The sequence below is a fragment of the Balaenoptera musculus genome, chromosome 3, assembly GCF_009873245.2.
Source record: "Balaenoptera musculus isolate JJ_BM4_2016_0621 chromosome 3, mBalMus1.pri.v3, whole genome shotgun sequence".
Classification (NCBI taxonomy): domain Eukaryota; kingdom Metazoa; phylum Chordata; class Mammalia; order Artiodactyla; family Balaenopteridae; genus Balaenoptera; species Balaenoptera musculus.
In genome coordinates, this window is record NC_045787.1 from 119460460 (window position 1) to 119532548 (window position 72089).

Sequence of the window (72089 nt, forward strand, 5' to 3'; positions counted from 1 at the left end):
ATATGAACAGTAGGTAGGAGCATCTATGTCTGGAGCCATTGGAATGGATGATGAGACCAGCCAGAGAGAGGGCACACAGAGAAAGAAGTCAAGGGGCTGCAATGGGCTTGAAAGAAGAGAAGAAATCTACATAGGAACTACGAGCTGTCAGAGGGAAAAGAGTCAAAACAGGGTTTTGATGGTGCAGAATCCAAAGAAGGGCAGTCTTTCAAGGGGGAATTATGATTGGAGTCTAAGGTCATAGAGATACTAATAAGGACTGAGAAATGTCCATCATATTTGGCAATTAGGGGGTCATTGATGACTTGAGCAAATAGTGTGTTCAGTGAACATTAGTAGAATTCAGAGATAACTGAATGGGCAGGGGGAACTAGAGAAGTGAGAAGACAACCCAAAAAGAGTCTGGCAATGAAAAGAAGAATAGGAAGAAAGTTTGGAAGTGTAGCATGGTCAGACCATTTCTTGGTTGGACAAAGGAAAAAAGAGTTGGAGAAAATGAATATGTTGGGGGACTTCCCTGGTGGTCCAATGGTTAAGACTCCACGCTTCCACTGCAGGAGGCACATGTTCGATCCTGGTCATGGAACTAGATCCCACATGCTGTGTGGTGCAGCCAAAATTAAAAAAAAAAAAAGAAAGAAAGAAAGTGAATATGTTGGCATTGAATAGAAAAAAAAAAAAGGAGGCTAGAAATACAGGAGAATAGAGGAAACAGTGATGGGGCAGAGTCCTTGAAGAAGCCAGAATAGAGTGGACCAAGGAGTTAGCCTTGAATAGAAGGATGGCATCTCTTCCCATGGGGCAGAGGGGAAAGGACAAAGTCTGGGTGCGCGTATGAATTGAGACATACCAGTTAGGAAAGCTAAGGTAGTTCATCCTTGACAGTTTTATTTTTTCTATCAACAGGCAGAAGGATAATCAGCTAAGAGGGATGGGCTCATATATAGTTATTCACTGTACTTAATCTATACTCTTTACTATTCTTTCTTATCCTGATTCTCATTTGTTGTATTGGTTATTGTTTTTTTTTTAATTTACTTATTTTATTTTATTTTTGGCTGCGTTGGGTCTTCATTGCCGCGTGTGGGCTTTCTCTAGTTGCGGTAAGAGGGGGTTACTCTTCGTTGTGGTGCATGGGCTTCTCATTGCAATGGCTTCTCTTGCAGAGTACAGGTTCTAGGTGCATGGGCTTCAGTAGTTATGGCACGTGGGCTCAGTAGTTGTGGCGCATGGGCTTAGTTGCTCCGCGGCATGTGGGATCTTCCCGGACCAGGGCTCGAACCCTTGTCCCCTGCACTGGCAGGCAGATTCTTAACCACTGCGCCACCAGGGAAGGCCCCGGTTATTGCTTCAATGTGTCCTCACTTTGAAAGCTAGAAATTTCAGCCAAAGTATGTGTGGCCTTGATGATTGGAGGAAAGTTTTCTATGGAAAAGAGGTATTTTAGATGATGTGATGCACTGTTGTGACCAGAAAGGATATTTTACCTCATGTTATACAGAATAAAATTTTAGAAAAAATATTTTCAAGCATTTCACTAAAAGAATATGAGAAAATTCCACTGCTAAGTGACTGAGCTTTCCTCCCACCACCTCCCCACACCTTTGTTTTGTCTCATTCTTTTCAAGTTCCAGCAGTTGCCAAGTTTGCAATACTGTCTTTCATTCCTGAGCTCAAAAGGTTTTTTCTGCTTGTTTTTTTCCCTTTTTTCTCCAAACACACTTATACACAGTAAAACGTGTTTTCCCAGTAGTCTTAGGATATTGACAAAATGCCAACTGTTTTTTTTTTAACTATGCAAAAAACCTTTTTTAAACATGGCTTAAGATAGTAGTTTCTTTCTGCTCATCTTTACATCTTCTTTCCCCAGTTAGGTTTATGGATGATGTCCAATATTGGGCCAGAGTGTGAGATCCCAGCTCATTCAGAGTTAAAGCTTTAAAGCTTCTTGAAGCTATAGAGGGCAGTTAGAAAGAGTGGTTAAGGAGAGGCTTCGGGCTTACCTCTGTACCACGCTCTTTGGAGGTGTCCCTCATTAAGATTACATGTAGGGGCTGCACGATAATACAAAACCAACTTAGATTAGAGTTCCAAATCCCACACCTGAAATGACACTTTGGCGTGGAGAAATCTATAAGTAGTACAAATGCAGCCTCCAGAATGACTTTCGTCAATGGAAGGAGTTTATTATATATCAGGTCCTATTTTCTCTTTTCACCCTGCTCTTTCTTCTTTCCTGTCAGTGAAAAGGCTTTTGGAGGAGAGCTATGGTTGTGGAATGGTAAAATTTGAGTGAAATGTGAATAATTAAAAGATTTTTTTCACTTTGGCTCCTTTTGTTTGACCACAAAATCTTGTGTCAAACGTTTATACTTACTAGACAAACTTCTTGGAAGTAGAGCGTATAATTGCTGTCTTTACTTTTTCATTTCTCATTCATTCTTTGATCTGGATCTTTAAAAATTACAAAACTAATACAGGGTCAAGTAATAAATAAGTTTTTTTAAAAAATTAATATTCTCTACTGCCTTCTTCTCCGGTACTCTCTTCCCACCACCAAGGGAGCCGATAAATTTTGGGGTGTTCTCTCCATACCTTTCTCTACTTTCACGTCTAGTCACTCTTCAGACTACTTATTGGTCACTAAAATCAAATATTCATTTCTTTTCAGTCCTTATATTATTTGACGTCTAAAGAACATTGGACATTGCTCATTAATCTTTCTCAAGACCCTCTCTTTTCTCGTTTTTCATGACCTTATACTTTTCTCATTTCTCTCCTAATTTTCTGGTCATTCTTTCCCAATATTTGTTACTAGCTCTTATTCCTCTGCCTGCCTATCAATTTTAGTGTTCTATTCCATACAGGAATACCATTTCTCAGGAAACTCCATGCATGGAACTAAAGAAAATTTTGGACAAAACAAGAATCCGTCCTATGTCTTCATTTTACTGATAAGGGAACGAAGGCAGAGAGAGGAAAGAAGTAACATATCTAAGGTCATTTCAGAGCCTGAAACTCAAATAATAGCTTGCTGACTTAAAATCCAGATCTTGAAAAAGGTCGGCAACCTACCAGTTTCCTAGTATATTTCTTTTACTTCCTCTTCTTTCTTTCCCCTGCATGGTCATAGCAGAATTGCAAGGTAAACCTAATCTTGAAAGATGGCCTTTTATGATGGCAGCCATAGTATACTACATAGGAATTCATCTGGGGAAGCCAACAGAAAGAACTAAAGAGAACAGTTTGATTTGCTTTATTATCCTGAGAACAAAAAGGGGTAAACATGCTCCTGTAAGGATTGGGATAAATTATAACTGGCACAGAAAGAGAGCTGACGTTACCTGTAATGAGGCTCCTCTCAGAAGCATTTAGGAAGCTATAGTCACTGGGAACAGCCATAAGTCAAACTCAGCTAACAACTCAATTATAGCTTCTAAGGTAAAAGCCACTGAGTCAGCACCAAGGGTTTCAGGGTACCATTTATGTGCCCAGACTTATGCTAAGCCCTCTGTATACAGTGACCCTATTTTCCAAACTCTAAACCAGGGCATATCAAATGATCACAGAAAAGATCATTGAAATTTGGGAGTTTCATAACTGTTATGCCGTGGAGTATTATAGGATACAAATCATGGCCTTTACCACCAAATACTGCAATCCATTTAGTGTAACAAGTTACTGTGTGTAGCTGGATGGTAACATGGAACTCTGTGCATCAGTTTTTAGCTGAGGATCCAAAATCTAAAACAAAAATTATAAATTCACCAAAGTTTTAATTAAAGCCTTTTCTCAGAGCAGGCTGAGAAATTCTAAAACCAACTCTAACAACCTTAGTGATCCCTCTCCTCTGGCTCTGAAAGCAGTTGAGGTAGGAGAGGCTGGTGGAAGGAAAGAGAATTTCTCTGAGTTGGTCTCAGCTGCAGAGAACGACCCCATCCAAGGATACCCCTTCCTGGGGCCTATATCCAATGGCTCACTGAGGTGGGGAATGAAGGATGGGCCATCTTTGGATGACTCTGGGGGCTGTTAGAGCTCTAGAGCTCCCTGTGGGCTAGGCTGAGGATGCCTCTGGGCCCCATACTCGTTCTACTTCTCTGCTGTGCACCTGCTTCCATCTCTTCCCCACCACAGGTATTGATCCCACAAGCACCTCTTAAGAATCAACCTACATACTAAATTCTACCTCAGAGTCAACTTTCAGAAAATCTAGACCATGACAGGAAATGGGTGGGTGCTTCCCTCTCCCCTTAAGCCCAGACACTGGTACTCGAGAGGACCACTGGAGAGCTTGATATGTGTTTCCTGGATTTAGGAAACAGAATGGACTCAGGACCCTCAGGCCAGAGAAAGCGAAGAACTAGAGGCAGCAACGCTGAGAGAGAGAAAGGGATAAAGGAGGAGAGGGGCTGCTCTGGAATGAGTTGCCTTATGCTGAGGATAGGGCAAGTATAGGAGGAAGACAGATATCAAATGGCATACAGAGCAATGAGGTCCTGCAAGCAATAGGCCAGGGATGGAGAACAAGACTCAATTCGATGCCAACTCCAGGTAGTTGATAATGAATGCTTGAATATTAGAGTTGAGAGAAGAGATTTAGTCTGCATCTGAATTTAGCGAGAAGGATGTTAAAACTGATTAGCAATATCTCTCATGGCTTCAGGAAGAGGGGGAATTGTAGTGTATATATGCCATCTCTAGGATAAATTAATAAAGAAGAGAAGCTATATAAATTACTAATTATTTGACGTAGAAAATAAGTATAATGTGACTTGCCATCCGTCATGCTAGAGCCAAAAGTAAATTTTCAGAAATACAGACCTGCTCAAATCACCCCTCTGATAGAAAGCCTTTAATGGCTCCACACTTAAGAATGAATGATTCAGAGGCCCTACATGTTTTGCCTCCTATCAAGCTTGCCCTGTGCTCCCTGTACTAGGTCCTCTCCAGCCACTTGGAGCTCCCTTTTCACACTTATTTTATATCTCAACGACTTCGCACATGGTGGTCCCTCTGTCTAGAATTCCTGACCCTCACCATTCCTACTTGTTCCTCAAATCCCAGGCTCAGGTATCTTCTCTTCTGAGAAGCCTTCCTGAAACACACCTCCCTGTCCAAAGTTGATCCCACTCCCATTTTGGGGTATTACTTTATCTTGATTTGCAAAGCATTATCATACTGTGTTGTAATACCCGTCTTTCACTTAAACTCAAGTTCCTTGAAGGTAGGTATTCTTCATCTTTGTTTCCTTAGCTCTCAGCACTGTGGCTGGCACACAACATGCACCTGATGTTTTTGAATAAATGAAAGATGCATAGAATCATTAAGGGACCCTTCACAGAGTGGGCCAGAATTAAATACGATGCTGAAACTCTTGGGCCAAGTGACAGAGAGGAATGTCCATTGTTTCCCATGAAAACTCAGAATCCGAATACCCAGAGGATCCTGAATGGATTTCACTATAACTCAGCTTTTGCATAGCTGAGAACTCTTCTAGCATAGACACTAATCCACCGCACTTGGAATTCTTGCTATTTGAAGAAGGAAATCTCACCTGACAGATGGATTAAAGTTCAGGCAAACTGTATTTGCACAGCTGCAGAGTCTTTCTCAAATAAGATGTTAGAGCTCTCCTCTCTTTATGTAGGAAATTTGATGACCAGGTGAAAATATTAAACTATTTAGACAGAGTCTGGGGAACTGTGGGAAGCACCATGTCCATTAAGGAACATTATTTATAAAAATTCCTTGAAAGGTTTCCCTCTTCTTTCTGGTGTGTGTGTGTGTGTGTGTGTGTGTGTGTGTGAAAGTTTCTTTAGGTTATAAATAAAGACCTTCAGAACTGACCATGAATCAGGGAAAAATGGCAGCTTGGATGGCCAGGCATCTAGACAACCCATGAGAAGCCTGACCATATGACGGACTCCATGGCAGCTCTTAAGCTGTCAAAACACTGTCTGGTGGGGTTTGTCCTGGAGTTGTTACTTCAGTTCAGCTGCTCTTTGCCTGCAACCACTTTTCTGAGTGAAGAACTGCAATAATTCAGGAGAGCCTGATATGTGTGAAATTCAGGAGAAATAAATTTTGGCCACAACCGCCTAGAGTGCTTATTCAACACAGTGCTCATAGAGGAAATGAATTCACATGCGTAAGTCAGCCAGGGCCATGTGTGACCACAGGACAGACACCAGAAGTCTTCCCTATAAGTGGAAAGGAGCTGCATAATTTATAGAGGTCACCTTACATCCAAGTGAGATTTCTGGGGGCAGCTCTACTGGTTAAGCCTATGGCTTTGAGGCTTTGAGGTTGTAGATCCCTCCCTTTGTAGATTCACATGGGAAGGTTCTTAGCTCCTTCAATTACTAAATATGAACTCTTTGAGGTTTAGGATAGTGGGGGAGACGTCTTGAATGGGCAGGAAAACAGGGCTTTGGGAATTGATGGCACATTAAATTCATACCATCAAACATGCAAGGAGAGTGGAGGTAGCTATGGTGACAGCTAAGGGGTTCCAGTCTTGGGGTTGAAGCTATTTTAAATAACAATTACAATGGAAGGGTAAGTGGGGGAAAAAAGGTTAAGCTGTGCTGTACAGTTCTACTTTTAAGGCTTTCCATGGTGTCTAGCACCCTTCTTTGGAACAAATGAGCTGGTTGAAAAATCAAAGTCAACTGTTAACAAGTAAAATAAAAAGAACAAAAGGTTGGGAACATGGAGAAAAACTGAAAACATGTCCAAATATTCTGGACAAAAAGTCCATGTGTCCCAGGATCTTTGGGTCTGGTTAAGAGAACGATCTTTGCTTCTAGGTAAACATACTGTCACATCTGTATTCAGTGGCAGAGAGAGAGAGAGAGATCAAACTCCAGGTCAGAGACCCCAGTGCTCAACATCTGAATAATCTACTGCTATTATCCTTCGGTAGAAATATCCCAAGAGTTCCAAATTGGTGCAGCTTTAAGAACCAAAAGCAGTACACTGAAGAGTCCAAATCACACACAGTCCCTGCTATTCTAGGTACAAAGGAAACCTCTTCCTAAAATATTTTTCTCCAAAGTATCTTTTCATTGTATCACTATAAAACTGTCTATGAAAATCAAGAACAAGAGGCAATATAAGAATGTAATAAAAGGCTTGGAATTCTAAAAAATGGGGAATGAAATAGCTTTAAAAGTCAAAAGAATTCAATCCATAATGAGAGTGACTGCAGATCCATGGTTGAGTTGATTGATCTGGAAATACTGGTTTTGCAGAAATAACCCCTTTCCCCTTCTATCTCCTTACCTTCTTCTCTCTGCTTCCTTCTTCCTTTAGAAAGCACTGTAGTGGATAAAAGTTTTTCTTGGCTCATCATTTTTTTGTGGAACCACCTCTTCCCAACACTCAGTTCATTCCGTTTGAGTATCATGGATCTTACCCAATGGCTTTCAGGCTATGCCCAGCCGGACATGACCAGTCAGAACACTCCATCCCCCTGGTCAATGGTCATGTGCCCAAGCCAAGGTAATGAAAATATCCTGACAACTTCTGCAGGAACTACTGGCAAAAGAGTAACTCTCTTCGGGGGTTGCTAATCTGAAAAGCCTGCTTTTGAGAAAAGAGCCAACAGGGAGAAAAGCTGAACTGAACAATGAGGAGGGAGGGTGAACACGTGGTTGTCTAGTTGGAGGCCCCAGATATACCTTAAATGAGAAACATCCTCGGATTTCCAATTAAGTGGGACAATCAATTCCCTTTTTTGCTTAATGTAGTTTGAGTAGGGTTCTGCCACTTGCCAAAAGAAGTCTTACCTAATACAGAAGTACAGAACAGAGCTGGAAGTTCTCAGCTTGGAATTCAGACAACCCTAGCTAAGTTAAATGTCAGAAAACAAGGAATACCTGGGACACTGCAGCTACAGTTGACGAAAGGGAAGAACATGATATCAACGATCTGATCAAAGTCCCTTCCAATCAACCCTCAAACTTTTTACAGTGTCACCTTTCATGTCTGCAGGCCTCTGGGTTCTGTCAAGACAGCATGGTGGCTTAGTAGATCGATAACCAGCATCTTTACCCAGTTTTCTCCTTTGCTTCCTCTGAGCCTCATGCCATTCCCTGAGGCACAGGCCACTGCTCCCATCTTTCTTACTTGGCTTCTCCTTTTTGCTTGCCTTTCTCTAGTGTAATACCCAGGACATTTTCATAGCTTGATGCTTCCTAACCCATCTACCCCACCAGACAGACTGCTCCCCCAGACAGCTGGGACTGCCCATATTCATGTATAAATTCCTGGAACCTGATACAGAGCCTGCCATACTAAATGTTGCATTGAACTGAATCTGAGGCTCAACTCAGACTTGCTCAGTGCCCAGCCTCTGCCTCCTTAAAACCCTTAGAGACTTTCCTGCCTGTAATCACAGTCTGATACTGTTTCCCGCTTGACCTTGTCAATTATAAAAACTCATGTCTATAAACACACTTATTTATTTATTGAACACTAACCAAATAAGCACTTTATGTACTTTAAGCTATTCAATCTTCACCACGGACAGGTCTGAGAGGTTAAGTGACTTGCCCAAGGTCACCCAGCTAGTAAGTGGAGTGGCCGGGGATTCAAAACAAGCAGCATGTTTTGAACTGGGGTATTACCAGCTCCTTACAGGCCAAACGTGCTTCATTTATATTGTCAAATTAGCCTCACAACAACCCTATTAGCTATGATTATTAGCCCCATTTTCCAGAGAAGACAATTGAGGCTCAGTGAGGTTAAGTTATTTGCCCAAGGTCGCCTGGCTGCTAAGTAGGAAAGCTGAGATTACATCGCAGGGTGTCCAGAACCCACATCCAATAAGCATTGTGCCCAACAGCTGTCTATTAACTGATTGTTGATTGTATCAGAAGAAGTTACCAGGTCATCTAACCTTTAATTAGCATTTCTTCTTCTTCTTATTGTTTAATAGGTATAACAATATCTACTTTATAAAATTGTCATACGCTTCATAAAATTGTCATACGCCCTTCAATCTATGTTTGTAAAGTTCCAAGGGTGTTCGGCATATAGTAAGTGCTCAACAAATGGTAGTTATCATTATTGTTTACTGAGTGCTTCTTGCGCCAGACACTGTACTGAGCACTTTACTTGTAGTATTGTATTTAATTCTACATCAACCTCATGAGGTAGGTACCAATATGATGCTCATTTTACAGATGCGGAAACTGAAATGGAAATTTCTCCTTGTGTTTCCTCACGCTCGGCACAATGATCAAAAGATAAGTAGCCTATTTCCTTAAATTTCACTTTAGAAAAATGTTAAGTTGCAAATTACCTCACTCAGTATTGGCTGGCAAGGATACTAAGGAGTATGTTTGTTCATTTACAGATAGTTACATAGGTATATTGTAGTCCTGCAATTCAATTTAATTCTGACACTACTCAGAATTAGCACAAACCCCACAGGTTAAGGGCTTAGTCCACAAGACTGCTTTAGACTTCGGCCACAAATAGAGTCCCCAGGCTACCTGCATTCCGCTTGGCTGCCTACACATTTGAAGGTTCCCATGACCCCCCTAAGGTTTGATAATTCACTGGAATGGCTCATAGAACTCAGAAAAACATTTAACTTACACTTGCCATTTTTATCATAAAGGATACAACTCAGAAAAAGCCAAATGAAAGAGATGCATAGGCAAGGTATGGGGTGGGTAGATAGAACTCAGGATCAACCAAATGGAAGAGATGGGGGGGAGGGATGCAGAGCTCCCAGGCCCTCTCCAGGCATGCCACCCTCCTAGCATGGTGATGTGTTCAACCAACCCAGAAGCTCTCAGCTTGTTGGTACCCAAGGCTGTACAATTAGTTAGTTGTTTGACAGAGTAGCATGGTACTAGCTGTGACTCTCTTACTTACAAAGTTTGGTGAAGAGATCAAGAGCCCAATGATCACCGGGTGGACTGTCCTCTTCCTGGATTCCATTAGCTCCTGGTCTTTTGCTGGTTCCCAAGCCATGGGCCTCAGCTTCGTAAATGAAGAGCTTGCACCTCTACAACTCTGTGGAGTCAAAGGAGAAAGAAAACATATGCTTATGGAGCTTCTACAGTTATCTGGGCACCAAGGGCTGGACACATGAAAAAGCTATCCCATCTGACACTGCTCTGCACCTGGCTAGCTGAACTGCTCAACAGCTAAAGGCGCAAACCTCTTCCTTGTCCCTGTTCTTCCTGATGCTATTCACGGGGGTGAACTGGCACAAAGTGAAGAAAGAGCTGGAAATTTCCTTGTTAATTTCAGCCTTGTAAATTATTCAGATGGCAAAAAAAAAAAAAAAATCTACATTGGGTCTAAAAGTATATGGACCAGTTGTCTGCACAGATTAAATAATCTAGATGGCTGTGTGAGTTACTATAGCAGAAAAGAAAGTGGTTTCATCATAGATAGAGCCGATCCAGAAAGTTCAGGGGACAATAGATTTCTTGACCTTGCATGACCCGATTTCTTTGCTTCTTCATTTGGCTGGCTTAATTTTACTGTGCAATTTGCCAAATCTTCACTTTGCTTGGGCTATTTAAATAGTCACAATGTTGCCTTTTTATATAAAAGATTAACAAATAAACAACCAAAATTTGATGGAGGAGAATGACATGTGGAATAAAGGATTAATCAGTTCTGTCACTCTCACTTGGGCAGCAAAATCAAGCCTCTTGTTTGGGGAAACACTGCTGGATGGGATAATTTCCACGTTGCCAGGCTGTTTTTCTTTTTAATATCACAGTTGATTTGCTGTGGCAGAGCCTGCTACAAACAGCTGGCACCATCACTGGTTACAAAATGTGTCTGCCAAACCACTCAGGAGGGTAGAGGGAGCCACACTGTATTCTTTGATGGTGGGCTTCTTTGCCAGGGAAAAGACCTGCATAGAAAGGGCCTCATTCATCTTCTCCCCTGCACCTCCTCATGGCCTGAACAAAGTGAATGTATCAGATTGTCTGTGTGAAAAACATTGGTAGGAATTTCTATGCTCCTCTCCATCCAATATTGCTGTTGGAAACTTTCAGCAGATGTTTCAGCCATCAGCTTCCTTGTCCCTTGGTGCACATGGCAGCAGAACCTCGGGAAAATGCAGATGGCTCACCTCTTCCACCAACGTGTTTGAGAAACACAAATGACAGCAGGTACCAAATGCTTTTGAATCCATCATTAATGGTCAAACACTCCTGCCAGTTCTCTTCTCAGTAGGAAAAATGTAAAATCAGAAGGACCTAGACAAAGTTATAAACTGTAATCCTAGCTCTCTCCTGAAAAATCTCAGATCAGTTTACTGTACTCGGCAGGAGATGATTATACTATCTTTTTTTTTCCTGTCTCCATTCATAGATGTCAATACATGGTGAGTGGTTTCCAGAAATTTACTTCATTTTCAACTGAAAACAAGAGGGGAAAGCGGCCCGGCCACATTCGCATGCTGACAGCTCAGCACAGCTCCATGCCAGTGGACTCCTGGGTGCCAAGGCAAGAAAGCAAGGGCACATGATTCAAGGACACATTTTAAAACAAGAATTAAACTGTCACAGTACTTACGTCCTGTCTCTTTCTAAATCCTACTTCAAAGAATCAATCTCTCCCGTTAGGTGAAATAGACGGTGATTCAGAGTTAAAGGTGAATGAAAATGGAATATTTTAATTCACTTCAGACTTGTTTGGGGACTGACATTTTCTTGAGTGTAAAAAAAGAAGAATTTCCTTCTCAAAACTGGCTACTGACATTAGTGAATAACCAGATCAGAAAGAAGGAACTAAGAGTGGGCTGAGCGCTACGGCCGTCATACATTTTCACTCTCAGTTCTGCAAGTAATTTGGCTCCACTTGTCATTCATTCACATGTGCATTCAATGCTGAGAATTCACAGTGGCCTCAGAAATCCTAGGGAATTTTTATTGTGCTCTTATCATGAACCAGATACTCTTCAAAATGCTTTACTTGAATTAACGTATTAAATCCTCACTAAATGCTATGAGATAGGTACTGTTCTTAACCCTATTTTACAGAGAGAAAATGGAAACATTGAGAGGTTAAGAAATTTGCCCTGGGTAACACAGCTGGTGAGGATGGAGCAAGGGTATGGACTTAGTCTAATTTCAGAGCTGACATTCTAAACAGCCCTCTACTTGACAGCTAGTTGGTGGGCTAGTGTTAGAACAGGACTTCAGATCAGCCAGGCAGCTGCCCAGTGAGCCATTTCTGCTTCTGAAGGGTTTATTTTTATACCCTACTGCCTTCTTCACAGGGAAGTTTTGGGAATGAACACGGGAAGTGTCCTACTGGCAAGAAGAAACAGACGACTCATGTTGAACAGGGAGGAGGGGGAAAAATGCTTTTGAGCCACAAGGATACCATTTTTCACACTGGAGGAGGTCACTGAATGCATCGCAGTAGAGAAATGGATTTTGAGAGGTCACATGGATAACAGTCCCACCTTTGGGGAGGACACTCTTCTGCCAGAAAGATGATCTAAAAGAATTCTTGCTGCAGCAAAGGGATTGGGCTACTTGCGTTGAACTGTGCCCAGGAGCATAGGCTTTATAAAGTTGATCAGATGTCCTGTTTGGTCAGGCCTTTCCAGGTATTTTAATGGTCCTGAAGAGTGTACTACAAATCACCTGGAGCAGGCAGATGTAGTTCCGGGTCCCCTGTTGACAAGCTGTAAAGGGCTTTAGGTTACCTTATGTGTTACCAGTCTGTAAACTGTCCAGGTTGCCAAGTAAGTCAGAAGGCTTGACAGCCTGGCAATAACTCAAAGTTCTATATTCTGTCCTACATTTATTTATTCCAACAATTTTTCCTGAGTGTTTCTTTGGGCCAGTCATTAAGGGTACCCGCACAAACAAAGCATGATCCCTTGCCTCGAGGAGATCACGTTGAGGAAATTGAAGCCCCGTGAGCTCTGAGAGAGAGCTTCCGGTCTTCTGCTCCTTGCCACTCAGGCTGGGCATCATGTGGAGTAAATAGGTTTTCACTTTTCTCTTTCTCTGATGCTTTGTCTCCCAGGTCTCATCCCTCCCTCCTACTTGACTGGTTGATGACTTCATACTGATCCAGTGTTAGACAATTTCTAAATACTAATACAAAATAATAATAGCTCACACTATAAAAGCTCTGCATGTGGCACACAGTTCATCCTGTCGCAATCCTTTGAAGTAGTTTCTGTTATTGTCCTTATTTTCTACATAAGAGAATTGAGGCACAAGAAGCTAAAAAATGAGCCCAAAGTTAAAATGTTAATCAGTAGTAGAACCAGGCAGTTTCCCTTCAAAGCACATCGTAACAACCACTGCTGTACACTGTCTGTTTGATAATACTGCCATTAAAAAGAATCTTGCAAGAAGAGATAAGAAAGAAGCTGATGCAGAGATGGGGAAAAGAGGCTAAGTGAAAAATCATAGCAATAGTCAGCACTCAGTGAGTGTATAGAGATGATCTTGAATCCCCAGAGCCTCACTGCTGGATGGATATTATTTTACACATGAGGAAATGGGTATGGCAGAACCAGGATTTGAATCCAGATCAGCTTTCCCTCCTTGTGCTCCTTTTACTGCACCATCCTGCTTCCTGGTGATAAGCAGAATTGCACAGAGCATGAAGACAAATTCTGTCTCCAAATGAGAGACCATCGCTGAGATTCACAAGATGAAACTACAATTTCCTGGAGAATATCAGAATTAGACAATCTTAGAGATCACTCAGCATAACCATTTGCCTTATAATTTATCCTCCGGCAACATTCCCATAAAGAAGGTGGAGACAAATTTGGGAATTAGAATGTCTGATGCCCTCCCTGCCCCATCAAGAAAACACAGCTAGAGAAAATTTTGCTTGAAAGCCGAGATGTTGATCCAAGCATTGGAAAGACTCTAGAGTACAGAGATGTCATATGCTTCTTCATTCAATGAGGCCTCTGCCTAGGAAATCACTTTGCTGGCTCGACACTGGCATTTTGCATTGTTTGCCCATGTCAATCAGATCATAATTTGTTCCATGAGGGGAAATTTCTCAGACTCTTGGACCCAGAACTAGTATTGCTGGAGTCTTGCTACCTCCTTGGTGATGCAAGCTTGTCAAAGTTGTCATTTATTGTCAGAGAGCTAGCTGTGGTTAGTAGAAAATAATTTTTCTGGTTATACAGACACACACAGAGACACAAACGCACATGCTGTGTGGGGAAACCACAACCTCTGCTCTTATTCTGAGGGTGTTCTATCTGTTCTAAATCTTGCACGGACCTGCCACCACCCTTACATATCATTATTTGCGTTGCTCAGTGTATCTCTTCACTTGTCAGTGAGTTTTTGTCATCCATAATTTTCTTTTTCATTTCTTTTGTGAAAAGTCTTGCCTTAAGAGGATCTGAATGCCTCCAGCTCATTCTTTAAAGGCAAGGAAACAAAAGAATAAGAATAGATAATAATAACAACTGATTGCACACACTCCGGCAGACACTGAGCTAAATACTTTGCATGTATTAGCTCATTTAATCCACACAGAAACGCTAATGAGGTAGTTACTATTATTAACCCCATATTATAGGTGATGAAAGGCCTAGGTTATGCAACTTGCCCAAAGCACAGGGACTCAGCTGCGATCAAACTATAGCCTAATGGACCTCAGCTTGCATCCCTGTCTCCCTCTGCATCTTCAAATTATGCCAGGCTCTGTTTAGTGGAGGGTAAATGCTTTTAATTCCCTTTGAGTTTAGTTATTTTGGAATGGATAAAGAGGGAAATATTTGGTATAATCCTTACTTCCCTATAATTGTAGCATGAGGATTTTGCAATATGATTTAATTTTCCCAGTTACTTAAATATCAGGTTCATAACCTGCCACTCACATTGCTTTGTGTACTTAATGGGAACATTTTCTTTAGAAAAGTATATGTGTAAAAAGAAATGTAGGCTTGAACAGAAGCAAGAAGAACTGCAATCCTGCAGCCTGTGGAATGAAAACCACATTCACGGAAAGATAAGACAAAATGAGAAGGCAGAGGACTATGCACCAGATGAAGGAAAAAGATAAAACCCCAGAAAAACAACTAAATGAAGTGGAGATAGGTAACCTTCCAGAAAAAGAATTCAGAATAATGACAGTGAAGATGATCCAGGACCTCGGAAAAAGAATGGAGGCAAAGATCGAGAAGATGCAAGAAATGTTTAACAAAGACCTAGAAGAATTAAAGAACAAACAAACAGAGATGAACAATACAGTAACTGAAATGAAAAATACACTAGAAGGAATCAATAGCAGAATAACTGAGGCAGAAGAACAGATAAATGACCTGGAAGACAGAATGGTGGAATTCACTGCCGTGGAACAGAATAAAGAAAAAAGAATGAAAAGAAATGAAGACAGCCTGAGACCTCTGGGACAACATTAAACACAACAATATTCGCATTATAGGGGTCCCAGAAAGAGAAGAGAGAGAGAAAGGACCCGGGAAAATATTTGAAGAGATTATAGTCAAAAACTTCCCTAGCATGGGAAAGGAAATAGTCACCCAAGTCCAGAAAGCACACAGAATCCCAGGCAGGATAAACCCAAGGAGAAACACGCCGAGACACATAGTAATCAAATTGACAAAAATTAAAGACAAAAAAAAATTATTAAAAGCAGCAAGGGAAAAAATGACAAATAACATACAAGGGAACTCCTGTAAGGTTAACAGCTGATTTCTCAGCAGAAACTCTACAAGCCAGAAGGGAGTGGCACGATATATCTAAAGTGATGAAAGGGAAAAACCTACAACCAAGATTACTCTACCTGGCAAGGATCTTATTCAGATTCGATGGAGAAATCAAAAGCTTTACAGACAAGCAAAAGCTAAGAGAATTCAGCACCACCAAACCAGCTCTACAACAAATGCTAAAGGAACTTCTCTAAGTAGGAAACAAAAGAGAAGTAAAGGACCTACAAAAACAAACCTAAAACAATTAAGAAAATGGTAATAGGAACATACATATCGATAATTACCTTAAATGTGAATGGATTAAATGCCTCAACCAAAAGACAAAGGCTTGCTGAATGTATACAAAAACAAGACCCATATATATGCTGTCTACAAGAGACCCACTTCAGACCTAGGGACATGTACAGACTGAAAGTGAAGGGATGGAAAAAGATATTCCATGCAAATAGAAATCAAAAGAAAGCTTGAGTAGCAATACTCATGTCAGATAAAATAGACTTTAAAATAAAGACTGTTACAAGAGACAAGGAAGGTCACTACATAATGATCAAGGGATCAGTCCAAGAAGAAGATATAACAATTATAAATATATATGCACCCAACATAGGAGCACCTCAATACATAAGGCAAATGCTAACAGCTATAAAAGAGAAAATCGACAATAATACAATAATAGTGGGGGACTTTAACACCTCACTTACACCAATGGACAGATCATCCAGACAGAAAATTAATAAGGAAACACAAGCTTTAAATGACACAATAGACCAAATAGATTTAATTGATATTTATAGGACATTCCATCCAAAAACAGCAGACTACACTTTCTTCTCAAGTGCACATGGAACATTCTCCAGGATAGATCACATCTTGGGTCACAAATCAAGCCTCGGTAAATTTTTTTTTAAATAGATCTTTATTGGAGTATAATTGCTTAACAATACTGTGTTAGTTTCTGTTGTATAACAAAGTGAATCAGTCATAAGCATACACATATCTCCATATCCCCTCACTTTTAAGCCCCCCTCCCACCCTCCCTATCCCACCACTCTAGGTCATCACAAAGCACTGAGCTGAATTCCCTGTGCTATGCTGCTGCTTTCCACTAGCTAACTATTTTACATTCGGTAGTGTATATGAGTCAATGCTACTCTCACTTCGCTCCAGCTCCCTATCCCCTCCGCTCCATATCCTCAAGTCATTCTCTACGTCTGCTCCTTTACTCCTGCCCTGCCACTAGGTTCTTCAGTATCATTTTTTCTTTTTTAAGATTCCATATGTATGTGTTAGCATACAGTATTTGTTTTTCTCTTTCTGACTTAATTCACTCTGTATGACAGAATCTAGGTCCATCCACCTCACTAAAAATAGTTCAATTTCGTTTCTTTTTAGGGCTGAGTAATATTCCATTGTATATATGTGCCACATCTTCTCTATCCATTCATCTGTCGATGGACATTTAGGTTGCTTCCATGTCCTGGCTATTGTAAATAATGCTGCAATGAACATTGGGGTGCTGTATGTGTCTTTTTGAATCATGGTTTTCTAAGGGTATATGCCCAGTAGTGGGATTGCTGGGTCATATGGTAGTTCTATTTTTAGTTTTTTAAGGAACCTTCATACTGTTCTCCATAGTGGTTGTATCAATTTACATTCCCACCAACAGTGCAGGAGGGTTCCTTTTTCACCACACCCTTTCCAGCATTTACTGTTTCTAGATTTTTTGATAATGGCCATTCTGACCAGTGTGAGGTGATACCTCATTGTAGTTTTGATTTGCATTTCTCTAATAATTAGTGATGTCCAGCATCTTTTCATGTGCCTCTATGTCTTCTTTGTTGAAATGTCTATTTAGGTCTTCTACCCGTTTTTAACTGAATTGTTTGTTTTTTGATATTGAGCTCCATGAGCTCTTTGTATATTTTGGAGATTAATCCTTTGTCCGTTGTTTCACCGGCAAATATTTTCTGCCATCCTGAGGGTTGTCTTTTCAACTTGTTCATGGTTTCCTTTGCTGTGCAAAAGTTTTGAAGTTTAATTAGGTCCTATTTGTTTTTGTTTTTATTTCCATTACTCTAGGAGGTGGGTCAAAAAAGATCTTGCTGTGGTTTATGCCAAAGAGTGTTTTTCCTATGTTTTCCTCTAAGGGTTTTATAGTGTCTGGTCTTACATTTAGCTCTTTGATCCATTTTGAGTTTATTTTTGTGTATGGTGTTAGGGAGTGTTCTAATTTCATTCTTTTAAACGTAGCTGTTCAGTTTTCCCAGCACCATTTATTGAAGAGGAGGTCTTTTCTCCATTATATGTTCTTGCCTCCATTGTTGTAAATTACGTGACCATATGGGTGTGGATTTATCTCTGGGCTTTCTATCCTGTTCCATTGATCTCTATTTCTGTTTTTGTGCCAGTACCATGCTGTCTTGATTACTGTAGCTTTGTAGTATAGTTTGAAGTCAGGGAGCCTGATTCCTCCAGCTCTGTTTTTCTTTCTCAAGATTGTTTTGGCTATTCGGGGTTTTTTTGTGTGTCCATATGAATTGTAAAATTTTTTCTTCTAATTCTGTAAAGAATGCCATTGGTAGTTTGAAAGGGATTGCGTTGAATCTGTAGATTGCTTTGGGTAGTATAGTCATTTCCACAATATTGATTCTTCCAATCCAAGAACATGGTATATTTTTCCATCTGTTTATGTCATCTTTGATTTCTTTCATCAGTGTTTTATAGCTTTCTGAGTATAAGTCTTTTGCCCCATTAGGTAGGTTTATTCCTAGGTATTTTATGCTTTTTATTGCAATGGTAAATGGGATTGTTTCCTTAATTTCTCTTTCAGATTTTTCACCATTAGTGTATACGAATGCAAGAGATTTCTGTGCATTAATTTTGTATCCTGTTACTCTACCAATGTCATTGATTAGTTCTAGTAGTTTTCTGGTGGCATCTTTAGGATTTTCTATGTATAGTATCATGTCATCTTCAAGCAGTGACAGTTTTACATCTCATTTTCTGATTTGGATTCCTTTAATTTCTTTTTCTTCTCTGATTGCTGTAGCTAATACTTCCAAAACTATGTTGAATAAGAGTGGCGAGAGTGGACATCCTTGTCATCTTCCTGATCTTAGGGGAAACACTTTCAGTTTTTCACCACTGAGAATGATGTCTGCTGTGGGTTTGTCATATATGGCCTTTATTATGTTGAGGCAGGTTCCCTCTATGCCCATTTTCTGTAGAGGTATTATGATAAATTGGTGTTGAATTTTGTGAAAAGTTTTTTCTGCCTTTATTGAGATGATCATATGGTTTTTATTCCTTAATTTGTTGGTTGGTGTATCATATTGATTTGCGTATACTGAAGAATCCTTGCATCCCTGGGATAAACCCCACTAGATCATGGTGTATGATCCTTTTTGTATGTTGCTGGATTCTGTTTGCTAGTATTTTGTTCAGGATTTTTGCATCTTGTTCATCAGTGGTATTAGTCTATTTGTTTCTTTTTTAATGATATCTTTTTCTGGTTTTGGTATCAGGGTGATGGTGGCTTCATAGAATGAATTTGGGAGTGTTCCTCCCTCTGCAATTTTTTGGAAGAGTTTGAGAAGGATCAGTGTTAACTCTTCTCTAAATATTTGAGAGAATTCGCCTGTGAAGCCACCTGATCCTGGACTTTTGTTTGTTGGAATATTTTTAATCACAGTTTCAATTTCATTACTTGTGATAGGTCTGTTTATATTTTCTAATTCTTCCTGCTTCAGTCTTGGAAAATTGTACCTTTCCAAGAATTTGTCCATTACTTCATGGTTGTCCATTTTATTGGCATATAGTTGTTTGTAGTAGTCTCTTATAATCCTTTGTATTTCTGCAGTGTCAGTTGCGATTTCTCCTTTTTCATTTCTAATTTTATTGATTTGCATCCTCTCCCTTTTTTTCTTGATGAGTCTGGCTAAGGGTTTATCAATTTTGTTTATCTTCTCAAAGAACCAGCTTTTAGTTTTATTGATATATGCTATTGTTTTCTTCATTTCTATTTCATGTATTTCTGCTCTGATCTTTATGTTTTCTTTCCTTCTACTGACTTTGGGTTTTGTTTGTTCTGCTTTCTCTAGTTGCTTAAGTGTAGGGTTAGATGGTTTATTTGAGATTTTTCTTGTTTCTTGAAGTGAGATTGAATTGATGTAAACTTCCCTCTTAGAACTGATTTTGTTGCGTCCCACAGGCTTCGGGTTGTTGTGTTTTTCTTGTCATTTGTTTCTATGTATTTTTTAATTTCTTCTTTGATTTCTTCAGTGATCTCTTGGTTATTTAGTAGTACACTGTTTAGCTTCCATGTATTCGTGGTTTTTACAGTTTATTTTCTGTAATTGATCTCCAATCTCATAGCATTTTGGTCAGAAAAGATGCTTGATATGATTTCAATTTTCTGAGACTTGATTTGTGACCCAAGATGTGATATATCCTGGAGAATGTTCCATGTGCACTTGAGAAGAAAGTGTATTCTGCCAGTTTTCGGTAGAATGATCTCTATCTGGTCAGTTGTGTCACTTAATGCTTGTGTTTCCTTAATTATTTTCTCTTTGGATGATGTGTCCATTGGTGTAAGTGGGGTGTTAAAGTCCCCTACTCTTATTGTGTTACTGTCAATTTCCCCTTTCATGGTTGTTAGCATTTGCCTTATGTATTGAGGTGCTCGTATGTTGGGTGCATAAACATTTATAATTGATATATCTTCTCCTTGGATTGATCCCTTGATTGTTATGTAGTATCCTTCCTTGTCTCTTGTAACATTTTTTATTTTAAAGTCTATATTATCTGATACGAGTATTGCTACTCTAGCTTTCTTTTGATTTCCATCTGCATGGAATATGTTTTTCCATCCCTTCACTTTCAGTCTGCATGTGTCACTAGGTCTGCAGTGGGTCTCTTGTAGACAGTATATATGTGGGTCTTGTTTTTGTATCCATTCAGCCAGTCTGTGTCTTTTGGTTGGGGCACTTAATCCATTTACGTTCAAGATTATTATTGATATGTATGTTCCTATTACCATTTTCTTAATTGTTTTGGGTTTGTTTTTGTGGGTCTTTTTCTTCTCTTGTGTTTCCCACCTAGAGAAGTTTCTTTTGCATTTGTTGTAGAGCTTGTTTGGTGGTGCTGAATTCTCTTAGCTTTTGCTTGTCTGAAAAGCTTTTGATTTCTCCATCAAATCTGAATGAGATACTTGCTGGGTAGAATAATTTTGGTCGTAGGTTTCTCTCTTTCATCACTTTAAGTATATCCTGCCACTCACTTCTGGCCTGCAGAGTTTCTGCTGAAAAATCAGGTGATAACCTTATGGGGATTCCTTTTATGTTATTTTTTGTTTTTCTCTTGCTGCTTTTAATATTTTTTCTTTGAATTTAATTTTTGTTAGTTTGATTAATATGTGTCTTGGTGTGTTTCTCTTAGGGTTTACCTTGTATGGGACTGTCTGTGCTTCCTGGACTTGGGTGACTATTTCCTTTCCCATGTTAGGGAAGTTTTCCTCTATATTCTCTTCAAATATTTTATCAGACCCTTTCTTTTTCTCTTCTTCTTCTGGGACCCTTATAATTCGAATGTTGGTGCATTTAGTGTTGTCCCAGAGGTCTCTGAGATTGTCTTCAATTCTTTTCATTCTTTTTTCTTTATTCTGCTCCTCAGCAGATATTTCCACCATTTTGTCTTCCAGCCTACTTATTCATTCTTCTGCCTCAGTTATTCTGTTATTGATCCCTTCTAGTGTATTTTTCATTTCAGTTGTTGGGTTGTTCATCTCTGTTTGTTTGTTCTTTACTTCTTCCAGATCTTTGTTAAACATTTCTTGTATTTTCTCAATCCGTGCCTCCACTGTACTTCCGAGATTCTGGATCATCTTTACTATCATTACTCTGAATTCTTTTTCAGGCAGATTGCCTATTTCCTCTTCATTTATTTGGTCTTGTAGGTTTTTACCTTCCTCCTTCAACTGTGACATATTTGTTTGCCATCTCATTTTTTTTTCTTTTTTTATGAGTGGTATTGTGTACCTGTCTTACTGGTTGTTTGGCCTGAGGCTTCCAACACTGCAGTTTGTAGGCTGTTGTGTAGGGCTGGGTCTTGGTGATGAAATGAGGACCTCTGAGAGACCTCACTCTGATGAATATTCCTTGGGGTCTGGGGTTCTCTGTTAGTCCGGTGGTTTGGACTTGGAGCTCCCACTGCAGGAGCTTCAGCCCAACCCCCAGCTCATGAATCAAGACCCTGCAAGCCACACGGGGTGGCAAAAATTTTAAAAAGGAGTACAATAACAAAGTAAAAAATAAAGTTAGACTAGGAAACTAACAGCTATGTTAGAAAAAAAATAAAAGTAAAAATATAGATGAAACAACAACTGGGAGGTAAAACAGAACCACAATAGAAAAAAAGAGGAAGAGAAGAAAAAAAAGGTGGAAAAGGCCTTGGCTGTGGATGGCAGGGTGTAAGCAGGGGTAAGGTTTGGGCAGTGGGCGGGGCTTATGCTTAGTACCCACAGGGTTGGAAAAGGTGGGGGGGATGGGGGTGTGGGGGGTGGAGTTTAGGCTCAACAGAACAGAAGGGGCCCCGGCGTGCCTCCCACCTCTGGTTTCAGAGAGTAGGGCACACCACCTGGGAGCCCAGCAGGCTTCCCTTGGCTCAAGTGAGTGGGCAAACGCCCTCCAACCCTCTCCTGCTCCTCCTGTCCTAGAGAGCCCCTCCTGCCTGCCTCTCCTGAACTCCCCAGCCTCCCTCCTATGCCCCCAGCACACACAAGGCCCAGAGGGGGCTTTGGATGGCTTTGGAGCTCAGCAGGCTCCCCAAGCCCGAGTGGGCAGGGCAAACGCCCTCAGCTCTTCTCCCACTCCTCTGGTCCCAGTGGGCCCCTCCCGCTTGCCTCTCCTGATCTCCCTGGTCTCCATCCTATATCCCCAGGACCCATGCGGCCTGGAGTGGGCTTTGGAGGGCGGAAGATCCACCTGAGGGCTCAGCAGGCTCCCTGGGCCCCAGTGGGCAGGGCAAATGCCCTCTGCTCCTTTCCAGCTCCTCTGGTCCTGAAGGGCCCCTCCACCTGCCTCTCCTGTTCTCTCCCAGCCTCCCTTCTATGCCCCCAGGACCAACCCAGCCTGAAGGGGACCTCTGAGGGCATAGTCCCTGGCCCGAGAGCCAGGCAGACTTCCCTGGCTAATTGGGCAGGGGAAACGCTGGGCTCACTCCCCCTGATCCAAGCCCTCGAGGGTCCCTCCAGGTGTGGGAAACCCTCCCCCCTCTCAGCCACCCCTCAGGGGTGCCTCTCCTGTCTGGCACCCACTTCTCCTCACACTCAGTCCCCCCACATCCTACCGGTTTGCTTAGGGGTTCTTCCGATCTCCTTGGGCATTGGTGTCCCCAACCAGTGTCCGGCAGGCACCCTAGTTGTGAGGAGATGCGAACTCTGCATCTTTCCCCATGGCCATCTTGACTCCTCCCAGAAGCCTTGGTAAATTTAGGAAAATTGAGATCATATCAAGCATCTTTTCCAACCACAACACTATGAGATTAGAAATCAATTACAGGAAAAAAAGTAAAAAACACAAACACATGGAGGCTAAAGAATATGCTACTAAATAACCAAGAGATCCCTGAAGAGATCAAAGAGGAAATCAAAAAATACCTAGAGACAAATGACAATGAAAACATGATGATCCAAAACCTATGGGATATAGCAAAAGCAGTTCTAAGAGGGAAGTTTATAGCAATACAATCCTACCTCAAGAAACAAGAAACATCTCAAATAAACAATCTAACCTTACACCTAAAGGAACTAGAGAAAGAAGAACAAACAAAACCCAAAGTTAGTAGAAGGAAAGAAATTATAAAGATCAGAGCAGAAATAAATGAAATAGAAATATAAAAAACAATAGCAAATATCAATAAAACTAAAAGCTGGTTCTTTGAGAAGATAAACAAAATTGATAAACCTTTAGCCAGACTCATCAAGAAAAAGAGGGAGAGGACTCAAATCAATAAAATTAGAAATGAAAAAGGAGAAGTTACAACGGACACTGCAGAAATACAAAGCATCATAAGCAACTACTACAAGCAACTCTATGTCAATAAAATGGACAACCTGGAAAGAATGGACAAATCCTTAGAAAGGTATAACCTTCCAAGAGTGAACCAGGAAGAAATAGAAAATATGAACAGACCAATCACAAGTAATGAAATTGAAACTGTGATTAAAAATCTTCCAACAAACAAAAGTCCAGGACCAGATGGCTTCATGGGTGAATTCTATCAAACATTTAGGGAAGAGCTAACACTGATACTTCTCAAACTCTTCCAAAAAATTGCAGAGGAAGGAACACTCCCAAACCCATTCTACAAGGCCACCAGCACCCTGATACCAAAACCAGATAAAGATACTACAAAAAAAGAAAATTACAGACCAATATCACTGATGAACATAGATGCAAGAATCCTCAATAAAATACTAGCAAACAGAATCCGAGAACACATTAAAAAGATCATACACCATGATCAAGTGGGATTTATCTCAGGGACGCAAGGATTCTTCAGTATACGCAAATCAATCAATGTGAGACACCATATTAACAAATTGAAGAATAAAAAACATATAATCATCTCAATAGATGCTGAAAAAGCTTTTGACAAAATTCACACCCATTTATGATAAAAACTCTCCAGAGAGTGGGCATAGAGGGAACCTACCTCAACATAATAAAGGCCATATACAACAAACCCACAGCAGACATCATTCTCAATGGTGAAAAACTGAAACCATTTCCTCTAAGATTAGGAACAAGACAAGGATGTCCACTCTCACCAGTATTATTCAACATAGTTTTGGAAGTCCTAGCCATGGCAATCAGAGAAGGAAAAGAAATAAAAGGAATCCAAATTGGAAAAGAAGAAGTATAATTGTCACTGTTTGCAGATGTTTACTATACATAGATAATCCTAAAGATGCCACCGAAAACTACTAGAGCCAATCAATGAATTTGGTAAAGTTGGATTGGAAGAATCAATGTTGTGAAAATGACTATTCTATCCAAAGCAATCTACAGATTCAATGCAATCCCTATCAAATTACCAATGGCATTTTTTTTACAGGACTAGAACAAAAAAATCTTAAACTTTATATGGAGACACAAAAGACCCGGAATAGCCAAAGCAATCTTCAGAGAAAAAAACAGAGCTGGAGGAATCAGACTCCCTGACTTCAGACTATACTACAAAGCTACAGTAATCAAGACAGTATGGTACTAGCACAAAAACAGAAATATAGATCAATGGAACAGGATAGAAAGCCCAGAGGTAAACCCACACACCTATGATCAACTAATCTATGACAAAGGAGGCAAGGATATACAATGGAGAAAAGACAGTCTCTTCAATAAGTGATGCTGGGAAAACTGGACAGCTACATGTAAAAGAATGAAATTAGAACACTTCCTAACAGCATACATAAGAATAAACTCAAAATGGATTAAAGACCTAAATGTAAGACTGGACACTATGAAACTCTTAGAGGAAAACATAGGAAGAACACTCCGACATAAGTCACAGCAAGATCTTTTTTGACCCACCTCCTAGAGTAATGGAAATAAAAACAAAAATAAACAAATGGGACCTAGTTAAACAAAAGCTTTTGCACAGCAAAGGAAACTGTAAACAAGTTGAAAAGAAAACCCTCAGAATGGGAGAAAATATTTGCAAATGAATCAACGGACAAAGGGCTAATCTCCCAAATATATAAACAGCTCACGCAGCTCAATATTAAAAAAACAAAAAAAATCTAAAAATGGGCAGAAGACCTAAATAGACATTTCTCCAAAGAAGACATACAGAGGGCCAAGAGGCATATGAAAAGCTGCTCAATATCACTAATTATTAGAGAAATGCAAATCAAAACTACAATGAGGTATCACCTCACACCAGTTAGAATGGGCATCATCAGAAAATCTACAAATAACAAATGCTGGAGAGGGTGTGGAGAAAAGGGAACCCTCTTGCCCTGTTGGTGGGAATGTAAATTGATACAGCCACTATGGAGAACAGTATGGAGGTTCCTTAAAAAACTAAAAATAGAATTATCATATGACCCAGCAATCCCACTACTGGGCATATACCCTGAGAAAACCATAATTCGAAAAGACACATGCAGCACCCCAGTGTTTATTGCAGCACTATGTACAATAGCCAGGTCATGGAAGCAACCTAAATGCCCACTGACAGATGAATGGATAAAGAAGATGTGGTACATACATACAATGGAATATTACTCAGCCATAAAAAGGAAGGAAATTGGGTCATTTGTAGAGATGTGGATGGACCTAGAGACTGTCATATAGAGTGAAGTAAGTCAGAAAGAGAAAAACAAATAACATATATTAACGCATATATGTGGAATCTAGAAAAATGGTACAGATGAACCAGTTTGCAAAGCCGAAATAGAGACACAAATGTAGAGAACAAACGTATGGACACCAAGGGGGGACAGCTGGGGGGGTGGGATGAATTGGGACATTGAGATTGATATATATACACTAATATGTATAAAATAGATAACTAATAAGAACCTGCTATATTTAAGAAAAAAAAAAAGAAAAAAGAAATGTAGGCTCTGTGAGAGAGGGGTATTAACTACTATATCCTCAGAACCAAGGACACGTGTCTGCTCCATGGCAAGTGGTCAGTAAATATTTATTGATTAAATGGATGAATAAGAGGTTTAAAGAGTCACAAAGGTGTCTGTCTCCCTAAAAAGATCACAATAATCTACTTGAGGTCACCACTGCTGAAATCTGGGAATAGTGTTATATTTATTGAAAGGTCCCCTGACCTTTGGCTGAGAAAAAGTCACATGTGTTTGTGCTTCTGTGTGAAGTATCTATGTCTCTTTGGAAATAATTAGAGGGTCTGATAGAGAGGAAAGGAGGGGTAGACAGGCAATATTATTTACAGTTGTAACCCTATTAAAGCCATGGTCCATGTGGTTCAGTCCATGAGAAACTTGAAATTCAAAGTGCTATCATTCAAATAGGAGTCCTAATAAGGTGTGCATCTTTCAAGCAACATAAATGGGACTAGTATGAAAATCCTCTGTTCTCTCCTATGGACTCAGAAATCTCTGGAATATCTCTTCCTCTCTCCAGAGCCATCTCCCTCATCACCTACTCCACTCAGCCTCTGTAATCCCTCTTGATTGACAACTCTTCCTCATCTCCATGCTTTGCCTTCCCACACAAAGGACTCCCAGTAGGTTATTTCCCTACTGCTTAGGGTTCTCTACAGAATGAGACATCCTCTGCGCTTTTTTGCTTTTTTCCTTCATCTAGTCTCCTAATTCAGCATCACCAGTGGAAGAGCCCTCTGTGGAGGACGAGGGAGGGGAAGAGTAGGCAAAGTCCAAACTGTTCTGCACACAGAGAGGAGGGGAAAGGCTGTGGACATGTATAGAAAGATACTTTCATCCTTTCAGTCATAACTTGACTGTCGTGTCTAACTAGAGCATTGCTCCCAATTCTACAGGAGTTTTAAGAGTCCACTAAAATCCTATTTTTCAAATAGCATATATCCATCTACAAAAGAACTTTTACTTTCCAGAGAGGAATGGCATTTATAAATCCATAGGCCAAGATTGGAGCAATGTTTCATCACAGCTCTTAGCTTTCTACATTATTTTTTAGCTTATTTTCTAATTCAAACCAGCATTTAGTCATTTTGTGCAAAATAGATTTAGGACCTAAATCCTTATCTCCAAATAGATTTAGGATCTATGGTCCTTTTTTTCCAGCACAGCCTAATTGGCTGGTACTATATTAAACTGAAAATGCTCACTTGCTGTAGCCACCCTCCTTGTGCACATCAAAAGTTCTCGTTGTCACACTTCTGCCCAGATATTAATAACATGAGTGGGAAGGAGAATAAATGCATGAAGTGCTGCTGCTCAGTCCTTTTAAGCCTGTGGAGCTTTCCTCTTCTGCTTTGGCTGAAGATGAGGTGAAGATTAGGCACATTGGGAGCCCAGCTGTCTTAGGGAAAAACCCTTAAAGGGAGAATCCGTCAATTGAAACAAGTTTTTGGATCCCAAGATGGAAACCTAGATGGAACCAATTTTTACGCTACAGCGCTGCCATCAGGACTGGGTACATCAGGATAACAAGAGGCAGATGGTTTTCAGCAAAATGAAAAATTCGAGGGCACCACACATACAGTCACAGTTTCCAAACTTTGAAGGAATTCTGCCCCTGAAAGTATATCTGTTTAATCTCTCCCAAGGCAAACGGCAAGGAACCTTCAGGGGCGTCATATATTTCTTTTAATAAAAAGTTGACCCTTGGACTTTGTAGATGCAAACATTTATCAGTCTTACGGCCAGAGCAGTGGAAGTTTGCTCCCAGGAAGAGAGAGTTCAGGGAATGATGTTCCATTTATTGAAGGAAGAGGAAGAATGCAGATCCAAAAAAATGATAGTCCTGGAAATAGATATTCGCAGAGATGACCTAAGGAGACATTGGAACTGCAGTAGTCCGAGGGCTTAGGGCATGTGCTCTAGATCAGAGGTGGGCATCAGAAAGGCTGGGACGACCCTCAGCCCACAGATATGATTATTGGGTACTTGAAATGTTTAAAGAAACACATTTGAAATAAATACATGCTGACATTTTAAAATTAGGAGATTTCACATAAAAAATATTCAGATTACTGACTTGAAAAAAATCAGAAGGCACACACTTCTGCACAGCCTGAAAACGGTGGACCTGAGTAGCCACCCCTGCATGTGCTCTGGCATTTGCCATGACCCCTTCGTGGCTTGTTTTACTCATTTGTGTTACCTTCCTTGCCTACAAAGCCATGAACCCCTTTTTCCTGGCCCAGTTCTGGTTTGGCCACTTAAAGTTGTGAGTCTCTGGTCCTATCACTTAAGGCTTTTGAATCTTTATCTACTTATCTTTACAGTAGAGATAATACTTTACCACAGTGTTGGGAAAGTTAAATAAGATATTGTATGTAAAGTGCTTAGCTCAAGGCCTGGCACATATGTACTTCATATATATTAACCACTATTATCGTGAATGTTGTTCTTATTGAACAAGCCTGTCCGAACCCTTTTGTCACTTCTCTTTTTAATATAAATGAGGAAATATGAAAGCGATGGCCATAGATATAAGCCTCCTATTGCTCAAATCTTTGGGGTCACTAGAAGTACTCTGAACAATTAGATTATGTAATTTGCCTAAAGCCATGTATAAACTGGGCAACTGTCTATTTCAATTAATCATCATAGGGAGACAGAGCTGAAAACTAAGGGTTCCATGGAGAAGTGTCATGGTGTGGGGCAGGCCGGAAGTGATGCAGAGGTCCATGGCCCCATCTGTTAGTTAGGTAAGGACACCCACTAATCACCCCTGAGAGTGTAGTATAGTGAAAGGACGTAACAGCTGGGAGACATTCAAATCACATCTCTATCACCACTAGGTCACTTTGGTCATAGAACTACTCTGAGTTTTGAGTTTCATTTTATAATTTGTAAAATGGAGATGGTGACAACCTATCTTGTAGAATTATTGTGAATGTTAATTAAAATAATGAGCATTTAAATGCTTAGCATACAGTAGCTCAAAACATAGTAATTATAAATAAGAGCCAAAGTAAATTATAATAGGTCATCTATTGAAAATAGTTAAAATCTTTATTGAAAAATAACAACCTTCAAGAGTTGAAGAAAATTAAGTGGTGAACTATTGCAAAATGTGATACACACAACCTCAAATTAGTGTCATGTACTTTTTGAGCCCATGATAATTACCATTATTTACTGATCACTATTTCCATTAAAGCCTCATTACTGCCAATGACATTCCTGATAATGCTTCAGGGGGTTTGTTTGGTTGGTTTGTATTTAAAATTTGTCTCTTCCTAGTATGTGTAGTATTATGCCTCCTTTTAATTTTAATTTGGATATAAAAATTCTGCTTTAGCCCTCTTTTCTACTTCAGTCTAGTCTTAGCTGATTAGAACTGAGAGTTATGAATTCTATGTGTACATTCTATTAAAAATACTCTGGCACTCTGATGTTTGGAAGTGACTTGGTCACTGCTTGCGAATGAGCGTGTCTTGGTCCTCAAAGTGGCCAGTGTGTTTGCTCAATCCAGTCTCTTTTCTCTTGAGCAGTCTTATTTCTAAAGCCTCTCTCTCTTTTTAACTTTTGCTATAATGGAGGCATTTTATCCACCTGGAATACTACCTGTAGTAACATAATCAGACAGTGACTCTCCAGCATCACACGATGGCAGTGAGAAAGTTAATTAACTCATGCAAGGCTGACATTTATATATTTGTATAATGAAGGTGGCAGGGGCCAAATTGCAAGTGTGATTCCCCACACAACCAATTACGTCTGTGATGAAAACATCCTCCTCTAGTGATCTATGTCATGAATGAGTTCCCTTTATCCTGGGAAGTTGGGTTGGCTATTTCTCTGCTCCTCAGAAAACAGCTCTGAGAATCCTGCTTGTGAGGCTGGTGACTCACCGGTGTCATCTTTGCATACAAAGGCTCAGCTTTTCCTTTCCTGTACCATGCCCCAGTGTGACTAAGAACACTGTTTAAATGAAAATGATGTATTAAGATAAAGACAAAACTGCTTCAACATTGGGGGTAGGGGTGGTGGTGGAAATGGAAGTCTTTAAAAAAGAGAAAAGAAAAACTCAAGAAGGAAAATGTAAACCTTGGACACAAAATAATCATACTCTACTATTTCATGAACTGATTTGTTTTTTCTCCTTAAATGTAAGTTGGTCAAAGCTTAATAAGAAGGGGAAAACATGTAACATGTTCTCCTCTTGCCTTTCTGAGCTCTTGTAATTTTTATTAGGTTCCTGAACGATTGAAGAGAATATATTTTAACTGCTTGTTAAAGCCCAAGTCCCTCTGACGTTTCTTCCCATATCCATAAAGTTTTATGAGATTCCTTATTTTGAAGCCCTGCAAAGTAAGAATACTTGTCTTAAAACAAGACAGAGCTTTTTATTGCTCCTCTGCAGAGCAAGAACTCCCCAAGGACACTGCCCTACAGACCTCAGGCTTCATTCTCCAGTTTCCTGCAAGGCTGCCAATCGGTCAGACTTAGCCCTGGGCTCCTTTCTGTCGCCTCTTCTCCCCATCCTTCATTTATTCATTCCTTCCTACTTCCCCTCTCCCTTGCTCTTGGTGAATTCCCAAACCCTCTCTTCTTCAGGGGTAATAATACTTGCAGCTGGAGTGGGTATCTTTTGATTTTGCTTGTCTATCCTCTCCGTGCTCTGGTAGCAGAACCTCTTTTGTTCCATTTGGTGATCCATCCATGTGATTTTGGTAAAGTTATCAATCAAATGGAAGTGGAGACATGACCCAATCAGGATACCCATGCTTTGGACCCAATAACAGTTCCAGGAGTGGGCACTGATGGAGGCAGGACCAATAGGGACCTGGGGAAAGAGTTTCAAGCTATTTGGAATCACTAGCTATGGCGATTCATGTGCTTGCTGGGGAAGCAAGCTCACCTCTTTCACTGGAAACTCGCTGTGAGAATGATAAAACCAAAGTTGCTATGACCCTATTTACGGTCAGAGTCAAAGTTGTGAGAGGGAAACCTCACTTCATTTGAGTTCTGGACTCAGCCATGTCTGGGGCCAACTGCTCATCTTCAACTTCCATGTTCTGGGAACCAACAAAATATCTTTTAGTGTAAGCTTGTTTGAGTTGAGTTTCTGTTACTTACAACCAGAAGAGCCCAGATTCTTTTACTGCTTTAAGAATTTAGCCATCTAGTAAGGAAATGCATCACTACAGAGAAAGGCAGACTGTGAAAAGTGAATGCGAGGGACCTGCAGAAATCACGCAGGGGGCATACAACTCAGAGGATTAATTCCGACTGAGGACACTGAGGAAAGCTGCAGTGAAGGAAGAGGTAGATTGGAGCTGGCCATTGTAGAGTAAGTAGAATTTCCAATGGTGGCGAGGAGGTGAGCGTGGAAGGAAATTTGTTTTAAATTAAATTTAGTTTAAATTAAAATTTTAATTTAATTTTAGTAGTGAGAAAGGGCATCATGCTCAGAAGGGACAGTGTGAGTAAAGGCCTGGCACGTTAGAGGATTGATGAGTGGTTCGATGGGGCAGGACCTAATGTATGTGGATGTATGTCTGGACAGGTAGTCAGTAGGCTGGAGTCAGATATTGGTGCCCTTTGGAAACCATTCTAAGGAGTAGAGCTATTATTCTATAAGCAGGGAGGAGCTGCTGATGCTTTCCACAATAGGATTAACACGATCAGATCTATGTTTCAAGAAGAAAACTCTGCCTCCTTCCCTGGGCTCAGTCATAATTTTCTGGAGGATGGCCTCCCTGGCCTCCCCGACTCAATTTATTGCCTCTATTATGTGCTCCTGGCATCCCCTCCCACTCATGCAAAAGGTGCAAAACCTGAGCAATGAATTTCTGAAACAATTCTGAGACTTAATCAGAGGATAAGGTTAGGGAAGGTGGCATACCCTGGTCATCAAGTTTAAGGGCATTGGCACCAGTTGCGTGACTTAGGCACATCACTTGACGTAGGGGGCCCTGTTGGTGCCTCACCCAGATTCCCTATCCCAGGTAGGTGCATGCATTCCCCCGCTAATGTTGATGAGAATGATGTGGATGATGTTGATGATACTGATGATGACTCCTGGCTGCTACAGCTCACAGCTGCCCTTTTACCAGAGAACTGCCTGATCCCCAACCCCTGCCTGCAACCAATGACTGACTGATGTAGAGTATCAATGTCAAGCCCCCATGCCTTATATCAGTTAAAGCTGTGGTATTTATTATTCATGCTCTAGGATTCTCCCAAGATTCCTTGCTTCTATCACTTCCACAGTAAATCACTTGCACAAGAAAACCCATCTCAGGCTCTGCTTCTAGGGAACCTGACCTAAGACATTTGACCTGATTTGAAAAATGGGGTTGTTGTAAGGCTTAAACGTTAATGTAAGTAACAAATAAGTAAAAATCAGCTGATATAATTAAGTAAGTAAAATTGAATACGTGTTAATATAAGTGAAACACTTAGAATAGTGCCTGACATATAGCAGGTGTTAAGTATTTGTTTTTATTAATGTTATAATAATACTTCTCCAAATATCTCATGAATCTCTTTGCTCCTCTTTGATCCCACCACTATTGCTCTAGGCTAGACTTTCGTTACTTGTTATTTTGAATACAATAGAGCTCTTACCAGATTTCTCCTCCCTCCCTCCCTCTTTTCTTCTCTTCTACAAATATTTGAGTGTTTACTGTACACCAGGCACTGTTCTAGGGATAAATTTGGACAAGTTACTGAACTGAGCCTCAGTTTACTCATTTGTAAAATAGGGATACTGTAAATCTACTACACAGGGTAGTGGTGGAATTGAATGAGAAAATGTTCATAAAGCACTTAGCTCATGCCTAGTAAGCACTCTATAACCTTTCTCTTTTTGCTTCTTTCCTGCTTATCATTTTCTGGCATGTAGACAGCAGAGACACCCAGAGGGGTATTATTTACTGGTTGTGGACTCTATTTGACAGATATGTTATTCCTCTATTTAAAGGACCAGTAATAGAACTTCTCTAATAATGATAACCTTGCTTTTCCCAATTAAAGCACTGTGATCCCTGCATATATTATTGTAACGTGCATGCTGCAATATATGTCTTGTCAAACCACGAATTGATGTTAAGTGCCATGCTGTGAATTTCCATCAAGGGGTCATCTTGAGCAGGTTAGTGGTCTCCTGCATGTCAGAAGTCCACACTTGGCCCTCTGCAGGCACCACTCACAGTAATGAGAACGTGGCAATGATGAAAGCCTGCATGCTGAAAGCAAGCCCAGATAGCAGGGGTGAACTTGAGAGTAAAGCAGAATTTGAACCCTATTATGTAAATGGTGCTTTCAGTTTCCTTGATCTTTGTGAAAAAATTTTTTTTCATTCTGCCTCTTTCAGTACAAGTTCAGGGTTTCACAGTCTCCTGGGCTCCTTTTGAGGTCTGCCATAACTTAAGTGAATAAAACAGAAAAGGAGAGAAATTTCTCCTGGATTCCAGCAGAAAGCAGACAGAAATCAGCACAGCACTGGGTGAATTTGATGTGTTGAGGTTGGGGATCATATCTTACCCATGGTGAGAGCAGTGTGTGTGTGTGTGTGTGTGTGTGTGTGTGTGTGTGTGTGTGAACTCACACTGAATCACTTCTACACTTTCATTTTATTTTTGCATTTTTCCCCCTCCACATTTAGTTCATTTTATTACTCTTCACTTTGGAAAATGACCATATAGGAGTTATGCCCTATAACATATGTCCTATGACATTTTTTTAAATGTCAAATACAAGATAGTCAATGGAGTCTAAAATGCACTGTTTTTTTTTTCTTTTTTAGCCATGACTTTTCACAGTGATATGTTAAGACAGCATGTATTTCTTTTGATTTATACAATCCCAAGTAAATGCTGTCTATCATCACAGTTATTATGGTGTTTAAATAGTTGGGACATAAATATGTTTTAACCTGAATTTCTTTCTTAATATTAGAGCTTCTAGCAGTTTTTGCTTCTTTCATGTAATTAGGTGGCTTAGTTGAGAACAGGATGCCACTAACTGAACTGAAAAATAAATATGAATACAAGATGGAATGGTTAGAAATTAATAAGGAATTGTCTTGAAATTGTAATAAGTTTTGAAATGTATATTTAATTACTTACAGTATTTGCTCTAAGAACCTGTATCTGAGGAGAGTTGAAAGAAAGATCCTAATACTCATTATAATCATGTTTTTATATATTGTCCCTTTCTTCCCAAGCACTACATGTGCTTCAGAGACATTGTAGCTGAATCAATAGAAGGAAAGGAGTGGGTCTGTTTAATGCCTGACTTGAAAGCAAAAAGGGTTAACAGGTTAGTAATGGGGACACAAAAACATGAATAGCACAGGGCCAAGAGGGTGAATTTCTATTATAGCCTTTACAGAAAAACAACTGTCTGTGTATTTTATTACATATTCATTAAACATTTTATATATTCATTAAACATACTGTAGCATCTGATCTGTGCAAATCTCTGAGCTAGGTGCAACGGAGGAAAAAAATCAGAATCTTTCATGGTCCTTGGTCTTGGGGAGATGAGGGTCTCGTGGTGCTCACACACATCAGACCACAGCTGAGGGCGTGGATGAGCTCTGTGAGAAAAGCTCTGAGGGTGTCTGAATGTGAAATTACCAGCTTCCAGGCTCCACCTGTAACTGCTGCATCACAATGCAAACTTAGCCCAGTAACCAAGTCCATGTAAGAGAGTCCTACCTGCTGAGTCTTGATCTGGGAGAGCAGACAAAGGCTCCTCTCAGTATACATTGTTCATCCTTCCATCCCTTCACTAATTCACACGTCCACTTAGCAAATTCTGGTTGGGCATGGTGAGAGGTCGAGCATTGGGTGTTGAACTAAATAGGAGTTGTGTGAGGAGCTGAGAACAGAGCAGTGGACCAGAAAGAGTCATGACACTTACATTCTCATGGGGGAAATGGACATTTAGCAACTATCACACAACTCATAAACTGTATCTGTGATAAGGAAGAACAAATCTGAATGCATATTAGATCTGTTCCTTTTACTGGAACCTTCGTGCTTTGTTGCCTGTGCTTAGTCATGCTGGCTCTGTACTTTTGTAAAAGAATGTTGCCTGCAGCCTGAAATATACAGGAGAGCCTATTCACAGGGCTCTGACCTTTCAGAGTCCATTCGTATAGGGATAAAAAGTTGCAGAACAGAGAATAACATTTGTCTTGTTAGAGGTTTACAGGAACATCGTGACCTGACCTACCTGGACGGCTACAAGAACAAAGAATTCCAAAACCAAGAAGTCTGCAACAACTAACCACGACCCTACCTCACCTTGCCTTTAAAAATGCTTTGCTGAAACCCTTCGGGGAGTTGGAGGTTTTCTGGCCATGAGCCACCTTTCTCCTTGCATGGCCCTGCAATAAACCTGTCTCTGCTCTAGACCCTGACATTTCCGTCTGTTTGTGCATCGGGCACACTAACTTGCATTCAGTAACAGTACCTGTGATAAGAGCTTCAAAGAGGAAGTATAGATTACAAAGGGGATTGGGGGGAGGACATTGAATCCAGTCTGAGACAATCATGAAAACTTTAAAAGGAAGTAAAAATGGCCAAATTGAGGCCAGTAGGAGCTAGCTAGTGAAGAAAAAGCTGAGGTTCAGGGAAGTGGAGGGGATGGACTGTTGAATGCCCTGATGGGGTTTAAGGACCAAAAATATGGGCAGTGTGCCTGTGCCGTGTGGGTGAGTGGAGACTCTAGGTGGGAAGGCCTCAGATGAGGAAGGGTCTGGAGGGCCACTTGTGGGACTTTCAACTTGATCCTTAGAGTAATAAGAGGCCCCTGAGGGGTTTTAAGCCAGGAAATGATTGGATACTATTTGCATTTTAAATGCTCCCGTGGGCTGCAGTGTGGAGAATGGATAGAAGGGGTCTGGATCAGGGAGGTGATGGAGATGTAGAGAAGAGGCCTTAGGACACAGACCTGGGAGTGGTTTAGAAAGTAGGATTGCTGGCAGCAGTGAGCACTGCCTTCCCCTCCCTTCTCCCACTGTTAGGACGGAGTTCCTGTGCTGCTCTCAGGAACCACTGGCTCTAAGCGGGAGGCAGGGGAGAAAGCCGTTGTGCTTGGGTCCACCCAGCAAAGAAGGTACCCAAACCCCTGGACCAGTTTTGGGGATGCAGAAGCTGGTGTTATTATTACTTATATTTCCATGTAGTGTGTGACCCAGCCATTAAACCGACTTCCTACCAGATACTCCAAACCAAGAGGCAGGAATAAGTTCATGCATTACATAGTGTGGTTACAATCCGTGATGTAGGGATGGATGCATTTTGATGGCGGTTTGATATAGACCACAGAATTGATAAATCCCCAAAAATTTGAGAATGGAATATAAACCCAGTGTATTTTAGATACCCAGACTGGTCTGTCAAAAGCAGAGGCAGAAAAGATGAGTTTCTACTTCAGGTATCACATAAAATAAAATATTGTGTGATCTTTTTCAGTCTAGGACTTCAGGACTGCTGAGACAAAGTTTATTGTTTAAGTTCAGTTCCAAACTTGGTTTTGAAGTGAAATCACCATTTGGATGATCAAATTCACCAATCTGAGTAGCTGTTTTGGTGCTATATTGACACGAGTTCTCTAACATTTAAAGACTCATGGGGTTTTCTTTATTTAAAGACAAGATTCAAAATGGTACAGGGTAGAAGGGGAAAATCTGGATAAATGATTAACTGACTGGTTTGGTGACCTTGAAATGTGCCCTTGGATCATGGAATTGCATCCTATATTCTGTAACTAAGGAGATTTTGGAAGGTTTGGAGTCTGTGGCATAATAAAAATAATAGCTACCATGGACTGAAGACAGACACTATGCCAAGTACTTTATAAGATCCAACTTATTTAATCTTTATATAAAATTCATAACACAAATGCTTTTATTACACTAATTTTACCAAGACAAAATGAGAACTAGAAAGAATAATTGATTTGCCTAAGATCACAGCTAATAATTGGCAGGGTCAGGATTTGGCCTCAGGTCTAGGTCCAGGGTCTGCATCTAAATCACTACCTTTGCCCTGTGCATCTGTGAAAGGCAAAACAAAAATCCCACAAATCATTTTTTAGTATTACCGCCAGAAGTTTTCCTCATTAGTAAAGTGGGGCCAGTTACAGGCAGCAGCTCATATTATTATTTAATTTTTTCCCTTTTATTATACCAGTGGATTTCTTAATGATTTTTTAATTTTAAAAATTTTATCTTTTTTAGTTTGTACACTCATCTTAGGTTAAATAAAAGGTATTTAAATGCACTTGGCTTAGTTAAGGACTAACATGTTCTCATAACCATTATGATACAAACAGAAGATACTTGGAGATAGCCTTAACGAAACCCAGAGCCTTTGAGAGCCATTAACATGCATCATGTTAGTAGAAGAAATGGGAGAATTAAAAATTCTGGAGAAATATGTCAATTTAGATGATGCTCTAAAAAGCTCAATTTTCCATTGAAAATTTTAATAAATTATTATTTTACCCCAAATGTTTCTATTATGCCTGAAAAAAAAAAGTGACAGGAATAAAAGGAAGAGGAAGCTGATTGATAGGTTCCCTGGAAACAAGTAGAAGGTGAATGTAGGGAGGGAGGGTGACATGCTGAGGAGAGAGAGGTTGACATATTGGAAAAGGCATAGACTTTGGAAGTGACTTAGGTCCCAGATCAAATCTCAGCTCAGCCACTTAAGAACCTTGATCTTGGGCAAGTTTCTTACACTCTCCAAGCTTTAATCTTCTCATGTATAAAATGGGAAAACGATACCTATTTAGTAGGACACATGTGAAGGCTTTATGAGATAGCAGTAACATTATTGCTATTTGGTGATATTTTATTATGTACCAGTTATTACTTATTATCAATCATAAAATAAAATGAAAACTGTAAAGTATCATTATCCCCATTCTATAGATGAGTGAAATGAGGCTTAAAGAGGCTACGTTATTTGTTTAAGGTCACAGAGCTACTGAAGAAGGGACCTGTGGTTCACCTGTGTCTGTCGTGACTGCCAAGGCCAGGCTCCTCAATACTGTGTGATAAATTGCTTCAGTGTCACAGTCTGAGCTACCATTTAACAAACATTTTGTATGAGCCTGAGCTGAACGCTCTATGCACATTATTTCCATTAATGACAACTTGACAAGATAGGTTTTATCACCCCCACTTCACAGATTAGTCAATTTTGAGGCTAGGAAACTTCAGTCATTTGCCCAAGGTCACAGTGGTAGGTGGTGAATCTGAGCCTGAATCCAGACTTGTCTGATTTTAAAACTATGCCATTCTGTCTTCCATGACATGTCATTTAGAGCTAGGTAACTGTGGCCATATTGTAGGTGGTACTGGCGGTTTTTATTGAAATTCTTTTGTTATCTCATCAACTTCCAACTCTACAGAATAGCTTGACACTAGTTGCAGTAGAACTGAGAAGGTGAGAAGATTCCTCTGGCTATTCTAGGCCAAAATATCTCAGTTCTATCCTTCATTCTTTAGACCCAAAGATTTTCCTTCTGTATCCTTTAAAGGTAGCCCAGCATTAGGATTAGAATATCTGATTATAAAGAAGCATAAAATGCTGAAAAATCTGGTCAACATTTAGCATTCACAAAGTGTGGAATGAGTGTCAATTTATACATTTTATGATTCTAGGCCCTTGTGGTGGAACCCAAAGGGAAGACCTGATCCTTGCCTTGAAGAAACTTACATGCAGTATATTTATCGTCTGCTTGGGCATTCTCCAAAAGGATCACCTACAGTGGTACAGGAAAACATTGTTTTCAATAGGATTGATGTGCTAAAGGCCAGGGAGTGACTGTTGTAGAGGTATTTTGATACTTTATATTATATCATAAAGATGATCTTCTGTTCTGCTGGCTCATTGTATGGGCCTTCATAGGCACCAGGGGTTTAGGAAAGAAAAGCTCCACAGTATGTCATATGCTAAGGGCCACTGTCCTTACCAGGTCACTGTGAAGTGGAAGATGTGTTGGATTGAGAGAGTGGAGGATTGGGTCTTAGTCCCAGCCTGTCTCTAACCAGCTATGGGAACCTGGACAAATCACTTCCTCTCCTTGGGCTTTCGTTTTGCTGACAGCAAAATTAACTGATGACCCAGATGACTTCTAAGGTCACTTCAGAACTAATAAGGAATGTGAACTTGCTCCTTTCTTTTGTGAAGAGGCTCTCCCTGCCATTCATGTGAGGTTGGATCCCTGCAGAGAGTTGATAGTGAAAATGTTCACATAACCTGAATCTCCTAGCTCTCCCCTCCTACCCAAGCATACCCTCAGTTATTGTCTGCACCAACGTCAACGTGAGTAGGACTCTGCCTGATGTACTTAGTCACATGGGCAGCCTGCTTCAAAAGCAAAGTATATTTGTCTGAGTTAAAGTTTATCGGAAATTATGTTCATCCTCTTTTTCACATAAGGGTCATTGCTCATTTGTGACAAGCAGCAATTGCAAATAGAAGTGAATTTAAAAAGAGAATCGAAGTAGGAATAAGAAAAGTAAAATAACGGAAGCTCTTCTGTATTATCTCTCAAATGAAACCGATATTTTAGAGGTGAGGTAACACAAGCTAATTTAGAATATTACTCAGAAAGAACAGGGAGTGTATAGCAAATCAAAAGCAAAATGAGAAGTTCTTTGGCATTCATAATAATCAAGCTTTGAGTAGGGGAAACAAAAGCCATTCAACAATTTTAAAAGAAGTGTTAAAAACAGTTTCTTATCACTGAAACATCTTTTTCATAACTCAAAATAATTATAAATACTTTGTATTTTTGACAAATTGTTTCCTAAAATCATTTTGATTATCGGTGCCTAATAGGTGGAGGTTCACTGCTGGTCAGGCTCTTTGTCCTGTCATCAGACCCAGAAATGCTTCCATGCAATATTCCCCATGCTTAATTATTTCGCAAGGACTAATCTACAAAGAGGTCAGACTCCCAACACAAAGGCTCATTTTATTCCCCATTTCCTAGTACTTGTGTCTGGGTTTTGAAATTATGTCATTTCAGCACAGATAGTGTCTATAAGCACTCTATGAGTGGAGTTTGATTTGACCAGCCCACTTAATTGAGAGCATCTTAATAGTTGCTGATGACCACAGGCTTTGATAGATTCAATAATGGATGGATTGATTATACCATGTTAGAGTTTGTTCAAATTGCCCTAGATAAGAATATACCACCAATTCAAGCAGCTGAGAGATGTTCAGCAGATCCTGGTGGGTGACTTGGTTCTGATTCTGCCAGTATTGTAAATGATTTGTAGAGAAGAATCAACATCTGTTTAAAAAGCCTACAGACACTGTATTGTTAAGATGTCATCAATACTACTGAAGTGAGAGAATAAAATAAAACATGATTTGGAGAGATTGAGAGTACTATTGAAACTAAATAAGATTCACCATAGAAAGAAAATGAAAGCTCATAAGCTTGTGGATAAGAATCACAAACATAAATATTATTGTTTGGAAAAGCTAAGATTCACTAGTATAAATACTACTGTTTAGGAAATATGAGAAGGACTGAAGTAAACAAAGATGTTTGATGCACCAGGATAGGAAATAGAGAGATGGAGTCTTTTGGTGAGACCAATAAAAGAGAATCGGGCTTCCCTGGTGGTGCAGTGGTTAAGAATCTGCCTGCCAATGCAGAAGACATGGGTTCGAGCCCTGGTCCAGGAAGATCCCACACGCTGCACAGCAACTAAGCCCATGTGCCACAACTACTGAGCCTACGCTCTAGAGCCCATGAGCCACAACTGCTGAACCAACATGCCACAACTACTGAAGCCCACGTGCCTAGAGCCCCTGCTCTGCAACAAGAGAAGCCACTGCAATGAGAAGCCTGTGCAACTCAACGAAGAGTAGCTCTCACTTGCTGCAACTAAAGAAAGCCCGCATGCAGCAACGAAGACCCAACACAGCCAAAAATAAAAAAAAAAAAAAGAGAGAGAGAATCAGATTACCGTAGCAAAGACCCTTTTCACACTTGTCTACCTTTAATTGCTAGTTACCATCAAATGAGGCATTTGCAAATAAATGCCTTTACACTGGAATTCTCTGTCCTCTTTGAAGATTACTCTTTACTGAAGATTACTGAAGATTACTCATGTGGAAATACCACATGGAAAGACTTCTAGGTCCAATACTCTGTGTGAGTATGAAGTCTAAGAGAGTGAGTTCTAAAGGTTGAGAGAATATGTTAACATAGCATTTCCTAAAACCTAGATTCAAAGTGGCCATGCCACGCGGCTTGTGGAAACTTAGTTCCCTGACCAGGGATCGAACCTGCACCCCTGGCAGTGAAAGTGCTGAGTCCAAACCACTGGACTGCCGGGGAATTCCCAATAAAATTTTTTTGACCTGATCAACTTAGTTCAGTACAACCATGTGACAGTCAACAGATAGTAGGTAGACAAAACCTATCCTGAATCACATACCAATGCAGGGATATCATTTCAGATGAAAACATGAATCATTTAGACTAAAAACCTCAGTTTACTGTGGCCAAAGACTCATTTGAATGCAAATATTTTCCTAGGAATTTCGTAAGGTGGATTTAATTTTTTCTTTAAGAAACTAACCTTTAAGTCATATGTGGTTCATTATTTATTCCCCAAAGCATTTGTTTTAATCATGCGCATACTCTATGGTCACATCCACCATGAGAAGTTAATAGAAGAACTAAAATCATTGAGACCACATGAGAAGGAATGAAGTACCCAGAGCCTTTCATAAATATTTATTGAGCATTCAACTGTGAGACCTGCTTTCAATGATAATACTGATGTGAAGATAAGTACCTCAGTACTCTGCATTAGTCAAATCACATCTGGAGAAATGTGTACAGTGTTATGTTTCTTGCTTTATGTGTCTGACCTGGGGGTAAGAGATAAATGTTACCTGGGGGAAATGAAAGCAATCAGTGATAGTGAGCCTGAAAAAGAAGAGGTGCGGTGAAAATAAGGTAGTAACCTCAAACCCCATGAGGTCAGGGACCATCTCTGTTTTATTCTCCTATGCATCCTAGCATAAAATAAATATTCAGCAATTATCTGTGGATTGGGGTTTTGGGGGGAAATCAAGTTAGAAAGGGGTTATCTATATTTAGTACAGCTCAGAGAAGCAGAGGTAGGGGTAAAGACAGAATTATTTAGCTACAAATTCTGTCTTAATATAAGGAAGAACTTTCCAACACTCGTTCATAAGAGTAGAGGCAGCTTATGAAGTTTATTAAAAGTAGAAATAAAAGTTCAAATAAATGCTGATTAGTTATTATAGAGATAATTTCTGTTTTGGATGGAAGATTTAACTAAATAAGTGCCAATATTCTATAAGAGTCTAATTTAGCTACCTGACAAGTTTTACATCAATTACCTTGATGGTTTATGAGAAAACATATCTGCACCTTTCTTTCAAATTTTCTTTTCAATATATCTATGAAAATCAAGCCTGAGCACATACACAAAGAATCATGACTAAGACACTTGATTTGTATTTCAGCTGGTTCTCATTCTTAAGGGTGAAAATATGTCTTTGACAAATTCACAACAGAAATCCAGCCTCTATACCTAGCCATAAATACATGGGGCTAGGATGTTTATGCCACGTGGGTAGAAATACCCCCTCAAAATTTAGCTAATGCAGGGAGCTGACTCCCCTCCAAATGTGATTCACTTTTCAATTTTAACCCTCATTCTGAGTTTCCACTGCTATCCTGTGTAGATTGACATTCAGAAGGCAAGCCAGGCCATGATGCCTTTTCTGCGATGCCAAGCCAACAGCCGAGTACCTTATGCTGCTGTCAGCCACTTCTGGAGAAGTAAAAAAGGTCCAGTGATGCCACAAGTCAACAAACAAAGGTGCAATTGCCAGCTGGACCTTGAAGAGTGGTGGGTGCAAAACGAGGAAGGAATTTGGTGAAGTGACCAAATTCTACAGTCCTAAATCTGATTGGTTAAGATTATACAGAATCCACCTTATTTTCATGACAGGAAAAAAGAAAAACCAGACCAGTTAATAAACTCACAGTTTCAATACACAGCAATCGAACACCTGCATGTAAGTTATAAAGGTTAAGAAAATCTTCCTTAGAATTATTTTATGATTGTTTTATATCATTAAAAAATTTAAACTAATGACCTAATATTTTTTTTTCCATTATGTTTACCTTAATAACTTTAAACACCAGGAGTTCTTAGTTATATGCTTGGTTATTTTTGTGTTTGAACTTAACATACAGGAATACATACTGGTTCAACCCATATCAATTATTGATATATAGGTAAAAACTCTCTGACTCTAGCCTAAAATACTTTAAGTGGTCCACATTTGAAGGAAGCCTCTGACCCCACAAAGTAAGAATAATAACAATGACAACAACCACCACTGCAAACATATGAGCAATTATTATGAGTTAATGTGTTTTAGTTACCTCAACAGGGTTGGTTTTATTCTTATGCCTACTCTTAAAATAAGAGAATGAAGACATTGGGAAGTTAAGCAATTGACATAGGTCCCACAGCTACTAAGTGGTAGAGATGGGCTTTGAACCAACATCATCTGACCCTAGACTCCTTGCTCTTATCCTCTACCATCTCCCACCTGTCTATACTCAGAGAATGAAAGCACCAAGAAGATGATTTAGCATAGTCCTTGAATTATCGAAACAAGGACCAGACTAAGCCCCAGAGAAAGAATCAGATCACAAACACCCAACGACTACCAATAACAGATCACTTTCAACCTCCTCTAGGCATTAATGACCCAGGCTACTAAGGCCTGGCTACATGATGTCAAGTATTTAGATGTGTGGGTGAAATGATGGGTGCCTCTTTCCTGCTGTCTCTGACTCTCTACTCACTAAGACTGGAAATCATCCACACAGCTTACTATCTATAATGATTAACCTGACTTTACTATTCCACTGTCTTCATCAACATAGTTTTACTATTCCACAAGACTCTTTCCCAGAAGAAAAAGTTGCAACACACTTTGTTGTTCACACCAAGAATTGAAAGACTGATCCATTTTTGAATAGAAAGCATCAAACAACAATTTACATCCCAAAGACTCTTTGAAATCCTTGTCTCAAATTTTTCACCCTGCTGTTTCTTCCGAAACGTGATACTCACACAATCCTCCCTGTTTCGGAACACCTACCTTCACCCAGACTTGAAAATCTCAGTAAATATCTCATCTTGGTCCATCTCCCTCTGAGATGCTATTAAAGTTCTGTTGAGGGGTGTTTTCTCTCACTGCCCCAAGCAATAAACTCCACTTTGTCAACAAGTTGTGTTTTGTGTATTTCGTGGGGCCAGCATTCAACACCTTTAAGGAGAAGTTGGTCACTCATTCCAGGAAAATTTCTTTGACACCCCTTCCCCACTCCAAAAGAAACCAGAAGCACTTAGGACTTGTTCAGCTGTTGCATATTCACAACATTTTGACATTGTTAGAATATTCACCATTTATCTTGTCATCGCCTAAGTTCAAGCAAAATATTCTTAATACATAAATAGCAGAGGATTCATGATGTGTCAACTCATTTTAATGTTAAATGTTTGCTTTTTGCTTAAAATTTCCAGGAGACTTCATTAAAAATCATGCTTTGTTTGCTGAAATGAATTATTGTGGGTAGAAATAGCATATTTGGTGGGGAAAAAAGGGAGAAAAAATTAACATTCTTACCCAGATGTCATCAAGAAGGTTTGATATACAAGGTAAACTGGTATGTTACAGAAAGGTTAACTTCTCAAAAATAATTCACTTTTTTGTTGTTTCCTTTTTCATATGCATGATGCAACAAAGATTATTTGCAATGTGTATGCATAGTTTTAGAAATAATAATACAAGAAGCACCCATGTATTCACTACCCTGGTTAAAATACAGAATGTTACCAGGACAACAAATGGCCCTATTTTATGTTTTTACAATTATCAAGGTTTCTAGATATATTTTTTAAAAGCATGTTTCTTAAACTTATTGTGTAATGACTATGTCAACATTTTCTTCTAGTGCCATCCCTACAGTCTGACTTAGGGTAACATGTTATCTGCTCAGAAAGGAGGTTGACAATAAATCTTCCAGATAAAAAAATCCTAGTAAAAACTAGGAAAAGTCTTGGCAGTTTACTCAATATAGATTTCTCCTTCTTCTTTTCTCCCTTCGCCCACAATGAAATTGTTCTTGAATGCTTCCTAGCTCCCATGACAATTTGGACCAGTGTCCCCAACCCATTCAGAGCCCTATCTCCTCACTATCATTTACAGACTGGGGGGGGAGGGAGGGGTGCTGTGTGTCTGTCCCCAGCACCCCATAGCGCCTTGTGCCAAGTATGTGCTCAGCACATGTTAATTAAATGTAGGGCTGGCATCCTCAGCAGACAGTAAACCTTGGAGAAATCTTTATTGTTCTTTAACATTCTCTTTCACATCTTCCCTCTCCCCTTAGCTTTTCCTACCCTCTCATTGCCTGTGTCTTACGTATCTTCCCCTGGCATGCACCACAGGCTCTCCTTTCCCCTACTGATAGACTGCAGAATAACAGATGGATAGCCCTGATTTATCATGGCTTCTCTTCATTTTACTCTTCTTTTTTGATCATTTATTTTCTGTCAGGAATTTTCATTAGATTTTTTTAGTTCAAAAAGAAATCATATTATTTGTAAGAAATGAAATGGTTTAAACATATATAAATATCCCTCCTCCAATCCTACCTTCTGAATAACCAATGTTAATAGCTTAGGATATTCCAGTCTCTTATCAATGTCCTCAAAACTACATACACATCTCTCTCCCTCTCCCTCTCTCTCTCTCTCCATAGACACAGAAGAATTTCCCCCAACTTCCCATGCTGCCCGCAGAAGGAACTGTATTATACACATGATTCTGAAGAGTTATTTTTTCACTTAACAATAAATGATGAATTGTGGATATGAGTCGAACTTGATTTCTTTAATGGCCACTATTAATAGTCTATAGTATAGATGTGCTATAATATATTCAACCATTTTTTAAGTGGACATTTTGGTTTTCAGTTCTTTGCCATTTCAAATAATGCTGCAATAAATATTCTTGTGTGTGTGCACACTTGCACACGCATGCACGTGTATCTGTAAATTTTCTATCATTTGCTCCATAAACTTCCAGAGATAACAGAAATAAGAAATTGTTGGGACTCCTTTTCATTGACGTTCTTTATTCAGGACAAAATAAGATCCCTAATATGGAGATAAGGCATTTCAACTCATTTCTAAGAGAACATGAAATTTTGCTATAATATAAGCTGAAATTAGACTTTAAAGTTTCTAATTTCACCTTGTGGTACTGGGCACACCATCAAAGAAAAGTAATCAAAATGAAAACAAAAGCTTTCTTTTCAAGGAAAATATAAATAGAGACACAGAATGAGTTGGATGGCAACTGTTCCTTGTTGAAAAATATTGTTTTACTACAAAATAAATGAAACATTTAATGTTCCAATTCCATTTGGGAATGATGTATGTTTTAAGGCACAATTCCTCTTGCTAATCACAAACTCAGAACTCCTTGGATCTTCGTGACATAGGAGGAGAGAGTTCAAACATCCAGCTGCCTAGCAGAAAGTCTATAACTGGAGTGGAAAGAGGGCAGATAATATATAGCTCTTACTCCATATAAGGAAAGCCCACAGGGAATGCAGAAATTGTTTGTCCTATATTCAAAACGTTTGTGTGACAGAAAGGATTCTTAAAACTAGTTTGGGAACTAAAATTTGAAGCATAATGTATGCTTATGAAAAATGCTCATAATGGGAACATTTCCTTTTAGACTATTATAGAATTACACCATTCTGTTCCCCACCCCCCATCTTATTTACTCACCATATAAAAACGACAACCTGCATATTTTAACAATTCGTTCCTTCAGTTTTCAAAGATGAAGCCTTCTTATAACCCCCATGCTACGGTATATAGCATATATGCAAATATAGTTTCTTCCTACCCTCCGCCTTACCCTGACTTCAGTGAGGAAATAAGGGATTATAATACAATGTAATGAGTGCTGTAATGGGGGAAGTCCAGGGCCCCTGAAAAGAGCTATCTGGCCTTGACTTGGGGTCAGGGAAGACCTTGTGGGCCAGAGACGTCTAAGTGAGGGACAAGTTATAGTTGGATGAAAATTGTCCCAGGCAGAGGATACAGCCTCAAAACTCAAGGAGTAATAAAGAACACAAAGTCATTAAGGCATTAGAAGATGCTTAAATATGGAGCATGGTAAATGAGGGGTGACGAGGATGAGAGAGATCAGGCTAGGAAGAAAGGACAGGATGGGACTGTTGCTTCTGTAAGACCACGCCAGGTGCAGTAAGAGTTGCGCAAGAACAGGAACCTGGAGAAAATTAGGAGGCTGTTGCCAATTTTTCAGGTGAGATGATAATGACCTGAACTAGGGAAATGGTAGTGGAGATGGGGAATAAGAGATGGAATCAATTTCCCAAGCTTAAGCTGGGAGTCTCATTTATTTGGAAGTAGATCATCTGAGAGTCCTGGACTTGGTTTGATGACAATTTCTTTTCTGAAAACGTAGAGGAAGCAAGAAGGGACATTGATTTTTGGATTTAATTTTAACCAACATGGAAGAAACATTTGACGCTATGGTGGCCACTCCTATGCAAAAGTCTAGTGGTTTAACTGACTAACCAGCCAGCCAAAAAAGCTAGCTGAGACTCAATAAGCATGATTAGAAAACTAACCAGAAACAGAGGATTTCCTCTATTATGAAGTAACTTCAGTTCCAGAAGTTTGTATATAAGTCTGTTTCTCGTTCTTATGTTCAAAATAAAACTAGACATTGCTATTTGTTGTTGGAGCTCAGAAATGAAATTTTTTGTGTGACCTTTTTTCTATACAGGAAGATTAATAAATGCCATGTTGAGGTGTCATTTTTTTAAAAAAGGGAAATCGGCCAAATGAAGTGTGTCTGGAACACAGCAATCATGAACATAAAGCATGCCGTCCATTAAAATATTTTTGAGCATGAACTGGGAGCAAGGCACTGTTTCAGGAGATGAAGACATGATGGTAAGCAGAGCCAGTTTTGTCCTCAAGGAACCATATGGGGATCAGTTAAAGAAAGCAGAGCCTGGAGAAGAGACAAGCATAGGAGTTGGCTTCATGGAGCTAAGATGCTGTCAGTAGGAACAGGGACCCAATTTATTCTGTGGTACTTAAAAATTAAATTAAGGCCAATGAGTAGAGTCTGGGAGAGAAGGATTCCAAGAAATTCTGGATGTGTGGTTGTGAGATAAACGGTCTGAGGTGATGTGGTGGTGGGCTCTCCCTTTTTAACTAGCTGGATGCTGCATTTGACCTGCATTGTTTCACTTAAACTTTAAACTGCTCTATAAGTACAAATATTAACCCCATTTTACATATAAGGCAGCTGAAGGTCAGAAATCCTGCAGTTAGAACACAGAAGAGCAGCGATATGACTTACTATGCTCCTCTCTATTATGAACCCCACCACCTCCTCATTAATAGAAAGGCTGAAGAGATGGTTGTCAAAAGATTTCTCTAAGAGAGGGTGAACTACAGGGATGTAAGGGTCCTCCTAAGCCTCACATTCAAGTATTCTAGATATTTCTAGAATATGAGATACAGGTACGAAAAATATGCTTCAGATGACAAAATTATCAAGAAAGAGAACAGATTAGTAGTTGCCATGGGTCAGGGGATGTGTGGTAGGTGGGTGTGGTTATAAAAAGGATCCTTGTGGTGATGGAACACTTCTGTATCTTGATTGTAGTGGTGGTCACAAGCATCTACACATGTGATGAAACTACATAGAACTAAATACACACATACACACACACACACACACATGTGAATGTGAAACTGGCAAATCAAAATGAGGTTGATGGATGTTAATTTCCTAGTTGTGATATTGGGTAATTAAGCAAGAGTTACTACTGAGGGAGACTACACAAGGGGACAGGTGATCACTGTATTTTATCTTGCATGTGAATCTATAATTATCTCAAAATAAAAAGTTAAAAACATATGTGATTCAATCACATGAAAATGACTATGCCAACACTGACTGTTCTCCTTCCCCTCCACTCCCTCTCTATTCCACGCTCCTCCAGTGGGGGCAAACCTGGAGTTACTTCAGAATGCACTCCCTCTGCATTCCTGGGATCAAGTCTGACTTAAGACATTTACTCCCAAGTTTCTGTGTACTGAAGACATTAATAATTCCTCTTAGTGCTTTTATTTGCATTCCTCCACAACATTCAGGAAAGTGTTCTCTGGAAAATGCATGCTGGAGGATAACAAAAGTTCCCATATTTGTTGATTTTAGTTCATAGAAACAGTGAGGGTAATGGAACTCAGGAGGAAAAATCTGCATGATCAAATGATTAAATTAGATCATTTCAGCATTTTATAAATACAGAATTTGGGTGTATCTTGAATATTATCTCCAAATAAGATTGCCTCAGTTGTCCAACTTTCCAAAAAGCATTTGGAGGAATGTTACCTTGTAATTTTAACCGTCTTATTGAAAAGCAATACATCTACACTATTTTTTAAAAAAACAGAAAGTATAAAATCACCTATAATGCCACCACTCAAATATACATACCAATTTTTCTTCAGTGCTCTTGTTCTTCTTAATCAGGACACTTGATTATAAATGGCACTCACTGAGACTTTGCAAGCTTCAGGTACAACCAGAAATGGGGACTCCAGGGCTGTACTTAGGACTCATCCTGAGGTTTTCCAACTCTTGGCCCTGTTTGCTTTTATGCTGCTTCCATCTTTAGGCAGGTTTTTCCCTCTTGGTGGCAAAAACGGCTGCAGCAGGTCCTGACTTCTATCTCATGCTTAGGCAATCTTAGATGGAAAGAGAACTTCTCCTTCCTCATGACTCTAATAAAGGTCCCCAAATGGGGTCTAATTAACTTGACTGGGCTAAGAGGCTATTTCTGAACCAATGGCTAACCAAAGAGGTAGATTGTGCTCGGTGCCAGGGCTGGGTCATGGGCATGAAATCAGGGCAGGTGATTAGGGTATGGGATCAGAGTGCATTTACCATTTTAATTTCTGTTTTAGTAATCACTAAATCACAGTAATCACTAACTCACCCGTAGATCAACAGGTTTACCCCGTTTTCTCGTCTTTTTTGCTCTAATTCCAGTGTGGTAAGAATATCACGTTAAATAAAAAGAAAAAAATGCAAATAAATCTAAGACAACTATTGTCAAGCTAATATCTACTTAGTACAATCAGTCATTACAGTTGTGGGGATAATATAGCTTCTCACATGCTGAGACTAAGAAACAGCACTGGCTATTAGTTCTGAGAGTACATAAGACATCAACAAAAAAGGAGATTGAAAAAGACTATATATAAGAGATATGACTGTGCAGCTCCATGTTTTACAAACTTTGCGTCATGATTTATCTGTGGGTCATGAAATCAATTTCGAGCGTCATGACAAATTTAAGAAAAGGAAAGAGGGTAGAACATATGAAAGTGCAGCACATATGGTGAAGTTAACTGCTTCCTAAAACTTTGGTTACAATTTATGTGTGGGTGTACACAGGCATGGACACACTCTGGGTCACAAGTCAAAATGTATTTCACCATAGGTCGAGTTAATTGAAATCACCTTGTGACTGGTATAATTGGAGCTGGTATCTAAAGTGTTCAAGAGGAAAGTCCTTTTAATATCTTCTGCACTGATCATGAGTCACCACTGAACGAGCATCTCTTCAACATTCAAATCCCATATAGCTTAAGAGGGTCAACGATTTGCATTGTGCTGGGATCACCTGGTTTAGATTAGAACAATTCTCACCGGGCTTAGAATGAATCTCACAGACCTGCATGAGTCTTCATTGCCATTTTTGCTAACTGTCCTCGGTAAATATTAGAGTCTCCAAAGAACACTGATCAAGGTATGTCACCTTTCCTTTAAAATAAACACACCTCTATTTCCCAACTAAGAGTAGTGTCAACATAACTGAAAAATTCAAGGAAATTGTGAACTGTTCTTATCGAATATTTTACATATTATCTAATATCGTTATGCTCTGATAATTTCTTTCAGTGACTTGTTAATTTTATGTTTTTGCACAGAAATGTTTATAATTCTAGTGGAGCCTGAGTAGTTTGAACTGTTTAAAAGGACCTCCTTTCTACCCGATCAACGCATACGAAAGTGGCAGTTCCTTAGGAGCCCTCCCATAATCATTTCCCCCTCCCACTCTAAAAATAAACATCTATTTTTTCAATCTGTTGTAAACTTCTATATACACAGGCTTATGACATCACCTTACAACCAGATTCCCATTTGTAACTTGCCTCCCCTTCCTCATAAGGAAACTCTGTAGCAGCCACTCGCATATTTCTTCAGAATCCCAGAGACTTGGCACAGGGTCAGATCTGCCTTTTCTCAATTTCTGGCACCCTTCAAAAGATCTTTAAGGTAACAAATGAAGTTGAAATCAACATTTCTTCCCCTCATCTGCTCAAGGACAATGATTTCAAAATCCTTATTGCTAGGTTTTCAAAGGCCAGGCCTGTAACACCAAATTCTCACAAGAGGGTCTCCATTCGAAGTCCCTTAAGTCAAACAAGTCTAAATATAAAGTTTTTTTCCTGTCCCCTAGAACTGCTATTTTCTCCTCCTGACTTCCTGTGTCTATTAGAATCCACTGTTTTCTCAATGTACCCGGACTCAAAACTTCAAGATCATCTTGGATTCCTTCTTTGGTCCTCATCTTACATATGCAATCACCATGAAGGTTTAATATCATTCAACCATGTGTAAATCTGCCTTGCTGGGCTCTAATCCTACTCCACAGTTTCATTCTGTCCAGGAAGGCATCCAGAGAGTGTCACTTGACTGACCAATTCATGAGGCCAGAAATAATTGCAGCGTGGCATCATGTTAGGAATAGTTTTCTATTTCTAGCTTAAAATAAACCTAAAACATAATAGGAGCTTATTGGGAAAGGCAAATGGTTTTATCATTTTCTGTTATTTTTTTAAACAAAGATAATCCTCCTTCTTACTACCCTAATCATTAAACAGCCATTCCAACATTATATATATGTGTGTGTGTGTGTATGTATGTATGTGTGTATATATATATATAAACTTGTGTATGATTATATTATTTCATTTCACATTTAACCTCCTTCTGCAATCCTGAATGTTTGGGGGTACTGGATAAAACCAAAGCAGAACCCATCATTTCCCTTCTATTTCTTTTTGGCCACGCCACGCAGCTTGTGGGGTCTTAGTTTCTTGATCAGGGATCGAACCCGGGCCCTCGGCAGTGAAAGCACGGAGTTCTAACCACTGGACCACCAGGGAATTCCCTATTTTTTTTTTTTTTCTAATTCTTCTTTAAATGAGCCACCTTTCATTTCCCTTTTCTACAACTGGAAAAACAACAAATATATTTTATGTCAGTGAGGGCAAACAGGTTTCATTTTCCCCATCAGCTAAGACTGCTAATTGCTACTTGGAGTGCTATGTCAGGAAGGATTGTTGGTCACAACCAGGTTCCTCCAGAAAGAGTGCTGTGGTCAATTAGCGAGGTCTGCTTTTGCCTTGAGAAGGACAGGTGATGACTTGCATGTCATCCTGGGTCAAAACAAGAATCAAGGTCAATCTTAAAGCAGACAGAAGAGTTTGGCATCTACATGGCATCATCTGAATGGTGGGTTATTAGGGCTCTGGGCACAAAAGTAGCTATTTTGCCATCTTGTCACAATACTGAAATTCCAGGATTAGAAATTCATGAAGGCTTTTTGAGAACTTTCACTATTAAAAAAATTGGGGGGGAAGGTTGCACTTTCTACATACTATGTACGTACTACATACTACATACTACAATTGTTTCCCTTATTCTGGGAAAGAGAATGAGCTTAAGCCATTATCTGTAAACATCTAAAGAGGGAATAGTCTATCAGACTGCTTTTCAATAGCAGTGAATGAAAGAAATGGTCTTTTGTATTGAAATATGGGATAAATTTATTAGAAGGAGAGCGAGTCAGGAGGATGAACTGAGTGGGCAGAGAGAAATGAAGGGGGAAATTAACTGGTAACAATAGGCTTTTTTTGCTTCTTAAAACATAACCCCCCACCCCCCCAAAAAAAACTTTAAAAAAGTACAAGAAAAAAGGCAAACAAACTAAACAACATTTTTTAAAGAGAAAGAAAAAATAACAATCCTGGTAAGACTCATCCCTAATATTCTCTGCAAAGGCTACAACTCTCTTTGCCCTTTTTCCCTTATAGGCAGCAGCAGGTGTATCCAAGAAGCACAAACTTGTTGAATTCTATTCTAAGTAGACGTGGTTTTGCATCGTCTAAAAGGCAGCAGGGATTTAGGCCCTTTGGATTGTGGTGATGACGGCAATAAATATAACGGCAACCACCCGTCGTGTGTGCCATGTCTCAGCTCTGCATGAACTGCGTGCACAGGATCTCATTTTAGTCCTCACCCAGTCCTTGAGGGGTCGCTCTTATTATCCCTGATGCACAGCTGGACTTCAGTAAGTCCACTTAAAGTCACACAAGGAGTAAACGACAGTGACGGAGCCAGAATTTGAACCCAAGTCTGTCTAAGGTCAAAGCTTATTCCTCCTCCTTCCCTTCCCCATGTCCTCTTCTAGCTCTTTGCAGGGTCTAGGTAACTGTCCATATCAGCTCTGGGGCTCAGACAAGACGATTTACACATGTCTGACATATGAGAAAGAGAGAGCGTTAAAACGCCACAGCATGAAAAGTGATTTTCTTATTGTTTATACTTAAATGAGACCCTCTGGACTAAAATTCTCTCATTTCCGCACTTTGGGTGGCTACATAAATTGTTCCAAAATGGAATTCATGTGACATTTACATAGCAACATTAACTCTGAATCTCTCAGTGGGAAAAATTCTGTAAACTGATGCTAATACTCACATTGGAAAAGGAAAACATGGACAAACCAAAGAAAATGCTTTCTGGTTTGTATACCTTGTATAAACAGATGTTTAAAACTTTAGTTTGCCTACATCTACCACGCATATAAGTGAGAATTAATTAAACTGAAATTCCATAGAAAGCTTCCCAAAGCTCCTAGTTTACTCATGAACTAGGATAAACACTGTAAATGAATAAAATACAGTGTATTAAACAATTTAAATATAGAGTCTTGGTTCCTTAAATTCAAGAAATACAGTATTCCAGTTGCACCGAGTGACCAAAAGTGACTGAAGTTTTGTTTTTTTAATTGGAAAAGCAATTAATTAATACAGAAAAGCACATGGTATAAAAACACCCCTGTGTCCTCAAACCAGGATTAACCAATAGTAACATTTAGCCATATGTGCTTCTAAAATTGTTTTTAATAAAGGAAAAATAAAGCAATACAGGAAAAGCTGAAGTATGTTGTATCCTTCCACGATTCCACACCCTTCCTTCCTTCTCTGCCTCTCCAGAAACAGCTTCTTTTTGAAACTTTGTGGGTATCCTTCTAATTCACGTTTTTATATTTTACTAGGGAGCCAGAAACCAAATATTATATTACTATTGTTTGTGATTTTAAATTTTACAAAAATGGTCTATTTTACATTGTGTATTCTATTACTTTCATTTTTTAACAATGTGGTATCTGCCCAGCTTAGTACAGGAAGATCTATTTATGCTAACTGCTATACTGTAGTCCATCATTTAACTATACCAGAGTTTATGCACTGCTTTATCAATGACATTTACTGCTCCCCACCCCTATTTTTTCTATTACAAACGTGACTTCTTGTGTACATGTACGGGTGTTTTTCTAGGGTATACACCTAGAAGTGAAATTGCTGCATTGTAGGCGTTTGCATTTTCAACCTTACTGGGTAATTGCCAAATTGCTCTCCCAAGTGATTGTACCATTTTACACTCCCACCAGCAGTGTACTAGAGTTCTCATTTCTAATAGACTTACAAACACTTCAAATTGTCTGAGTTTTGAATTAGGAATCCTGATTTTAATTTCTTATTTTGCCAGTCTTTAGGTTGTGTATGGGGTATATCATAGCAGCTGCTGGCAGGCATTTTCATTATTATTAACGAAGAGCACAACATAAGAGCACAGCACTGATGTCTTAAAGTCATATTTGTAGCCGATATGTATTAAATGCATTTGGTTATGACACCATATAATAGAACAAAACAAGTACTTCTTTTTGTAGAGTTTGACTGAATCAAGCAATCACTAGGCAATACGCACAGACTTGGAAAAGTATAATTGGTGTTCTACATTACTTTCCTTTGCTTGCAATATCAACCACTTATTTTTTTATCAGCACTTGGCACCACACTGACATTGACTTATTCCCTTCTATTTGTATTCAGACCATCTTTGCTTGGTACAGAGGCATAGCAACTGTTTTATCTAACTACCCCTGAGGGATTGTATTAATGGTACAGTAGTTACTATGTACACAGTCTGGTGAAACTTTTTCACATGAAGATAAATTGTCAGGCCCACAGAAAGAAAGAGAGGGTAAAAGGATGGGATGGGAAAGGGATGCTATAAAATAGACCTTCCCTCTTTAAATAGACCTTCCCTCTTTAAATGTAGCATTTCAAATTAATATTTTCCATTACATCTAGTTGTAATGATGAAAAATGTAAAATAGACCTTCCCCCTTTAAATGTAGCATTTCAAATTAATATTTTCCATTACATCTAGTTGTAATGATGAAATATGTAACAACTCAGCTGATAACCAGTGAGTGGCTGACCCATACAAATGTGCTTCTGTGGTTTGATACTGGTTCTACTATCCCTTCTCTTTTAGATCTATGAATGGGTCTACAAGTTCATAAAAAGGGGCAAAAACAACTACATAGTGTTTACAGATGTCATTTAAAAGATGAATGCAACACTTAGAAGCTTAAGAAGGAAAAAGAAATATGACTTTGGCTTCCTACCTTTTTCTTTTTTGAGGGTATAAGAATGATGGTAGGCAAAAAAAAAAATACCAAGCATTTATGCACAACAGAATTTTAGAGATTCATGGGCCATTTTCATTTTACAGTTGGAAAATTTGAGGCATTAAAATAACTCATTTAAGGCACACTCTGCACTTCATTACTCTGACTCTTCCTGTTTTCTCCATGGAAGGGAAGATGTCCCTTCTCCTTTCCTAATGAAATGACTGAACTTCGTTAGCTTCGATTACCTGATCTTTGGAGCGTCACACTCAAACTCGCCACATCGTTAAATTTTCCTCTGAAATAGCATTAATGGCAGAGGAAAGTGGCCATTCTCACGGAGAAGTTTTCAATTCTATCTTGAATTTTGCACTTCATTTCATGATACAACTATCCTTGTTTTAACTTAAAAACACACGAATTGGAATTTCATTTCATGATACAATTATGCCTGTTTTAATTTTAAAACACCCCAAATCATTGAGTACAACGTGTGTTCCAGAAAGACGCGCCATGTCTGTCCTGTTCTTTTATTTAACAAATATCAATTGAGAACCATTTATCTGCTGAGAAAACAACAGAGGTCACTGCTCCTCTTGGCACTTACAGTAGAATCACAAAGCATGTGACTATAAATAATTATACAAAGAATCAGCGGAAGGTGTTGTGGTGTGTCTAAAAAGGAGAACTAACTCAGTCCAGGGGATTAGGAAAAGTAATGTTCAAGGTGAAAATTGAGTAGGAGGTAGCTTTCAATATTGCCTGCCACATAATCATTAAATTAAGAGAATCACCACATAATTTTTCACATTGATCTTTTCTAAAAGATGAGTTATAATGCTTTTGTAATACATTAGACTTTTGGGGTTTTTCTGCATATAATTTTAATTCAAACAAAGATCACATCTTAAAAATTATTTGTTGTTCTGGATTTTTTGTACCTTTTCCTCCTCATCAGCCTATTAGTTGCTTAAGTGTGAGCTCAGCAATCCTGGTGTACGTAAATGTTGAGGGTGATCCTGGATTCTAAGATGGTCAGGGAAATAATCCAGAAGAAAGAATTTCAAAGATGCCCTTGAAAAACTGAATTTAATTGCCTAAACAACAAGCTCAAATCTTTGGAATACTGACCTCTGGTTCTAATTCCATTAGGTCCTTTAAAATCCATACTCTGCCCCTGCCCCCTTTTTCCCTCTCTGTAAAATGGGAATGACACAATGAAGTTGACTAGCAATTAATTTTCTTAGGTACATGTTTTGCTGGGCTCTTTTGTCCTGTTCTATTATATAGTTAAGGAGGTCAATCCTTCAACTAGTGGTGAAAATTTTTTTGTTTACTAAAGGTCCTAGATTTTCATTATTTATAAGAAATGAGTTAAGCGTGATGAATAAACATGGGTGACAATTAGTTGATTCTGTGTTGGGTCCTCACGTGGAACCAGATGGTCTAGCGATGCATGTAAATAGATCATTTATTTCATTTGGAAATCTGATAGTTGAATAAAGAATTAGACATTTGTTATTAAAGTACATTTACCAATGTTCTAATTTAATATATTGTTAAAACAAATGCAAAGTGAAGTTAAGGGACTTAAATTACTTTGGTCAACTGGGAATAAATTCAAAAGCTTCTTCAAAAGCTGGAATTTAAAGCCTGCAATCTAGCTGCTATATACTGAACATTTGTGTCCCCCCAGAATTCATATGTTGAAGCCCTAATTCACATGTGATGGTATTTGGAGATGGAGCTTTTGGGAAGGTTTCGATGAACTCATGAAAGTGGAGACTCTTTGATTGGATTAGTGTCCTTATAAAAACAGGAAGACCAGAGTTTCTCTCTCTCTGCCAGTTGAGGACACAGTGAGAAGGAAGCCAGCTGCAAGCCAAGAAGAGGGCTCTTACCAGGAACGAATCTGCTGACACCTTGATCTGGAATTTCCCAGCACCCAGAAATGTAAGAAAATAAATTTCTGTTGTTTTAAGCCACCCAATCCATGGTATTTTGTTATAGCAGCCTGAGCTGATTAAAATACTAGCTTATTTATTTATTTTATTTAAAAATTACATTTAAAATACTAATTATAATTTGTAAATATTGATTTGACTTGGCTTTCTGAAAATTTTTGCATGTACAACTAGGGGGAAGCAGCATATATTTTATCGGGTTACTTCATGCTTTATGAGAAGTTATAGATTGATTTTACCATTGAAAATGACAGATTTATGCCCCATTGAACACTAAACAGCACTTCCTGATTTTTATGCTAACATACTTTGACTTTCTGCATGCTTGATAAATATGCATAATAATGGTAGAAAGATTTAGACAGGTAGTAAAGAGGGAGGATTATCCAACCATGTTCTTCAACAATGGATGATACGGTGCCACGCCAGTGTATTCATTAGAGTATTGTATTTGGTACAACAAAGAGAGTTAGAGTTCCTTATAAATGATTTTATTTAAAAAAATCTCCCTGAAAACTCTAAGGGTGGGAGTAAATCTCTTATCTCATAGATAGAAGAAATATTTGCACATAAATTCTTTAATGTAATGAAGATGAAAATTACAATACCTCAGTGATCTCAGATAAATAATGAAGCACCTCAGCTTTAAATGAGTTGTTCAGAATGCTTTCATAATAACAATAATGCTATTAAAGGAATGATAAAAGGTTTGGAGACACTGTAGTTTTGCCATCTTGTTCCTAGGCAAAACCATGGCTCTGATAATACCACTTCCAGATCTAACTTCCTCTAAAGGATGTGAAAAGTCATTATTTAAATATATGAGTAATAATGAAACTCACTTTGCCCATAAGATTGACAAAAATTTGAAAGATGCTATTTGCTGTTTTTTTTGTGACTCTATCACAGTTCTCAGTTGCACACAATAGAATCTACTATAGCTAATTTAAACAGAAATAAAACATTAAAAATTATTAAATGCTCAGAAAATTAGCATACTTGCAGAAACAGGCTCTAAGCTGTGTTACAGAATAGGTCTCACTGCAAGGCTTCAGAACCATCCTAATGAAGGAGCTGCTGCCATCCTGGACCTCGAATCACAAGGTCTGCCACCTCCAGCACCAGCAAAAACGATGTCCTGTGCCTAACAACTTCTCTTATGTAATTCTTTTCTGATCCAAGTTTCATGTGACTGACTCTAATTGGTGGTTTCCTAACTGCAGAAGAAACTGGGAAATGTAGTTTTTAAATTCTTTGGAAAGGAAGGATTCAAATATATACATTATCAAAACATAGAAAAGGTGTCCAAAATTTTTCAATAGCCCCGATTAACTAACGTCCTTCTTGATAAAGATACTGGAATCCTGAGAGTAGTATCAACTAGGAAAGGATTTTTGAAAGGCAATTTGGTGTTACCAAAGACAACTTAAAATTCATATTCAGTATGATTATCTGTTTCATTTCTAGGAATCTATCCTGCAAAAATAATTACACATGCATCAAAAATATGTATAAAGATGTTTGCTAGGGCATTGTTTGTAACATTAAAAATAGTCAACGTTTATTAAAGGTCCTGTAACCACTAAGGTTCTGAACTGTAGCCTGTCCTTTGTTGAGAATGCCCATACTGCCATATAACATGGATGACCAGCAATGGTGATCATGGGGGGATTTCTGATTATACACAGGGTCACTATATTCCACAGGGACCATGGCCTTGGTAAGGAGTGGAACCAGATGCTCACTCATTCCCTTTCATCACCACCTATTTTCATCAGCAAGCCAATGGAGCACATAAGAATCACCTAAGGGGCTTGTGTATAAAACATATTCTTGGACACCACTCCCTAGAGATTCTAACTCAGTAAGTCTGGGGTGAAGCCCAGGATTTTGCATTATTGATAGGCTTCCACAATGCTGTAGGCAGAATAATGTCCCCCCAGTCAAAAAGAGGTCTGCATTCTCATTGTAATTTCTTCCAACCTCATGATTGTAAGTACCATCTTTATGCCAAAAATCCGCAAACTTAAACTCTTTGCCAAACCTCTCTTCTGAACTCCAGCCTCACGTATCCAACTGCCTACTCTACATTTCCAATTGGAAGTCTAATATAAACACCTCAAGCTTGACGTGTCCAAAACCAAACTACTAATGTCTCCCCTGCCCCCAAAATCTTCTCTACTCATAAACTTCCCCATCTCAATTGAAGGCATCTAGGTTTTACTGTTTCAGGACAAAAACCATGGAATCATCCTTGGTGACTCTTTTCCCCCTTTTTTCTCATATCCCATATTTAATCCAACACCAAATTGTATTGATAAGATTTCCAAAATATCCTGAGAGTCCAACCATTTAAAATCACCCATCCACCACCCTAGCTGAGTCATAAATTGGAATACTGGACCACTGCAACAGCCTCTCCACTGGTCTCCCAGATTCCATTTCACTCTTCATATTCTATTCTCAACTCAGAAACCAGAGTCATATACTGAAATACATCAGATCTCTCCGCTCTGCTCAAAACTCACCAGAAGCTCCTCATTCCACCTGCAAGTCTACAAGTCCTAATTGATCTGCCCCATCCTGCCATTACCTCACTGACCTCATCGCCTCCTACTCCCACCTTGTTCTCTTTGTATCAGCCACACTGCTCCTGACTTAGGACTGTCCCCTCTCCCTGGAATGTTCTTTCTACAGACATCTACACCTCTGTCATTTCCTGTGTTCAAAAGCCACCCTCTCCATAAAGCCTATCCCAATTAACCTATTGAAAATGCAGCCCTCACCCAGTGCCCATGGCACCCTTCATTCCCTTTTCCTGCTCCATTTCTAATAAATACTATTGTTTACTTATTTATTATCTCTACCCTTTATTATTTATTTCTCCCCACTAGAGTATTAGCTCCATGAGGGCAGGAGTTTTGTCTATTTGGCTTGTTGATGTATCTCATGTTCCTATTACAATGCCTACAAGGGTCTAAATAAATAGCTGTTACATTTGTTGAAATAGGACCACAGACCACACTTTGAAAAACAGAATGAAACATCTTCCACAAGATGTATTTATCACATCATCATGGTGGCATTAGAATAAAATTCATATTAACTTGTTTTATTGAATATCAGAATTGTATTTCTTGAATAATTTGTGACTTTGGGATCACAAAGTCTCCAACCCTTGTACAAGATATTCTTTCCTGCTGAAAGGTCTACTTACTTTTCATGGCTTAATGAAGCATTTTAATGTGTAGCCCACATGGAGCTCTCTCAAGAACTGTCATCAGAACATTTTGTTTCCTGGACCCTGAAACTAGGTTGTGAATATAGGGAAATAAGATGGACTTTATTTTTTTTACATCGTTTGGAAGAACTGCAATGGTCTAGGGTTTTACATTGTTTGTTCTTCTACTCACTGAAAGGAACCAAGTGGCCAAGTAATTATTGATCACACAATATTTCTAGGCTTATGCTAAAACTAAAGAAAAATGTCCAATTGAGGGAAACTTCCCAGAAAATAGTTTCGAGTATTTTGGTGTTCAGTCACATTGTGTTCCAAATATGTAACTGAATATGTATCTTGAGCAACAGAATAACCAAATTATTATTATTTACCAGTTGGGTTTTCTTTTCTAAATAGTCCAACTCAGTTTTTTCTGATTGAGTAAACCAGCAAGATAAAAACAAACCTCCACTTACCCTTGTTCTATAGATCTGATTCTTCCTGGGATATTTTAGAAAGTGGCAATTACCAGATAGCAGGAATATTCTGCAGAAAGTATGACTGTACCTTGCATTCAAGCTTTGCAAAACTACTACTCTGCCATATATTTATTGGGGTCTGTCTTGCCTCAGTATCTTTTTGCACATTCCCTTTCTTTTCTTTTTGAGTCTGAGCTCAAGAGCCAACATCCTCTACCTTCATCCTCTTATTCTCATCACTTCCTTATCATCCCATATTGTACTCATCTTGGCCTTTACCACTGTGTTGTAATCCTATGTTGCAATCATCTGTTTTTCCTTGGCTGTTCTCTATTAGACCATATCGTTCCTCTCTCTGTCCCATTTCTACTAGGGTGTATGGAACATAGCTCTAAATGAGCACTTGGCAGTGAATTTTTTGGAAGGAATGTGAGTACTGGGAGTTGGGCCATCAGGAGGTAGAGAAATTTTTACAGATCCTGATACCTGGACATTAGGTAAGACAGAACTATTCAGATCCTTGTAAAACTTTATAATAACCAGTGCCTTTTCCATTTCCTTGTCTACCCTCAAATGAGAAATGAGAGAAAAATTAGGCTCAGTGAGATCTTTATTCAAAGAATAATTCATTTTCGCTGGCTTCAAGATGACAGAGGAGTAAGACGTGGAGATCACCTTCCTCTCCACAAATACATCAGAAATACATCTACATGTGGAACACCTCCTACAGAACACCTACTGAACACTGGCAGAAGAACTCAGACTTCCAAAAGGCAAGAAACTCCCCAGGTACCTGGGTAGGGCAAAAGAGAAAAGAAAAACAGAGACAAAAGAATAGGGACGGGACCTGTACCTCTGGGAGGGAGCTGTGAAGGAGGAAAGGTTTCCACACACTAGGAAGCCCCTTCGCAGGCGGAGATGTGGGTGGTGGCGGGGGGGAAGCTTCGGAGCCATGGAGGAGAGCACAGCAACAGCGGTGCCGAGGGCAAAGCAGAGAGATTCCCGCACAGAGGATCGGTGCTAACTAGCACTCACCAGCCCGAGAGGCTTGTCTGCTCACCCGCCAGGGTTGGGGCTGGGAGCTGAGGCTCGGGCTTCAGAGGTCAGATCCCAGGGAGAGGACTGGGGTGGGCTGTGTGAAGACAGCTTGCAGGGGTCTAGTGCGCCACGGCTAGCCGGGAGAGAGACCAGGAAAATGTCTGGACCTGCTGAAGAGGCAAGAGACCATTGTTTTGGGGTGTACGAGGAGAGGGGATTCCTTCCCCGTGTGCTCACATAAGGCAGAGTACTGCCTAAGTGAGCTCCAGAGATGGGCGTGAGCCGTGACTATCAGCTTGGACCCCAAAGACAGGCATGAAATGCTAACGCTTCTGCTGCTGCCAACAAGAATCCTGTGTGCAAGCACAGATCACTACTTACACCCCCCCACTCACACCCCGGGAGTCTGTGCAGCATGCCACTGCCAGTGTCCCGTGATCCAGGGACAACTTCCCCAGGAGAACACATGGTGCACCTCAGCTGTTGCAATGGACTCTGCTGCTGCAGGCTCACCCCACATTCCAATTATGACCAGTGTACCCCTCCCTCCCCCCAGCCTGAGTGAGCAAGAGCCCCCTCATCAGCTGCTGCTTTAACCCCTTCCTATCTGGGCAGGCAACAGATGCCTGAGGGTGACCTATATGCAGAGGTGGGGCCAAAACCAAAGCTGAACCCCAGGAGCTGTGCAAACAAAGAAGAGAAAGGGAAATATCACCATGCAGTCTCAGGAGCAGCGGATTAAATTCTCACAATCAACTTGATGAACGCTACATGTGTGGAATACCTGAATAGACAACGAATCATCCCAAAATTGAGGCATGGACTTTGGGAACAACTGTAGACTTGGGGTTTGCTGTGTGCGACTGATTTGTTTCTGATTTTTATGTTTATCTTAGTTTAGTTTTTAGCACTTGTTATCATTGGTGGATTTGTTTATTAGTTTGGTTGCTCTCTTTTTTTTGTATTATTTATTTATTTTTAAATTTTAATCATTTTCAATTTTTTTTCTTAATTTTTATTATTATTTTTTTTTCTTTCTTTTTTTTCTCCTTTTCTTCTGAGCTGTGTGGCTGACAGGGTCTTGGTGCTCTGGCCTGGTGTCAGGCATGAGCCTCCAAGGTGGAAGAGCTGAGTTCAGGACATTGGTCCACCAGAGACCTCCCAGCCCCATGTAACATCAATCAGTAAGAGCTCTCCCAGAGATCTCTGTCTCAATACTAAAACCCAGTTCCACCCAACGGCCAGCAAGCTCCAGTGCTGGATGCTCCATGCCAAACAACTAGAAAGACAGAAACACAACCCCATTAGCAGAGAGGCTGCCTAAAATCATGCTAAGTTCACAGACACCCCAAAACACAGCAGTGGATGGAGCCCTGCCCACCAGAAAGACAAGATCCAGCCCCACCGACCAGAGCACAGGCGCCAGTCCCCTCCACTAGGAAGCCTACACAAGACACTGAACCAACCTCACCCACTGGGGGCAGACACCAAAAACAACAGGAATGACAAAACTGCAGCCTGCTAAAAGAAGACCCCAAACACAGTAAGATAAAAAAATGAGAAGACAGAGAAATGTGCAGCAGATGAAGGAGCAAGGTAAAAATCCACCAGACTAAACAAATGAAGAGGAAATAGGCAAACTACCTGAAAAAGAATTCAGAGTAATGATAGTAAAGATGATCCAAACTCTCAAAAATAGAATAGAGAAAATACAAGAAACGTTTAACAAGGACCTAGAAGAACTAAAGAGCAAACAATGATGAACAACACAATAACTGAAATTAAAAATTCTCTAGAAGGAATCAACAGCAGAATAACTGAGGCAGAAGAACGGATAAGTGACCTGGAAGACAAAAAAGTGGAAATAACTACCACAGAGCAGAATAAAGAAAAAAGAATGAAAAGAATTGAGGACAGTCTCAGAGACCTCGGGGACAACATTAAACACACTGACATTCGAATTATAGCGGTCCCAGAAGAATAAGAGAAAAAGAAAGAGTCTGAGAAAATATTTGAAGAGATTATAGTTGAAAACTTCCCTAACATGGGAAAGGAAATAGTCAATCAAGTCCAGGAAATGCAGAGAGTCCTATACAGGATAAATCCAAGGAGAAACACACCAAGACACATATTAATCAAACTATCAAAAATTAAATACAAAGAAAAAATATTAAAAGCAGCAAGGGAAAAGCAACAAATAACATACAAGGGAATCCCCATAAGGTTAACAGTGGGTCTTTCAGCAGAAACTCTGCAAGGCAGAGGGAGTGGCAGGACATATTTAAAGTGACGAAAGGGAAAAACGTACAACTAAGATTACTCTACGCAGTAGGAATCTCATTCAGGTTCAACGGAGAAATTAAAACCTTTACAGACAGGCAAGTGTGAAGAGAATTCAGCACCACCAAATCAGCTCTGCAACAAATGCTAAAGGAACTTCTCTAGGCAGGAAACACATGAGAAGGAAAATACCTTCAAAAACAAACCCAAAACAATTAAGAAAATGGTAATAGGAACATACATATCGATAATTACCCTGAATGTAAATGGATTAAATGCTCCAACCAAAAGACACAGACTGGCTGAATGGATACAAAAACAAGACTCACATATATGCTGTCTACAAGAGACCCACTTCAGACCTAGGCACCCATGCACACTGAAAGTGAAGGGATAGAAAAAGATATTCCATGCAAATGGAAATCAAAAGAAGGCTGGAGTAGCGATTCTCATATCCTACAAAATAGACTTTAAAATAAACACTATTACAAGGGACAAAGAGGACACTACATAATGATCAAGGGATCATTCCAAGAAGAAGATATAACAACTGTAAATATTTATGCACCAAACATAGGAGCACCTCAATACATAAGGCAAATGCTAACAGCCATAAAAGGGGAAAGCAACAATAACACAATAAGAGTAGGGGACTTTAACACCCCACTTTCACCAATGGACAGATCATCCAAAATGAAAATAAATAAGGACATACAAGCTTTAAATGACACATTGAACAAGATAGACTTAATTGATATTTAAAGGACATTCCATCAAAAAACAACAGAATACACTTTCTTGTCAAGTACTCATGGAACATTCTCCAGGATAGATCATATCTTGGGTCACAAATCAAGCCTTGGTAAATATAAGAACATTGAAATCATATCAAGTATCTTTTCCGACCACAACACTATGAGACTAGATATCAATTACAGTAAAAAAAACTGTAAAAAATACAAACACATAGAGGCTAAGCAATACACTACTAAATAACCAAGAGATCACTGAAGAAATCAAAGAGGAAATCAAAAAATACCTAGAAACAAATGACAATGAAAACATGATGACCCAAAACCTGTGGGATGCAGCAAATGCAGTTCTAAGAGGGAAGTTTATAGCAATACAATCCTACCTCAAGAAACAAGAAACATCTCAATTAAACAACCTAATCTTACACCTAAAGCAATTAGAGGAAGAAAAACCAAAAAAACCCGAAGTTAGCACAAGGAAAGAATTCATAAAGATTAGATCAGAGATAATAAAAAAGAAAGGAAGGAAACAATAACAAATATCAATAAAACTAAAAGCTGGTTGTTTGAGAAGATAAACAAAATTAATAAACCATTAGTCAGACTCATCAGGAAAAAAAGAGAAAAGACTCAAATCAACACAGTTAGAATGAAAAAGGGAGAAGTAACAACTGACACTGCAGAAATACAAAGGATCATGAGAGATTACTACAAGCAACTCTATGCCAATAAAATGGACAACTTGGAAGAAATGGACAAATTCTTAGAAATCACAACCTTCCGAGATGGAACCAGGAAGAAATAGAAAATATAAACAGACTAATCACAAGCACTGAAATTGAAACTGTGATTAAAAATCTTCCAACAAACAAAAGCCCAGGACCAGATGGCTTCACAGGCGAATTCTATCAAACATTTAGAGAAGAGGAAACACCTATCCTTCTCAAACTTGTCCAAAATATAGCAAGGAAGACTCCCAAACTCATTCTACGAGGTCACCATAACCCTGATATCAAAACCAGACAAAGATGTCACAAAGAAAGAAAACTACAGGCCAAAATCAGTGATGAACATAGATGCAAAAATTCTCAACAAAATACTAGCAAACAGAATCCAACAGCACATCGAAAGGATCATACACCATGATCAAGGGGGATTTATCCCAGGAATGGAAGGATTCTTCAATATATGCAAATCAATCAATGTGATACACCATATTAACAAACTGAAGGATAAAAACCATATGATAATCTCAATATATGCAGAAAAAGCTTTCCACAAAATTCAACACCTATTTATGATAAAAAAACTCTCCAGAAAGTGGGCATAGAGGGAACCTACCTCAACATAATAAAATCCATATATGACAAACCCACAGCTAACATCGTTCTCAATGGTGAACAACTGAAACCATTTTCACTAAGATCAGGAACAAGACAAGGTTGCCCACTCTCACCACTATTATTCAACATAGTTTTGGAAGTTTTAGCCACAGCAATCAGAGAAGAAAAAGAAATAAAAGGAATCCAAATCAGAAAAGAAGAAGTAAAACTGTCACTGTTTGCAGATGACACGAAACTATACATAGAGAATCCAAAAGTTGCTACCAGAAAACTCCTAGAGCTAATCAATGAATTTGGTAAAGTTGCAGGATACAAAATTAATGCACAGAAATCTCTTGCATTCCTGTACACTAACAACGAAAAATCTGAAAGAGAAATTAAGGAAACACTCCCATTTACCACTGCAACAAAAAGAATAAAATACCTAGGAATAAACGTACCTAAGGAGACAAAAGACATGTATGCAGAAACTTTAAGACACTGATGAAAGAAATTAAAGACAATACAAAAAAGATGGAGAGATATACCATGTTCTTGGATTGGAAGAATCAACATTGTGAAAATGACTATACTACCCAAAGCAATCTACAGATTCAATGCAATCCCTATCAAACTACCAATGGCAGTTTTCACAGAACTACAACAAAAAATTTCACAATTTGTATGGAAACACAAAGACCCCGCATAGCCAAAGCAATCTTGAGAAAGAAAAACAAAGCTGGAGGAATAAGACTCTCTGACTTCAGACTGTACTACAAAGCTACAGTAATCAAGACAGTATGGTACTGGCACAAAAACAGAAATATAGATTAATGGAACTGGATAGAATGCCCAGAGATAAACCCATGCACATATGGGCACCTAATTTATGACAAAGGAGGCAAGAACATACAATGAAGAAAATACAGCCTCTTCAATAAGTGGTGCTGGGAAAACTGGACAACTACATGTAAAAGAATGAAATTAGAACACTCCCTAACACCATACACAAAAATAAACTCAAAATGGATGAAAGACCCAAATATAAGGGCAGACACTATAAAACTCTTAGAGGAAAATGTAGGCAGAATACTCTGTGACATAAATCACAACAAGATCCTTTTTGACCCACCTCCTAGAGAAATGGAAATAAAAACAAAAATAAACAAATGGGACCTAATGAAACTTAAAAGCTTTTGCACAGCAAAGGAAACCATAAACAAGACAAAAAGACAACCCTCAGAATGGGAGAAAATATTTGCAAATGAAGCAACTGACAAAGGATTAATCTCCAAAATATACAAGCAGCTCATGCAGCTCAGTATCAAAAAAACCAACAACCCACTCCCAAAATGGGCAGAAGACCTAAATAGGCATTTCTCCAAAGAAGATATACAGATTGCCAACAAACACATGAAAGGATACTCAACATCACTAACCATTAAAGAAATGCAAATCAAAACCACAATGAGGTATCACCTCACACCAGTCAGAATGGCCATCATCAAAATATCTACAAAAGTTAAATGCTGGAGTGGGTGTGGAGAAAAGGGAACCCTCTTGCACTGTTGGTGGGAATGTAAATTGATACAGCCACTATGGAGAACAGTATGGAGGTTCCTTAAAAAACTAAAAATAGAACTACCATACGACCCGGCAATCCCACTACTGGGCATATATCCTGAGAAAACCATTACTCGAAAAGAGTCATGTACCACAATGTTCATTGCAGCTCTACTTACAATAGCCAGGACATGGAAGCAACCTAAGTGTCCATGAACAGATGAATGGATAAAGAAGATGTGCACACATATACAATGGAATATTACTCAGCCATAAAAGGAAATGAAATTGAGTTATCTGTAGTGAGGTGGATGGACCTAGAGACTGTCATACAGAGTGAAGTAAGTCAGAAAGAGAAAAACAAATACTGTATGCTAACACATATATATGGAATCTAAAAAAAAAAAAAAGAAAAAGATTCTGAAGAACTTAGGGGCAGAACAGGAATAAAGACACAGACGTAGAGAATGGACTTGAGGACACGAGGAGGGGGAAGGGTAAGCTGGAACGAAGAGAGACAGCAGCAAATGACATATATATTACTACCAAATGTAAAATAGATAGCTAGTGGGAAGCAGCTGCATAGCACAGGGAGATCAGCTCGGTGCTTTGTGACCACCTAGAGGGGTGGGATAAGGAGGGTGGGAGGGAGACACAAGAGGGGGGGATATGAGGATATATGTGTACATATATAACTGATTTACTTTGTTATACAGCAGAAACTAACGCAACATTGTAAAGCAATTATACTCCAATAAAGATGTTATTAAAAAACTAAAACAATGAAGAAATAAACAAAATAATGACTGCGAAAAAAAAACACAGAATAATTCATTTTCTACAAATAACAACAGAAGCTTAAAGAATTTAGAACTTTTTCATCATGTACAACTATCAAATCCCTGGCAAAAGGAGGACAAGACAAGTTTTGACCTAGCAGGCAAGTTTTTACTCCATGCAGGTTGTTCTGCCTTAGGTAGCATTTTTATGGGAAGGTATACCCCAAGAGGGGAATTAGATAGCCCCCACTGATACCCCACCCCAGTCGTCTGCTATTGTATGCCAGCCACTCTATCTCCATCATTTCACCTCACTCTGCCAATCCCTTGAAGGAGACCAATGTTCAGAGAGGCAAAGAAATGTGCCCTAGGTCACACAGCTACCAACTGTTAGACTTTGAATTTGACCTCAGGTTTTTCTGACTCAAACCTGGGAGAATTCCTTAATAACATGCTGCTTCCAATAAATAGAGGAATCACCAAAGTCTTGGCCATAATGTGAATAGCCAGCCTTAAAACACAAGTAGTTTTCTACTAGACATGAAAAACAAGAGAGGTATAGTTACGATCATGCTAGAAAGCTCAGGATATGGTGACTGCAAAGACCATTGGTTACTTTAGGTTGTAACAATTCCAGCTTATCCATAGAAGTGCTTCTTGTTTCGGAGGGAAAAGTCTCTTTCAGCCTAGGAGGGAATTAATTGATTCTATTTTTCCCTTCACAACCTCATCACCACTCTTTGTCAATGATATGAAAAAGAGAACCTTCTAGAAGAATAATGATATAACTTTCACTAACTGAGCCCTTACTATGTGTCTGGCACATATTGCTTCATAGCTAGTACCTCACTCAATCCATCCAAAAACTCTTTGAAGTAAATATCTCCATTTTATGGGTGAGGAAACTGAGGGTAAGTTTATTTGCCTAAGGTTGCACAGACAGGGAAGACCGATCCTGGGTTTGAATGACCTCACGTGATCCTGAAAAGCGCATCCTTTAAACCACTACACTTTATTGCCTCTACCCTGAAGTAGGCAGCTAAACACAGCCGCAAATGAGTGCCCCTTTTAGACAACTGCTATATTTAAACCAGAGTCTATTAATCTTTATATAATGTCTTTCTCAAGTGCTTCAGAGAAAAGGCATATAGGTTGTATGGAGTGTACAGTGGACTTTGTTTTGCACATTTTGGCAAGAGGAGAAAGTCTTAGCTTCTGTATGTATCTCTCCTGCAAGCCAGAAGTACTCTTCTAGGAAAAGCCATCTTTTAAGGAGGGAAACAATTAAAAAGAGATCAATCCCCAAATGACAATCAACTGATTTCAGGGTTAGACAAGGAGCAATGGATCATTTCTGGAATTAATGATTTCCCACCCCTCTGGGAACTCTGTGATTTCTCTGGGATGGCCTGGCTTGATTGAATAAACTGATGAGCTCAGTCTATAATCCCAATAGATGGCATCCATTGTTCTCACGCTCCATTGACTCAACCAGAATTTACAGAGCATGTACTTTGTGTCAGCACCCTATATTGGGTGCTTAAGAGAAAGGAAAAGAAACCAACAAAATCCCATGGATCCTGCTCTCATGAAGCTTACAGTCAAGTGAGGGGGTCCATTATTCATCAAAGAATCACAGTGGGAGGAGTATATAAACAAATTGTGTTGCAGAACTCTGAAGGAAAGGACCGGAGTGATATGATACCATGTAGGATTATAAATAGGCCTTGACTGGGGTTAGGAAGGCTTTGCAGAGGAAGTAAAATTGAGCTGAGATCTGAATGTGATGGAGGTGAGATAACTCCACGCAGAGAGAATGGCACATGCAAAGACCACATGGCGGGCGGCAGCATGACACATCTAAGGAACACACAGTATGCCATAAGAGGGAGTCAGGCCACCTGGGAAGGCTTGAAGCCTCATCAGGGACCCTGGTCACTGTCCCCACAGCCCTGCATAGGCCTTGATTAAACACAGAGGTCAGGGAGGGATGATATTTCTATATCCATACCTATACCCATATCTCTGTGTGTGTGTGTGTGTGTGTGTGTGTGTGTGTGTGTGTGTGTGTGTGTGTGTGTGTGTGTGTGTGTATATACCCTTATTCTGCGGCCCTCTGGGACTTCATCTCTAAGATGATGGGTAACCTCTGGGTTTTAGCTTGGTCCAGGGAGGGGGCCCTAGAGAAGCTCTCTTTCCATTTGATTTAGCTCCCCCTATCCTTTTGGATCTTTTGGGGGCCTAAAGCCAGGGATTTTTTTTAAACCACATTCATCAAACCACTTGGGATTCCAGAAGTAAAATCAGACAACAATAATAAAAATAAAAA